Source organism: Astatotilapia calliptera, chromosome 17 (assembly GCF_900246225.1).
Source record: "Astatotilapia calliptera chromosome 17, fAstCal1.2, whole genome shotgun sequence".
NCBI lineage: Eukaryota > Metazoa > Chordata > Actinopteri > Cichliformes > Cichlidae > Astatotilapia > Astatotilapia calliptera.
Genome location: NC_039318.1, coordinates 8992779 through 9064867, shown reverse-complemented (window position 1 = coordinate 9064867; position 72089 = coordinate 8992779).

Sequence of the window (72089 nt, the reverse complement as noted above, 5' to 3'; positions counted from 1 at the left end):
CCAGCTACTTTTTTTTTTACCTTCTTATACCTAAACAGAAAACCAAAGCAGGATGATAAGTCACTGTGTCTGTGATGTACGAAATGTAGTGCTGGGGCTCTTTTACCAAAATGACAGAAAATATCCCGGCACAAACACCAGACTAGCCTCAGGTCACTTTTCATTCTTCCTTCATCCGCAAACGGATTTCCTTCCCTCGTCAGCTGATGCTGGCCTTTGCCTGATGCAAAGGCCAGCATCAGCTGACATTTCCTTCGTATCAGTCTGCCTGTGCGAGCAATAACAACAGTCACTGGCAACAGGACTTTATCACACACTGTGACACTTGTGTGGGACAGAGGCATGAAGTTCTTTACAGATATAATCAAAGCGTGTGAGATGAATGTGCCGACGTGGAAGACTCCAATAACGCCACCATAGCTAAAGGGAATTCGAGCAGTGACTCTGTGAAGTTAATATGAAGCGATGGGAGCGCAAGGGCATCATGTAGAGCTCTGTAGATACTGTGCACAATGTGGTTATATCAAACAGAAATAGCAACAGCCACTCAAATATTTTGTAAAAGTTTGAGCCACATATCATAACTGCATTGAATTCACAATAGAAATCTGCCTTAGCATTACATTTGGCAGAAAAGCATCAGTGAGACAGCAGCAGCGGTTTGGGTTTAGTCACCTTGGATTGCAGGGCTGTTCTTATGTGAAAGGAGTCACTCAAAGTGATGATCTGATAATTGTTAAGGTGACTGTTTGTATGGTTCCAGTCACAACCATTAGTCAAAAAAGATTTCTGCATGCTGTAATCTTCAATTGGTGACGGAGCTCTTCTCTGCGACAGGGCCCACCTGTATGGATACATGGAAAGCAAGAGGTGGGAGGTGCAGCAGGTAGAGACTAAAAACAGTGATGAAAGGCTTGATTTTTGCCCTGCACAAGTGCTTAGCAACCTGTGCAGGGCAAAAAAACCCCAGTTTCTTTCATACATACATAAATGTATTTTCACAGTAATAGCTGCGTTCAGTTTACCTAACAATAACCCCACTAACTGCCACTAAAGCCAGCTTTTTGGTTTGCATAACGTCACCAACAAATCATATAACTGAGGTAAAGATTTCTGTCATTCACCCACCAAATTGGCCACTTTGTAGTGCACGTGTCATTTTTGCTAAAAGCACACTTACGTGTATCACTGGCTTTCACTGACCACACTCGAAGAGGAAGCAGCTTTTATTTAAGTCACCAGGCAGAAAATAGAACAGAATAGAATAGAACAGCCCTTTAATGTCACCTTTAATCAAACTTTAATTAACTGGTTAATTGAACACGTTAGCAAATACTTGCTAATGATCAAACGCCGTTTAAAGTGGTTACCTTCATCTGCAACTGCAAACCGAGATACACCTACAGATGTCCATATACAGGTAAACTGAAACCTTTGATCAAAACTTACAGATTGAGATTATAATTAAAATGATTTAAAACCTAATATTTATTAAAACCAAGCGCTCATTACTTATTCATCCAAATGCACCATCAGTGTGACTACTTCATGCATACACATAAGTAAATGAACACTTAGTAAAAGACACTCAGTCCTGGAATATGGAAAGTTCATGTATCTGCTCCAAAAAGCATTCATAATGTAACACTAACACTCTCCATTGAAGTAGACAAGCTGTTTTGCACAGTAAAAATAAAGCAAAAAAAGAATTCTTGCACTGCCTGAGAGCACAGAACTTAAAGGCGTTGACAGCTTGTAACTGTTCTCTTTCTGAAATGGCACATTAGGCTCAGGGTCCCAGTGTGACTCTTGGTTTTTAGAAAGGTGTGTTGAGTTCTGAGGGCATATACCTCTTTACCCCCACCCCCACCCTCTCTCAGGCTTCAAAACAGCCTTGCACACATCTCTACTGCTTTTTTCCTCCTCTCCTCTATTCATTTGCTGTTATTCCCACTGTGATGTCCGACCCTCAGCCTCCAGCATGAGCTCACACTCCCATCATACCTCTTGTCCACTCATCTCAGCTCAGAAAGGGCAGATGAGAGCTGCCAATAATGTCTCACCACCAGACTCAGCTGTGAGAGAGGCTCTTTCAAGCTGATTCCTCTCATCTGGTCAGGTCACTGATTCCTGCCCAAATTAAAATCCAGGATTATGGAGATGGAGTGGAGTGGATAGATCGCTCTTTGACAGCATCATGCTGATGGGTTCGTCAATAGCTTGGCTTCACGTGGAGACAGCAGAATGAAAAGGTCCAAGGTAACATCCTGTCTGACAGCCCATATGGAAAAGATATATATAAATCTTATAAAGTTTGTATCTGTCTTGTGTGAAATTGTATGAAAAGCATACAAGAGTGAAAACAGATATAAGATCCCTTGAAAAATTATATAAATGAAACTTGTATGTTTTGGATACTTACTAAAACAATAAATGGAAGTAATGAGAAAGTGGCCACTTTCATGAGTAAACCATATACGTTTTTACTATTTCTTTTCCATATGGGAGCAGAGCACTTGTCCACTGTCTGAACTTCATGTTAAAAAGAAGCATAACAGAAATGATGGATCTGGATCTTGTATCCTTAATTTAAGCTTATATACAATATACCCAATGATCATATGGCCGCCTACGAGCAAGCACTTTGGTGACAGTGGGAAGGAAAAACTCCCTTTTAACAGGAAGATGGAGGTTGCAGCAGTTCTTTGTCAGATTGTGATCGTGGTCAACATTATGCACCCTTGGTTGTGTGTTTGTAATCACTTATATCCCCTGGACTCACCTGCTCACCAGCCTATCTACTCTCACCAACGTTTGGTTTGCTACTGGCCACTCACACACCTTCTGCAACAACACAATTAAGACTGACACAGTTTATAAAACTAATCTTTCAGTCTTCTGGACTTCTCCTTTTCTCCTCTGTGGCAGAGCTTCTGTGTGTGACACTGTTGTGTTGCAGAACCTTAACCATCTCCAAACCACTAGTCTTCAACAAGTTACTCTTTGACAGTGAACATCTTAAACTTGCCAGCTCTCATTTGAGTGCTCTTTGGATCAGCTGCATGGTGGTGGATGATTTGGGTTTGTGATCCAGCCACAGGACCTGGGCATCTTGTAGTCACCATATCTGCCTTGAACTTCTCTATTCCAGAATGGTCAAATATGAGGCTGTCTGTCCGACAGCTAACACTTGGCAAAAATGGGATCATGCAACAGGACTGCATAAAGCCGCATGAAAACTTTCTTTTACATATGATTGTAAATGTGTTGCTTAATTGGATAGTTTAAAATAACCTCATAAGTTTCAAAAGTTGAACATTAAATAACAGTTTTACTGACTAAACAGGTGAGAAAAGCTAAAATTGAGCAAAATAAATCCTTTTTGTTCTCTTGTGAAAAGTGTGTGCTTTTGTGATCTACTGTTCACCCATTTGTGCTATCATTCTGCTGGCATATGCTTTCACCCAGTAAGCACTTTGTAATACAGAGCATGACTACCGAAAAGAGTCAATAAATGTGCTGGCAAATGATGTGTTTTTGGCCTTTGTGTATACAGTAAGTGGCAGAGCAACTATGAACATGGGTAAGTTACATAAAGGCGAACTGGTACCATCAACCTTTTTTCACATGTAAAAACAATCTAAAGGAAGCTATAAGCAAGTTAATGGCGATGATGATGATGATGCTGTCGCATTGTGTTATCTGGATGGTGACATTTAATATCCTGGAGGCTTTTACTTCAGGCTGAAAAAGTTATGTCTGAATAGTGCTGCCTTTATTTTTAGCCTGAGACTTTTTAGGGTCCTTTGATGTTTATAATTGGTTTGTTGTTTTATATGTCACACCCATATACACATGCCTGGATCATCAGGTTACAGACCACTGGGCACAAATGTGTGGTGGTCCCTGGCCAGCTTGTTTTCATGGTCTGGCTTTTTCTCTTTCTTCAGTAATTAGATATAGAGGACTCTGTGCATACACACATGTACACAGAATAGATGTAAATGGAGAGAGCTGTACTTTACTGAAAAACATAAAGTAGTCACCACTAATAGCTTTTAAATATATGTAATTTAATGAATAATACACATCCAGAGCTTTACAAGGATAATGCTGTGCTTAATGTACACACACAGTGCCACTTGCCGGTACCACTTCTCTCGCTCTAACCACTTAACCACAGCCCCAAGTGTTGTAATAATATATGAGAGTCGAAACAATAATTAATGTACAAGTAGAGCTCAGAGAGCTTTTCTCAGGAAAAGCGCACTTTTGGGATGTGTCCACTTAGAAAAAGAATAAACATTTTTTCTTTATCTCATAAAAAAATCCAAGTCCCTGGATATTCACTTCTTCAGCTGTGAAGGGCAGCGGGCTTTCCATTGATGATGGCAGTCTGGCTTCTTCAGCTCCAACCAGAGCAACTACTTACCGAGTGGCTCTCGCTCCAGCCAGTTTCAGGTTATAAATCCACTGTGACTATGAGCTGCTACTAGAGCTAACCCCCTCTTCCTGAGTACTGTCTTTGTTTTCCATTTTCCTCTGTCATTTGGCAAACCCATGTCTTTTGGTCTTTTCATTATGCTAAAATTGTATCTGCCATAGCCAGCTGAGTTTGCAAGAACCTACTAACCTCAGCAGTATTGGTGAGAAATGTTTAGGCAAAAGTATGGACAGCTGTTTTCTTTTCATGATATTCTTTTGTTACAATAAACAATTAGATCCATTTTGACAACATATGGTTTCGAGATCTAATCCTTAAGATGATAAAAATCTATTAGATTTCTTGATTTTGGTTTGTAAACATGACAGCTTGAAATGTTTGAATGAACTCTGACAAAACATTGCGGAGGTGTAGAGTGGGGTCAGGTTAAAGACGGTCAGCTCAACGATTTATTGGGTGAAAAGTGACAGAAAGCCTTATAACTTACATGATTCTATGAAAGTATGATTTTTACAAGTGTGGTGTGTATTCTCAGCCTATAGAAAGTAAATATCACATCTGATCTCTGACCCCTTCCTCAAGGTCAACAGATTGATCCAAAGGTCAAAGTGATGATAATGCTATATAGAGCTTTTTGAAACTATGTTTCTAATTTCCATTCGTTGTACTGATCACACATAGGTATGGAATGATATGTGGGGATTCTAAGTATCAGATAACATTTACCCTTTGACCTCTTCTTCAAGGTCAAATAAGGTCAAACTTTCATAAAATGTATTTTATGATTGAAAACTCTCTTTTAGATTTCACATCTGCCGTTCTTTCAAGTTGTCAGATTTTTAATGGGTAAATTTAAAAAGAATGAAGAAAACAAGGTGACACACAAAACTATTCCCCTAAAAGTAAATCCTCCAGAGAGTGAGTTGCCTTGGTGGAAGTTTGTGCTTTCAAAGTGCTTCTTGTTTGTGTTAGTATCAGTAGTATGTGGAGCCACTAGTGATTGTACTGCTGCCTGTCAGGCCATGGCACTCTTGCAAAAGAGATTTTTAATATGAAGAGTCACATTTTCTTGCCTAATTAAATGTTATATTAAAAGAAATAAATGTGCAGAGGATGACAATAAAGGCATTGTGTGTGTGGGAAATGCTCACAGTGATGTGACTAAAAACACTTCAGATCTATCAAAAATCCAATTTAAGAATTTTGAAGAGTTTTTTTAAGAGTTTTTAAGGAGCTGTAACCACCCCGACTTGATAAACGTTGATAACTAGCCAATCCTGCTAAGGCCTAGAGTGCATTCAGTGATAACATTGTTTCACATTCTGCAACAGTGTGGTGTAAAAAATTAATCATTCCTGCTATGTTCATACATGGAAGCTGCAGTCTGTGATAAGGTGTTATTTTAATGTTGGGCTAATGAAAGTAACAAATCATGTGCTACAGAATCAATATATTATTGCTCAGACTTGGCAGCAGAGCTTCTAAAACTTTAAGAGAGTCATTATTGCTCCCGCAGATTATGTTTGCATTATGTCTGTAAGCTGCAAACACATTTTGAAGAAAACTTTATTCTGGCATGATTACATTTTCTGTTAGTATAACCAGCAAACTTTGTTTAATCAAGTATTTTGGCAGATGGACAAGAAAGGATGAACAAAACAGGACTGATATAAGTTTCATTATTGTACGTAGAACAAAATGCTGAAAGGCAGCATTGGATGCCTGTCACCTTCAGGCCTTTAGGCAGCACTGTATTTAAATCAGGCATGGTTCTATCGTGGAAACCATTGCATGGGCTTAACAGCACACCCAGAAACCATTGTCTATGAACCCAGTTTGCTGTTATATCCACTACTGCAGATTAAAGCTCTATGATGCATGCAAAAACCCGTCTTCTCTGGGCGGGCTGAAGCTCATTTAAAATGGATTGAGGTAAAGTGGAAAACTGTTCTTGAGGTGGATACCACATCCTCCGGACTAAAAAGGAAAGAGAGCGTCTGACTTATCAGTTATCAGAGCTCAATTTGAAAGCCTTTCTAATGGTATTGGAGTATATCAGGGCCTATGGAATTGGGAGCTTGAGAGGTATACATAGGTTACAGAGCAACATATATTTTTGGGGGATAAGGCTTTGCATATTTCAACAAGACAATGCGAAACATCATAATGCATCTATTATAACAGCATGCTTTCTAGTAGAAGAATCAGAGTGCCAAATTGGCCCTGGCCTGCCTACAGAACAGACCTTCACCAACTGAAAACATGACAAAGAAACTCAATACTATTGACCAGATAGAATTCTATATTGGACAAGAATGGGACAACGTCACTCTCCCAAAAGTCCAGCAAATGGTGTCCTCGGTTCCCAGATGGAGATGCCCCAACTTTGAGAGATTTTGCTCCCATCAAATTCAAAGTGAGCTATTTTTCTTAAAATGGAACATTTAATAAATCGAAACATTTGACAGGTTTTCAGTGTTTTATTGTGTAAAACTCCCTGTGGAGAATTTTAAAAGTACAAAAAGTTTACTTCAACCCATCACTAGGGAGAGGGACACTTTTGAATTGGAGAGCAAATATCAGCCCTATAACAAGTAATTTACTTAGTCACTGAGCTCGTTATAAAACTTCACAAGTGAAATGGAATTTTATAACAAAAATCAAGCACAACAAAGCTAAAGTAGTTAAAGTATAGTAGCAGTCAACAGCCTCTTATGAATGCACCGTGTTCTTTAAAATCTAAAACCAGGAGGTTGTTTTGGTTGGTAATTTGACAGATCATGTTAGTAGGACTACTAAGGCCTGTCAATATTTTGCATAAGAGCACTTCAATTGTGGCACAGAAGCACTCACGGACATGATTAATTTTCAAAACATATTTGCAATAATCTACCTCATATTCCATTACATGTGAATGATGGAGTCACATTTAAAACTTCAGCACCAAAGAAGTTTATAGTTTAAAAACTTCTTCGGGTGGCTGGTATAAAAAAAGCAGCGATTTCTCAAACAGAGATGCCCTACTTTGGGCCTCCTGGTAAAGTGGTGTTTAATATTTTACAGGTATTACAAGTGTAATTTCTTGGAGTACAGAGACTGAAGAGGATTGAAGTGAAGCCTGAGTGAAAGCCAAAGCTGGGAAAGGAAAAACCTTCAAATCACAGAGAAGTATGAGGACAGGAATAGTATGAACTTTGTGAAGGTTCAATTGCAGGATGAGACAAAATTCGTAGTTACTCTATCTCATAGTTACCTTTCTATACTTACCTTTCTTACTTAAAGTTGCCCATTCTAAATGTAATGGTAACCCCACTGACGGCATGTCTTTAGACTGTGAGAGGAAGCCAGAGTACCTGGAATGAAACCATGCTGACACAAGAAGAACACATAAATGCAACACTGAAAGGCCCTGGCTAGGTGTTGCATTAAAACAAAACTGCTGTCATTACATTTGTGCTCGAGTGGAGTGGATGATGTTACGGTTACAACAAAATCAGTGTTTTTTTTATGTTAACTAAGGCTGCACAATTCAGTATTTGGACTGGATATTGGTCCACTGGACATTTGGAAAACAGACCAGGTGTATGTTAAAAAGAACCTGTTTATTCAGATCAGCTGCATATTAGCTAGACAGAGAGAGGCAGAGTAGCATGAAGGAAGCTAACAGCAACGTGATAGCAGCTTAGACGTATTTCACTCTAGTTACACCAAACGATTTTCATTGGATATTTTCAGTAGTTTTTAACTGCAAACTGGAAGAGTTATCAACAAGTCTGGTGTTAACAGTTGTTTGGTAACCTGTTACTATACTTATGGTAACATAATGTAATCCTGCCAACTTCATTAATGTTACTTCCCTTCATCAACCTCTTTTAAATACCTCTCAGCACAAGATATGTGTGTGCTAATGTGAAACTAGTATGACTATAACAGCAGTATGTCACGGTTTGCGGGGGCAAGCCGTGTGGATTTGTAGTAAGGACCAAAAGGGCGGCAGTTCTGGTGCAGGTGAGTGTTTATTTATAATAGTGGGTCAATACAAACAGCAAGGGTGGCAAAACATGAAACTAGAAACCTAAACTGGGTAAACTAATAAGACAAACCAGAAACGAAGATGCAGGGAGGTCCGGGGAAATACATACGGAGAGACGCAGGGAGACCGAGGGGAAACAACACAGACGAACCAGCGATTACTAAGACAGAAAATACAACTTAAATACACTCAGAGAACACAGGGAGATTACACACAGGTGGGAGACACAGCTGGGAGTGATTAACATGACGAGACCAGGGAGGCAAACTGAAACACTCACATAAGACGCAGACCTTCACAATAAAACAGGAACACACGGGGGGGGGGGGGGGAACAGGGTAAACACCAATTAGAGGAGAACAGAACCAAAATCGCGAAGAGAAAACACAAAACGCTGAGTCAAAAGGACCCAGGATCATGACACAGTATGCAGTAAGGTCATGGAGCTGAAATGAGACTGTAGTGTAAAAAAGGTTTATACTTCTTTAACCTCACTGTCATTTGTTGTTTTCCTAATAGTTCAGTTCAGTTCATTTACATCATGGATATATTTATTTACTACATTTTATATGAGTTGAACCTTATATTGCCTGAAACATAAAGAATGATTCCAAGTCTCCTTCACACTGTAAGCAATAGCTTATTAATTTACCACTGGTATGGGATCAATACTCTGTATCAGCAGATACCTTAAGCCAAGGTATCTGTATTGGACTGGAACTGGAAAAGGTTAGATGGGCACATCCCTGATCTCAAAAAAATCAAACAAGCAGCTGAATCTGCTGAAGTCTGATACTGGCAACTGGGGTAACTTTACTAGGGTATTGCTTGTACTTTAGTCTCATACAGTACATTCCCACATGCCACCTGACCAACAGCTCCTCTGTGGTCCCATAATGTTCGAAAGTAAGTGAACAGGATGACTAGTTTGTCAGTGAACTAACTAGCTCACTAGCTAGATAGAACACATTAATTCAATAAATTCCAGAAGGTGTGTGTGTGTGTGTGTGTGTGTGTGTGTGTGTGTGTGTGTGTGTGTGTGTGTGTGTGTGTGTACTCAAATAGGCCAGGTAAATTTGGATATAAATATTTGTTAAGCCCATGTTTACTTCCTTCACTGGCAGACGAAAGTGGAAAAGACTACATCAGTCAAAGCTCAGCTCTGGAAAGAAAGGCAAAATGAGACAGGATGAGGACGTCGAGAGAAACAGAGGAAAAGGGATAAAGATGAGAGAGGAAGGGCTCAACACAGACAAGGAGTGATCTGATCATATCCGAATTTAAAAGCAAGAATGCATGTTTTTGGTAGTTGTAGTAGAATCCATAGCTTCAGTTTTAACCACCCAGCAGAATCATTGGTCATCTGTTTCTAATGAAATAAAGACAGCGTACAGAATTATTTTAGTACAGCGACACTTTGATTTTACTAATTCTCTGTCCTATTCCTGAGTTTTTGGGGGAAAAAACAGTAAACATGCAAGAAAAAAATTCCAAGATCAAAGTTATAAATACACAAGAACAAAATGTTATCTGAAAGACAATTTTAGGGGAACAAAATTGTACTTTTCGAGATCATAATCATAAAAAGTAACAGAAATTTTCTCATATTAAATCTATGAGAACAAACATTGCTTCATTTGGCAGTGTTGGCTACCTCATCACACGAGTTCATGCTACATGTACATGTTAGTGTGGAGATGTAGGAGATAAATATCACCTCATTCAAATCAGGAGTTTTGTTTTATTCTCCAGCTATAATAATATGGTGATTCTGGGCTGAGAATATTTTTCCTTAGCGCTAAATCTGATTGAAAAGTATAATTTAATTTGGTCATCTTCTGTAGGCATAATAAAAGGCAAGTGCTAATTTTTTCCCACCTCACATTTATGAGTTGATAATGTTGAGATTTTTTTTATATAAATGAATGGCTTTAATGATGGAAATGGAGTTATTTCCCCCTCCTTATTTTACTGTTTTATGTAGAATGGCCTTAATATAGCAGAGTAGCAGGAGAGTTGAGTGAGTATCAGAGTAAAGGACAGGCAGTGTTTACAAAAGGAGAGAGAGAGAGAGAGGACAGCAAGAGGAGCAATGATAGGTTAGAGGTAGAGAGAAGGGAGGAGAGGAGAGGACGATATAAAAAGAAGGACTCAGGAAAGGCTGAAGGAAACAGCATGGGTGACATAAACTGAAAGTAATCAGCGAAACCAGATAAGCGCTTTTTGCCCTCTAAACTTCTTAAAATCCATCAATCCAGGAAATCTAATTTTTTTGGTGGGCATGCACCTGAACACCCGCTAGCAAGCTCTGCTTTTAGACAGTAGTACTACTGCGTAAGGCTGTGTGGATGGATACAAAGTTATGTGGATTTGCATGTTAGCACTCTGAATCCTGATAAAGGTAGCTGTAGATAAATATAAATAATCAGTTTTTGTGCACTGTGATCACTTTAGGTGTCTCCACAAGTGCGTCTCTGCTAATTTCAGAAGCACTCAGCCTGCTTTTAATGAGTTTGTCCAGCAAACGCATGGAAAAACAGCGGCCACTGCACCAGGACGTGCAATTCCTTTCTACACTGTTTCTATCTTATTGACAGATGGATTTCAAAGGCTCACAGAGAAAGTGAGGGCAGGATAAAGCTTATCTGCCCTAGTCTTCAGCAGCTTGTAAAACAATGCTGGAACAAGTGCAATCTCTGTGGTGATAGATTACAGCCCTGGTGTTAGCTCAGCATTCACGCTAGCCAAGCAAGACAATGAGATTTCTCTCAGGCGTATCACGGGTGCCTCGCACACTAAACATGCACCTTTTAAATCTCTCTCATAACAACCACAGAGACAAAGATTGTCTTATTAGGAGGAATTGAAACATCAGATATTGCTTTGAAAGTCATTCTGGTACATTTTCTTACAATTCTGTCCTCATTCCAGCACTCAAATTTGGCTTTGAGAATATCTTCGAGGTCACAACCCTATTTTCTCTAATCTGCAAGAGGAAATCTTTGGAACACAGTATCATTAAAATCATTTTCTCAGGGTCATCTCTGTGCTGTTGCTTAAGCAGACAATATTGACCTATCATTTGAGCATGGACATTTGGTAAAACTCCATCTGCTGTGGAATGCACTTTGTGAATCTCTGTGCCAGTTGTCCAATACAATTTTAATGGTGGGAATCAGCTCGATGCCTTGCACCACAGATAATAGTCTCGTTCTGCATGGGAAAACCTAGTTTTCTGTCATTAGTGCACTAAAAGTCAAAACACGCTCATGTTAAAAAAAAACACAAGTCTTGATTTTGCCTTTAAATTCTATTTCACCTGCTATGGCTACAGGGTGATGATTAATGGAAAGCTTTTTCATTGGCACATTGATCTGAAGCAGCAACAGCAGCTCTGAATCTCATTCTAATCCAAACATTTTCCCCTGTGCCTCTATTGCTAAGATACAACTGAATTGCAGTATAGAAATGTGTAAACATACCTTACCATAATTGATCTTGAGCCTAGTTAAAGCCTGGATTTCATACATATCAGGTATTCACTTGGGATGGCTGTGGCTCAAGATGTAGAGGGGGTCATCTACTTTTAATCAAACTAGCCACCAAAGATGATGGTTTCATTCCTGCATCCTCCAGTCTGTATGTTGATGTGTCCTTGGCTTGGATTACTGGTCCACTCACACAGTGCACCTGCAAGGCAACACACAATACAGCATGCATTACTTTAAATTCATATTAGTTATTTTAGCATCTTAAATCACTGCAGTGCTGATATGTTTTTTTAGACTTGTATTCTGGACATGTATGAATTGTAAACTGTAAATATTACCACAGTAAAGAATGGCTTACTTAACTTTTACCAAACTTTTGTCTGGCATACTTGGGATAAAAACTGTTGATCGAGTCATTAAAGTCTACCTCACAGACACTGCCAGGCAGTTTTGATTCAATGACTCGGGTGACAGGCAGTTCAGGTGTCTCTGTGTTATCTTTGGGTAATTTCTAATTAGCAGGGGATTTTTTGCCTTGCCAGGCACTGTCAGGAAGTGTCAAATTGTCTAAACTGTAAATGTCAGGAAAATGCTGAACCTAATCCACAAGCAGCCATCTTTTACCTTCACAGGAGATGCCAGAGCCAACTTCCCCCTGTGCCTGTTCTGATAGTGCTTGTCTCAAACCTGCAGTTGTCCTGTTAATTTAGGCTAGTAGCATTAGCTTCCATGTCCTCCTCAGGAGGCAGGACTACTGTCATGGTCCTGGGCCATGTTGGCCCAGTATTCTTAGTTTTCTTGTATGTTTGTATTTTGTTCCCTATTTAGGCCATATTTCCTGAGTTGCCCTGTTGTGTTGTTCCCTAAGTGTTTTCCCTTCGTGGCTTTTACCCCCTGTGTGCCCCTCTGTGTATCTGTGAGCCCTCGTCTCTCCTTATGTTTTATTCCATGTTTCCCCTGCCCGTTATGTCTGTGTTTTCCCCGTGCTCTCTCTCCCCCCTGTGTGCCCTCTGTGTATTTATGAGCACTCGTCTCCCTTTGTGGTTGTTCCATGTTTCCCCAGCCCGTTATGTCTGTGTTTTCCCCGTGCTCTCTCTCCTCCTGTCTGAACCTCTGTACTTCCTGTTTGACTCTCCCGTCTCCCGTCAGTGTTATGTTCACCCCGCCCTGTCTCGTTATGGTTATCTGTGTCAGCTGTGTTCCCCATGTGTTCCCACTGTCCTCGTTAACCCTCTGTGTATTTCTGCGACCACGACATGGACCCAGCAGCTCACAACCCCTCCGCTGAGCTCCGTGAGGATCTAATTTACACGGTGGAATATCACTATCAGGAGTGGGAGGCGCCGCTAGAGGATGAATACCGGGAGACCCTAGCCGTCCGTCTACAGCGGATGGTGTCCGGACTCCCGTGGCTATTCGGTGCGCTCCGCCCCCACATCCAGGACTTCCTCGTCTCCACAGTAGGCATCCGCCCGGAACTGCCTCTCCGGTGGGAAGAGTCGGAGGACGTTCAGCCCGGTCCGCTGGAGGATTCGCGGCCCGGCTCAGTTCCTCCCCCTTCCCGGAGAAAACGGCGTTCACGCCGCCGACGCCCACCGCCACAGCCAGACCCCGAGACTTCTGAGTTGCCAGCTGTGGTGAGTGGAAGGGACAAACAGGAGTTTCCTGTTTGTCCCGGAGCTGTGTTTTTTCACTTAGCTGCCCAGCCAGAAGCGCTAGCTCCGTCTCCTTTCTCCTCGCTAGCACAGTCGTTAACTCCACTACAAGCTCCGTTTTCACCCCTACCACCACTTCAGTCTCCTTCAGTTCAGTCTGCCACTCAGCTACCTCCTCAGTTAACCTTGGCTCAGTTTTCCCCAGCGCAGCCTCCCTTAGCACAGTCATCCACTCAATCACCAGTTCCACTTTCCCCCCAACTATCGCAGCTACTCCCAGCTCAGTTGGCTCCCCCGCAGCTAGTCCCAGCTCAGTTAGCCACCCTCAGTTCAGTTTCCAAAGCCTCCAGTGCCGCCTGTAGCGCAGGCCCCAGTAGCTCCAGTGCCGCCTGTAGCGCAGGCCCCAGTAGCTCCAGTGCCGCCTGTAGCGCAGGCCCTAGTAGCTCAGCTCCCCGCGTCTCCAGTAGCCCAGTCCCCGATAGCAGTACGGTCCGCTGGTCAGCTTAACATTCAGCCAGGGGTCCCAAATCTCTCTGGCTCTGCATCGTCTCCTGCTGGGAGCTCGGATGAGCTCATCCAGGACTCCGCGGCTCCCACGCCGCCATCTACCTCGTCAGCTGGGGGGCCCGAGGAGCCCGTTCAGCCTCCTGTCTCTGCTGGAGGCCCGAGGGGCCCGTTCAGCCTCCTGTCTCCGCTGGAGGGCCCGAGGGGCCCGTTCAGCCTCCTGTCTCCGCTGGAGGGCCCGAGGGGCCCGTTCAGCCTCACGCCTCGTCAGCTGGAGGGCCCGAGGAGCCTGTCCAGCCTCACGCCTCGTCAGCTGGAGGGCCCGAGGAGCCTGTCCAGCAACCTTCCTCGTCAGCTGGGGGTTCAGGAGAACCGCACCAGCACCATGCCACATCAGCTGGAGGGCCCGAGGAGCCCATCCAGCCACCTTCTGCTTCTGCTCCGCCTGGTCCAGCTCCAGCCTGTGCTTCGCCTGCTGCAGCTCCAGCCTGTGCCTCGTCTGGCCCAGCCTCAGAGTCTTCGCCCTCGTCTGGACCAGCCTCCGCCTCTGCCCGCCTGGTCCAGCTTCATCCGAGTCTTCATCCTCGTCTGGCCCAGCCTCCGCCTCTGCCCGCCTGGTCCAGCTTCATCCGAGTCTTCATCCTCGTCTGGTCCAGCCTCCGCCTCTGCCACGCCTGGTCGAGCTCCAGCCTGTGCGTCGCCTGGTCCGGCCCCGTCATCGCCGGGTCCGGCCCTGTCATCGCCTTCAACGTCGCCCGGTCCGGCGTCGGCCTCTGCTTCTGCTCCGCCCGGTCCAGCTTCGGCCTCTGCTTCACCCAGTCCGGCCTGAGCCTCAGCTCCTGCTTCGCCGTCGCCTGGTCCAACCTCAGCCTCTGCAGCGACGCCTGGTCCGGCCCCCGCATCGCCACCGTCTGGTCCTGCCTCGTCTGGTCCTGCCTCGTCTGGTCCTGCCTCGACTGGTCCTGTGCCCACCGGGCCATGGCCAGCACGCCTAACACTGGAGAGCCGCCGCCGCTGCCTTCCGTGCGGCCGGCCTCCTGAACTGTTCCGTCGTCTCCTTCGTCGCCGCTGTTGCCTTCCGCGCGGCCGGCCCCCTGAACTGTTTCCACGTTGTCGCTGTTGCCTTCCGCACGGCCGGCACCCTGAACTGTTACCACGTCTCCACCGTTGCGGTCCGCATGGTCGGTCCCCTGAACTGCACTGTGTTTTTGGGTTGTTTGCTGTGCTCTTTTGTTTTCTGTTCCGGGCCCTCCGTCCTGGGCCCCCGCCGCCCGCCCTGGGTCGTTTTCTGTTTGGTTTTGGTTTTTCTGTGTTTGGGCTGTCTGGTGCCAGCCCTTGAGGGGGGGGGGGGGGGGGGGGGGGGGGGGGGGTACTGTCATGGTCCTGGGCCATGTTGGCCCAGTATTCTTAGTTTTCTTGTATGTTTGTATTTTGTTCCCTAATTAGGCCATATTTCCTGAGTTGCCCTGTTGTGTTGTTCCCTAAGTGTTTTCCCTTCGTGGCTTTTACCCCCTGTGTGCCCCTCTGTATATCTGTGAGCCCTCGTCTCTCCTTATGTTTTATTCCATGTTTCCCCTGCCCGTTATGTCTGTGTTTTCCCCGTGCTCTCTCTCCCCCCTGTGTGCCCTCTGTGTATTTATGAGCACTCGTCTCCCTTTGTGGTTGTTCCATGTTTCCCCAGCCCGTTATGTCTGTGTTTTCCCCGTGCTCTCTCTCCTCCTGTCTGAACCTCTGTACTTCCTGTTTGACTCTCCCGTCAGTGTTATGTTCACCCCGCCCTGTCTCGTTATGGTTATCTGTGTCAGCTGTGTTCCCCATGTGTTCCCACTTTCCTTGTTAACCCTCTGTGTATTTCTGTCTGCGTCTCCCTCTGTTCGGCGTCGCGTTCTCCCTCATGCTGTGTGGATTTCCCTGTGTCTCTCTCTCCGAGTGTTAGTTTACTTTTCCCAGTTTAGTTTTGTATTTTCCTACGTTCTGCCTCTTCAGCAATAAAGCTGTTTTTTGAGTTCATCCCCTGAGTCTGTGAGTTTTGCGATTGGGTCCTCATCCTGCCTGCCACACAGCGACCATGACACTGCAGCACTGACACAGCTGTTAAGGGTCTAAAATTGAGTGTAAGGTCAATGTCACACAGTGGGAATTTGTATTTGCCTTTATAATTGGTTTTAATCTGATTTTAGTATTTGTTTGTATGTATAGTATTGATTTTATTCTGATGTTTGTATTGCATGTTTTTAGTAGTGTTTTTTATGTGACAGTGTTTTAATCCACTGTGGACTGACTGGGCATGAGACAAATGGGCTGATAGCGATTACCTTCTGAGCCTTGGAAGTGACCTGAGGTGGCCTATCAGCTGGTGAAAGGATCTATTTAAAAGGAAGCTGGGTGAGCACTGGAAGAGGCCCCAGATATGAAGAGGAGAAACATGTAGGAAGCCAGCGATTGGAAAGATTGAGTTGCCTGATCATCAGGGGTGTAATATGGCGACCCAATTCTGACAGCAGGAACGGCAACAGTAGGAGATAACGCGTGTGATCGACAGCAGGGCAGAGGTGCACCTCTGCCTGCATTTAAGAGTAGTGTCTCCACTCCACGGAGCTCTAGCTGGACTGTGATGGGACAAGTAGGTGAAGGGACGAGGTGGAGATGGGAAGGTTCTCCTTGTCCTCCTGGGAACAGGCTGGCGTGGTCCCTGCTCCAAAGAGAATTTTCTCCCCTGTTTTCAACCACAAGGAACATTCGTCCTGGATTTGTAGGACAATGGCATCGCGAGACTGTGGGGGATTTCAGTGCACAAGGAACATTGCATTTTAAAAGTTTTGTTAGAATTGTGTTTATCTATTTCTGGGGAATTTTAGTGCATACATTTTTTAGAATTGTTTGTTTTATTCTTGCTTTCTGGGAATAAACCTTTCCTGATTAGACCTGTAGCATCTCTGTGCCCTGGGTTTCTTACTCGCTTACTCTCCCCCCATGTATTAAAATGAACCTCCCTAGTATGACGTTCTGGTGCACGAGCTTTAGTGTCTACATCTAAAACAAAAGCACCTTATCCCCATAGAGTTTCTATGGTTTCTTCAAGAACTGACACCAACACAATCATACAATCATTTTTTTGTATGATTTACATATAAAATGCAAATTATTTTACCATTATTCTGCATTTTTAAAACAACTTCATTCTGCTAAAGACAAAACTATTGTAAACATTAAAGGTAAAAACAAATCAAGGCATCCCACTGACATGTCCCCACTTTGTCCATGTGCTAATTCATCTGGCTCTTGAGCAACACACTAAATCCCAGTGTTAGCGAAATATGTGATAAAAACATGACCTGTAGTCTGAAGCACTTTGAATTTTTGAAAAGCTTATAAATTCAAACCAGTCAGCTGCACCTATATTTTAGGGAAGCACTGCCCTATAAATGATTCATTCTTTAGCTCCTCTGTCACAAAAAAGAAAGATATCATGGAAGATATCATGCTCCACATTGCTGACATGCTGACTTCTACACTTTATATTCCATCCATCCATTCGCTTCCGCTTATCCTTTTCAGGGTCGCGGGGGGCGCTGGAGCCTATCCCAGCTGTCATAGGGCGAAAGGCGGGGTACACCCTGGACAGGTCGCCAGTCTGTCGCAGGGCTAACACATAGGGACAGACAACCATTCACACTCACATTCACTCGCACATTCACACCTAGTGGCAATTTGGATTATCCAATTAACCTATCCCCACAAGTTGCATGTCTTTGGACGGTGGGAGGAAGCCAGAGTACCCGGAGAGAACCCACGCAAACACGGGGAGAACATGCAAACTCCACACAGAAAGACCCCGGCCTGATGGTGGAATTGAACTCAGGACCTTCTTGCTGTGCGGCAACAGTGCTAACCACCGTGCCACCGTGCTGCCCTACACTTTATATTGCATTACTAATTGTTTTTTTGTTTTCTCCAATGCCTCTCTTATATCATCTTTTTTCTGGTGTTTGGGCTCTGACAAGCGCCACCTATTGTTACGAAATGCATGGCAGATTTCAGACTGTTGTCATCACAGATGTTATTTTGTTCAACTTCAGAAAACTTTCCTAAGGGTCTGGAATTACAAAGAGGACTTTGTAATTCCTGCAGCTGGACGAACATCTGCACAGTCTACTGTTTAAAACCCCCAAAATTAAACAGGTGTTCTTTCTTTCTCTGTTAGTTTTAGTGAAAACATGTTTTTGTCATAAACATTAATGACTACTTAGCAATCAACATTATTTTAGTGAGACAAAGACTAACTAAACTAATATCTGCTTTTTGACACAATTAGAAGAAAAAGGTGATACTATAAAAAACAAAAGAAAACAGTTAGGCGTGCTTTGACCAGTGGTAACAAAATGAGCCTGTTTTCCTTGCATGGTTGTAATCTAGATTGTGGTTGGTAGTTTCAGGTCTAACTATTCAGGTCTTGGGACAAACTATTCCTTGACTCCACATTTAATTTTGGATAGAACCATGCTAGTTGTTTACATTATTTGTGCTAAGCTAAGCTAGGTGCTCAATGAATTGTACTCGGTGCATTTCTGAGAGTGTTATATTTTATAACACTTTTGTTATATTTTATAGCTTTTCAACGTTTCATTTGTGACATTCTTACCTGTTTTTTTTTATTATTTAGTTTATTTGGCTCATAAATTTTTTTATCTCATACAAGGAAAGAAGCAAGGCGTGACCTAAAAGATTAATTTGTAAACAATTACTAAAGAAAGGGAAACATTTTTGCATCTGTGTCAATTGAAGCTCTCCTAAGTGATCAGAAAAATAACTAATGGAGGCCTTGAAAACTAGATTAAAAGGAAAACGAGCAGCTTGAATCCTTATTAGCAGGACATTTTATTTAAAAGCCTCTACTGTCCACTGACAAAGAAGACCTCTGGGTTTAAGTAGGCAGATGGTATTAAGATCAATAGGCCCACGCCTTGGATGTCAAGGGAAAATCCCACTCTGCAGGATGTTTTGGAGACAAAAAAAAAGCATGATTCATCTACATGTGTTTGGAGAGAGATGTTTTGATCACACTGAACTGTGAATGCATGAAAAAGAATTCATAAATAAAATATCAAAATATCATTTCTTGCATTGCTTTTGAGTGTGTTGTCTGCCTGTGCTTTGAAGGGATGAAATAGAGACGCTGTAGATGAGCACAGTCTGATGACTAAATACTCTATAAGCATATGTAATATGATAATCCAGTTTTAACTGTGTGATAACCTTTGACTTTCTAAAATGAAAAAAAAATTGCATTTTTAGACAAGAATGTGTCTTCAATTGATGGTCTGGGAGTTATCACCGGAAATTATGAAAAACATGATCCACCACAAGGTCACACACCCTCACCCTCCCCTTTAGGCTCAATAATAAAATATGACACAATAACAATTTAGACTTGTGTAAACCTCACTCTTTGCCTTTCCCTTTTATTGGAGCTGATAGGCTGGGTAGTGCCATGTCTAATCACAGGAATTCATTTGGGGGAAAGCCAGGCAGCATTAAACGATCTGAGCTGCCTGAGAGGATCAGATAAATCCCTGTGTTCAATAAACCAAAGCGCCTTTCCTGAACGCAATCATTCTTAACGGGCACAAGAGTGCTGATCCTAATCCTGAATATTTGCCGTGCCTAAAGCTAGAAACTCAACCTGGCACACAAGCTCCCAATCTGCTTTCAAAAATGATTGTGGTGGTCTGACTTTAAAGGAAATAGGGAAATAATGTGGCATTTTCATATTAAAGGTTACCTGCCACTATATGTAGAAAAAAATGAAGAATATATGGAATTTGACATTAAAGCTGCACTAATCAATATTCTTAAAGAAACAATAGATGAAGTGACAACGTGTTTACTTGTAGTGATGGGCTCACAGATAACAGTCCACAAAAGCTCTCTGCAGCTTGTGTTTTAGCACGAGCACATTTATGTTCCCGAGGTCCTAAATTCCCCAGTTCAGTATTATTTTACATAAATAATGCCCACATTGGCGGGAGTGAGTGGGTGAGGTACAAGGCTTTAAAATTTACTGGATTCAATGCTCCCTACCCAGCACCACACTGCAAACAATGTTAAAAACTAGCTGGTGAATGCGTTCAGCAGATAAGGAGCCAAAGTAAATTTCAAGCTCGGACTAACCAAATGTGAATAAATAAACCAGTGATTTCAAAAGCATGTTAATGTTTCCCACCTAGATAGACTTTCAGCTTTTTATGATGTTTTAAGTTGATCAAACTAGTAAATCGGTGTAAGAGAGTGCAAGGGCTTATGTTGAGAACTCAATGGCAGAGATTGCAGGGGCTTGCCGAGAGCCTGGAAAGCAGGAGAATCTCAGATGGGGAGGTCATGAAACATTGTGGACTGCAGGCCCAGAGGCAAGAGAGACGCTAGGAGGCAGAACACTCAGAAGGGGGGCAAGAAGGCTAAACAGTCAGGCTGCACTGCTCAGGAAGGTGGCTGTGAGGTAGACCTAGCAGTAGAAACCTCTTCATAAATTTGACTGATTGTTAGTGATATTGGCAGAACCCTTCTGGAAACCCAAGCCTGATACTGGAAACGCCCAGTCATCATGCAGGGGAGAAGTGACGTTGCACAGGTATGTTTCCATAGCTGTTTGGAAAAATCGTTTAGTCACTAAAGAGTCATTGATGCATTTTAGAGGATGTTTCCCTGCAAGTGCCCGTTCAAGAACTGTATCATTTGGCTAGGCAAAGACTGTTTGATCCTTCTGCCACAGACATTGCTAAGACGTCAGGTTTGACAAAGACAAGGAATTACACACAACATATAGAAAACCTGATAAAAACAGCTAAGAGGAACTGGGAAATAAACGATCAGAGAAAAACAACATATAGGATATGAAATGAAAGAAGGAAAGTGCTTATCAACATAAAATAAGAAGCACACAGAAATGGCATGGGAAAGGGGAAATGGGTAGAGTAGGCATGCGCTGTTCTTTTCTATAGAGGTTTAAGGCTGAGGTGCTCATTAAGCTAGTAAATGAGCAACACAATCAAAAAGGAAGGACACCTACCAAGACACAAACTTAATCAACAGAAATTGAAGAAAAAAATGCCACTTCATTAGTTATTGATTGAACAAGGATGAAACATCCAAAGTAATAGAAAAATACCAATGAAAATAAAACCACCATGGATTATGCAAATTACCTGCACTGCCACGGGAATGGATTCGAAACTGAGGTCACCTCGTGCCCCTCACCTCACAGGATAAGGACGAGAGTGTTCCACGCCGTCGTTGTCCCCTCCTCCAGCCTTGTTAACAAGTCATTACACCTCCTGTCAAGTTATCAGTTTGCAATTACAGAATCTGGCATTTGAATGCTGCTGGTGGTTATCACTGTGTCTTGCAAGCAGTTAGATAAATGAATGTCAAATGCAGGTGATATCATAGAAGTAGAAGCACACAAATAGCCAAAGCTTTTCCACTGTTAAAAAGCTTTTAGTGATGTCACGCTGATGCATTTTGCCAGCCGTTAATCTGAAACAGAGCCAGCTAATTCTCACTAAAAGCTTTATATAGCTATTTATTCACATCTAAAATCCTCAGCGATATCAGTTATTAGCACTGGAAAAATGTATAATTTTTTTTAGTGTATGACTCTATGCAGGACTCTTTTTTTTGCCCGGCAACCATCAACTGCAAACTAACATCACATTTCATTTTTCTATTTACTAAAATCAGTCTATCCATATTGGTGCCCCCATATGAAAGCTGAGCTTAATGATCCCATCAATCATGTGGCACTTCAAATCTTTGCTAGCACTGATATCCAAGGAGCATTTCTATTATATCGTTGTGGAGTGGGGGCTTGATGCATAAAGAGCAGTTATCTGTTTTAATCTAATTACATCTCATTCTCCGTGCAACGAGCCCCATTTTCTCATTACCTACCCCTTTGAGTGAAACACAGATTCCATTTTGCCTGTTTTGGTCTCTAAATAAACCTTTAATGGTCCTGCAAACATAGTGATTATCTTCACTGTGCTGTCATCATCATCATCAATGGGTTTTTTCAAATCATAAACACCCAAAATTGGTTAAATACTCCTCGGTAAGTACATCATTAACAAAAAATGTAACAAGATTTAAAAAAAAACAAAAACAACACTCATGTCAGATGGGAAATGGGAGGAATCGGAAGTCAGAGTAGATGTAAAAGACAGAATAGTTTAACTGGAGAAAAAGAGTGAGGAGGAGACGATACTCTAAATTAAAAACCCAGATGCTAATCTTCTGAGAACCCTTCCTTTGACCTCATCTGGGTGACGACATGTCTCCCGGCCAAACAGATGTTTCTCTGCGAGGTCTTTTCTCTCATCATGTCAGGACAAACTGGGCCACTGGCTTCTCCTCGTATGGATGCAGCAAGGCTTACGCAGGCAGCGCTCGTCTGTTAAATGACCTGAGACAACTCCATCTTAGGGACCCTGGTGCACAATTACACTGTTACATCTGTTCATTATTCCCCTGGTTTCTATATGTTTTCTCCAGGCTTTTCACTCTTTAGATCCTTTTGTTACCAAGCAAGTCTGCTGCAACGAAAATAATAACTGACTTCAAAACATTCTGCTCGGGTTTTGGATAAATTAACTTTTCTCTTGTGTTAAAAACAGATCGGCACTGACCTGAAATGCTTAAAAGTGCCTTTTAAATTTATTCATTGCATCAAGGCTTTTTGACTTTGTAAGGAATCTTTATTTAAACAACTTTATTTAAAAAACTGTTTTTGAGATTGGTTTCGACCAAGTTATAAAATTAGACTATAAAACAATCATTAGTGCCAAACTGAAATCATAACGAGCTCACTGACACTGTCAGGGAGAAGTTAGGGGCACCTCTATTTACCTGGTTTTCTCCTTCCCTGAACAAACAGCCCCCTTTGTCCCAACTGCTTCAATGAAATGGTCATCTAGACAGAAATCTACAGACATGTAACACAGGTTCAGACCAACTCAGTTTAGTTGGTGACCTGAAGAGTACACATCTCCAGTTTGGAGCATTCAAACGGAGGAGGAGAACAATACAGGGAGTGCAGAATTATTAGGCAAATGAGTATTTTGTCCACATCATCCTCTTCATGCATGTAGTCTTACTCCAAGCTGTATATATATGGGTCAATATATATGGGTCAAATATGGGTCAAATAAAATATATATATATATGGGTCAAATAAAATGGGTCAAAAGAAGGACTTGACAGGCTCAGAAAAGTCAAAAATAGTGAGATATCTTGCAGAGGGATGCAGCAGTCTCAAAATTGCAAAGCTTCTGAAGCGTGATCATCGAACAATCAAGCATTTCATTCAAAATAGTCAACAGGGTCGCAAGAAGCGTGTGGAAAAACCAAGGCGCAAAATAACTGCCCATGAACTGAGAAAAGTCAAGCGTGCAGCTGCCAAGATGCCACTTGCCACCAGTTTGGCCATATTTCAGAGCTGCAACATCACTGGAGTGCCCAAAAGCACAAGGTGTGCAATACTCAGAGACATGGCCAAGGTAAGAAAGGCTGAAAGACGACCACCACTGAACAAGACACACAAGCTGAAACGTCAAGACTGGGCCAAGAAATATCTCAAGACTGGTTTTTCTAAGGTTTTATGGACTGATGACATGAGAGTGAGTCTTGATGGGCCAGATGGATGGGCCCGTGGCTGGATTGGTAAAGGGCAGAGAGCTCCAGTCCGACTCAGACGCCAGCAAGGTGGAGGTGGAGTACTGGTTTGGGCTGGTATCATCAAAGATGAGCTTGTGGGGCCTTTTCGGGTTGAGGATGGAGTCAAGCTCAACTCCCAGTCCTACTGCCAGTTTCTGGAAGACACCTTCTTCAAGCAGTGGTACAGGAAGAAGTCTGCATCCTTCAAGAAAAACATGATTTTCATGCAGGACAATGCTCCATCACACGCGTCCAAGTACTCCACAGCGTGGCTGGCAAGAAAGGGTATAAAAGAAGAAAAACTAATGACATGGCCACCTTGTTCACCTGATCTGAACCCCATTGAGAACCTGTGGTCCATCATCAAATGTGAGATTTACAAGGAGGGAAAACAGTACACCTCTCTGAACAGTGTCTGGGAGGCTGTGGTTGCTGCTGCACGCAATGTTGATGGTGAACAGATCAAAACACTGACAGAATCCATGGATGGCAGGCTTTTGAGTGTCCGTGCAAAGAAAGGTGGCTATATTGGTCGCTGATTTGTTTTTGTTTTGTTTTTGAATGTCAGAAATGTATATTTGTGAATGTGAAGATGTTATATTGGTTTCACTGGTAAAAATAAATAATTGAAATGGGTATATATTTGTTTTTTGTTAAGTTGCCTAATAATTATGCACAGTAATAGTCACCTGCACACACAGATATCCCCCTAAAACTACAAACAAACTAAAAACTACTTCCAAAAACATTCAGCTTTGATATTAATGAGTTTTTTGGGTTCATTGAGAACATGGTTGTTGTTCAATAATAACATTATTCCTCAAAAATACAACTTGCCTAATAATTCTGCACTCCCTGTATACATTATCAACAAGAGGACGAAGATATGTCTGATTTGTTTGATGAGGAGGTTACACGTGCTGAAGCTGCTCCTACTGAAACATACAAATACAAAAGTGGTAACTCTTGGACTGCAGTGTCTCCTTCTGTAAATGTCAATAAAATGACCCCTGGGATTGTAAGTGACATCAAGAAATATTTTGAACTGTTTATGCCAATGTCACTAAAGAAAGTCATTATTGCTATCACAGACCTTGAACAAAAGTCCATTATGACATTTGGAATGACACTGATGAGGAATTCCTGGATCAATATATTGGTGTTCTTCTTGCTGGAGTGTACAGGTCCAGCAATGAGACCATCCTCTCTGGGACACATCAGAACAGGCAGAACTATTTTTCAGGCAACAATGTCAATTCAGACCTTTTGAATGATATCAAGAGTCCTCAGATTTTACAACAGAGATACTGGAGCAACATCTGACAAGTGTGTTCTCATCTGGGAGAGATGGGTGCAGCTCCTTCCACTGATGTTCAACCCAGAGCCACTACATGCAATACATGCCCAGTAACCCAGGCAAATATGACATAATGTGATGTGATGCAAAAACCGGCTATGCATGGAATAGAAGACTGGAAGATTTAGAAATGCAAACCTGCGAGTGGCGTCCCTGAGAAAAATCAAGGAAAACGTTTAGTCCTTTAGTCCTACTACTGACCGTGGGGGTCAAGATAGCACGTGACAATTTCAGACACCACCACAGGTGTTTAATATTGAACAACAAAACAAAATAATACAGAACAAGAAACGGATTTTGGAAAATTGCACTTTTTTGCCTTTTTCTTAACATAAATGGGTCAAATATGACCCTCAATGCCATAGATGTTACTATAGTCGATAATATTAAAATAAAAAATAAATGATAAAAAAAAAAAAAAAAATTATTTTGGAGATGTGTTCTAATACTTCTCAGCAATAGTAAGGTAGCATAACAACCTTTGATTTTTTTACCATTTATTTTTATGTAAAACGCAAAGTATGCTGTAAAAAGTAAGGGCCCGGGGAGCCACGGCCAAAAAGTTAGAACCAATATTTTCATGGGTACGGTAGCCTAAGAAACTAATAGGTAACAAACAAATTGGATGACAACCTGGGAATTTTAAGGGGGGGGGGGGGGGGGGGGGTTGGCTGATTTAAGACACGGTCAAAACAGACCCATTAACATAAGAGATACTAACAGAATGCTAACACAACAAGAAGGTTAACTAAAGGAGATTAAAATACTGGCTTGTCACGGCGAGAAGGACATTTGTCACCTTTTTTAAGTGACTCATTTGATTTATCTTATAGCTCCAACATCACTCAAACTTTAATCCCCCCCTTCCCCGCAGGGGAAATGTGGCCAGGCCTCTCTGAACCAGATGGGAATCCATGTCGTCTAAGGTTATTTCTGGGCTTGGCTAGTCCATCTTCCTGCCTGTTTTTCTCATTTTAATGCACCCCTGTGGGAAGCTGAGGTACTTGTGAAGACATGTATGTCAGAGAACCCTGAATAAGGAGCTACTGCTGGAACTCTAATCAGTCATCTGATGAGAAGAGATTGTGGCAAATACAGCTAGTAGAAAAGAAAGTTAAGTAAAAACCTACTATTCCTACACTGTAGACATAATTATTGTACACCAGTCTAGGCAGGGATAGGCAATCTGGGAAGCTGACAATGGAGGTAGTTGGCTATAAGTGCAATTTTGTTTATTATTTTATTCCATAGCAGTTTCTTTCCTGCACTCTTGTGCATCCATCCACTTTAATATGGAACATTAAATAATATGCCTTACGTATTGATGAAATGGTGCACTTTGGATATGAGCCAAGCACTCTATCGTCCCCAAGAGAGATGGATAAGCACTCAGTGAAGTACAGTGAGTGAAGATGGACATATGAGAAGCATTTAGAAGAAAGAATGAAGAAACACTAAATAGGGCCAAATAATAATTAGAGATAAGGGCACATTAGTTAATCTGTTACCAGACTGAGATTTTAAATAACAAACCAATTCATCAGGCTGAGTTACCAAAAATTTATTCTCTGTGTGCTGCCTAATCTGAGAAGGGCTATAAGGCCGTTTCCAAACAATTTGAAGTCCATCATTTTACAGTAAGAAAGATTATTCACCAGCAGAAAATATTCAAGACAGTTGCCAGTCTTTCCAGGGGTGGATGTTCTAGTAAATTCACCTCAAGGTCAGACTCTGCAATGTTTAGACAAACTGCAAAAAACCCAAGAGCCGCATCTCATATTCTAGGCATGAGTTAGCATGCTGAATGTTAAAGTTCATGACTGTACAATTAGAAAAAGGCTAAACAAGTGTGCTTTTTTCGAAGGGGTGCCAAGAGAAAACTTCGTATTGCTAAACACAACAAGTCAGCACAAATTCAGTTTGCAAAGCTGCACCTGAGAAAACCCACAAGACTTTTATAATAATTTCCTTTGGACAGACAAGAACAAAGTTGAGAAGTATGGCTATAGCACAACATTTACCAAACACAGCAAATAAGACAGAATCAGCAAGTCCATAGCCCAAAAATATAAACTAAAAGTCCAAACAAGGCACCAAAGGTAGACTTAGAAACAGGTGGGAGTTGTGAAAAAGACAGAACTTGCACTTGGTTATGGCAATTACCAATTACCAATTGGATTTAATTGTAGAGATACTGTGGCATGTCTTGGGGGGGGGGGGGGGGGGGAATAATAAGCTCTTTAATGTGTCTACATATGTTCTTTTTAATGTGTCACTTACACAGGACTTCATAGATTGAGTCATGAGGCTCTAAAAGATGTTTCTAACCACTGAATGATTTTTGCAAACAAAAGCACTTTTTTCTTATTGGCACCATAAATTGAATCAAAAGCTTTTTTCGAGTCAAGCCCCAGTTAAGGGCCTCTGAACAAGAAACCTAACGAAGGCTCGTCTGAAGTTACCGCCACCTCATATTTCATCGATTTATAAAGTTAAAATTGACCTCCCATTTGGGCAGCGCTGGGGTCTCAGAGAAGAGCTGGGGGGCACTGGAGAGTTTCATCATTTTGACAGAAAATGACACCTCAGGCGTTCGTCAGGCCACCAGCCTCACTGCATCCTCCCTGGGTGAGCAATTATGTGTGAATAGCCAGCTTTGTGTCATTCCTTATGGCTCTAATACCCTTTCCTCTTCATTGAACATCTGAAGAGGAGAACCACAGCAGCCGTGGCCACCATCAACTGCCTGGGAACTCTATTTTAATTAGCCAAGTCTCCCAATTACAAAGCTGAAGGAAAGAAAACAGACACGGATGTGTCCACTAAAATTCCCCTTTCTATTCATTTTTTTCTCCTTATTGATTTACAGCATTGTGTAAAGTGTCTAAATTTGTCATGAAGGTGACTTTTCTAATTGAACAGAGGGGAGTATGACAGGCTGCAAAGAAGATAATATCAATCAACTGTGGAAGATTGGGTCTTGTCTTTTCTGTTCTAATACATTGGCCTGGATGTTGTTAGCACCCTAAAATGATGTTCTGTATCATATAACATTCACAGAACAGATGGCAAAGAGAACTGATTTAAATTTATTTCTATTTAACAAAAAAAATGTAAAAAAGAAATGTCGAGGGGGTTTGCATACAGATTTTCATATCACACCCACGGGGAGTTGTGATGGGTGATTAATCAGAAACTGTGTCTTTCACACGCTTTCAGGCCTCATGTATGTATTACACTGGGATGATTTTATGATTCCTCCCATCTGCTATTGATGGCCATGATTTATTCAAGGTCTTCTGTGCTCACCACAAGTGTTTATGAAATTCTTGGATGCAATGTAATTGTGCACTTGAGAGCTGGAGAATGATTTCTGCTTTGTCCTTTTGAGTTTCAACTATGACCTGTAATAAGGCGTTCCACATGTGACTTGTTTGGTAGGCTGGGTCTTAATCATGACTGATAAGAATTGTGAGCTTGCTGGGAGCACAACCTACTTTGGTGCCAAGGTTATTATCGTTAACGAAAACTAACAAAATAACGAAGAAGTGAAAAAACATTTTCGTTAACGGAAATAAAAATAAAAACAAAAAAAAGGAAAACTAACTAAAACTGTAATGAGTGTTCACAAAACTAACTAAAATTAACTGAATTTATAACAAAAATGTGTTTAGTTTTCATTGATGTGTGCGTGTCATACAATAGTCAAGGGTGAAAATGAAGTTTAGTTTCCAGATTTTTTTCTTGCTGTGTCTCATTATGCCAGCAGGTGGCAGTACGTTAGTCGAGTTGTCTGTGTTGCTGCTCCGTCCACGCGCAGAATCACGTCAGGAAAAGTCGGGAGAAAGCGCCAGAGTCCAATTTGGGATTACTTTGAATATGACTGTGTTTTAGATAAAGCAAGTGTCTTGTAGTGGAAAGAGACAAATTATGAGGGACATTTCTAAAGGGAAAAAAATCCCACAAACCTTAAAGTGCACTTGAAAAGCTCACACAAGAAGGCTAACCTAGCTTACCTTGAGAAGGTAAGGGAGCACACTCAACCCTCATCCCCAGAAAACAGACGCTAACCCCAGGCAAGGCAGCGTGATGCATCCCGAGAGAACAGGACTGGGGTATCTACATAACTGTGTGAGTCAATTGCCTTCAAAAAGTTTATCAATTCACTTGAACCAAAATTATGAACACCCGGGTGCTGCAAGAGTTAATAGTCTCATTGGGGCCAAGATATACATTTTATAGTTGCCTGGTATCAATGGTTGTTCATCTGCCTTTATTTATTTATTTATTTATTTATTTAAAGAACCCATAGGTGGGAATGTGAGTTGTCTGTCTCTGCGTGTTAGCCCTGCGACAGACAGGCGACCTGTGCAGGGTGCAGGGTATGGTAACTGGAATAGCAACATTCCCAAGGATAAGCAGAAGAGAATGACTGATATGATGAAACTGGGATTTTGTTACACTTAATTATTGCAAACACAACTAAAACTATGACTGAAACTAATCAAAACTAAACCGAAACTAATAATTTTCAAAAAAAAATAACAACTAAACTAAACTAGCAAACAATTGGTATAAACTACTTAAAACTGATATAAAATTGAAAATCTGAAGTCAAAACTAAATAAAAATAAAAACTAATGAAAATTGCAAAACTATTAAAACCCTGTTTGGTGCATTTACTTGTGAAAGCAAAAGTAGTTTTGTCCTTGAGGGAATTTATGGAGGTACGTTCACACAGAAAGTGACAAAAGTGCCCCGTTTTTAGAGGAAAAAGAGTTAAATCCCTGTTTATTTTCTTTCAGCTACTCTTTCCACTTTCTTTCTGTCTGAAATGAAGTTGCTGATAAGTAGAAGCACAAATATGAACCAAAAGATAAATTTAAGTAACAATGCTTAAGCCATACAGTTGTTTGCAAATGTTACTCTGAGTAATGTGTTCACTTTGACTGCTTGCACAAACATGCACTTCTAGCTGATGAAGTGACTGCTGTGGGTACAGTTTTTATCTGCTGCAATCCTATTTCATGGTGTTGGGTCTTACCTGTTTGGCATTACGGTTTACTGATGTTACTAATCTTCAGGACAGCCATCAGTGAACCTACAGAATGCCAAGCTGTTAGTTCGCACTATGACAGTAATACTACTCAGAATTCATAGAAAACTGCCAGGGAAATAATAAATCAGTTTGAACAGAGATTTTAAAGTTATGTAAAACAGAATGCTAGAATAGTAACTTCAAGTCTGAATTGTATCAGATACATACACCTTTAAAGGCTGTTTCCAAATGCTAATGCAGAAACATGTCAGAATTTAGATAAACACAGTTCCTGTACTTTCAGCACAAGCAATATTTTTCTTAAGAAAACAGTATTTGGAACAAACTAGTGAAATGGGCCGCGGTCAGAGTGCGTCAGAGGTATAATTCCTCAGTGATAGCAGACATTTTGTCAGTTTGCCATTCAAACAGTGCACTGATGACTGTTTTAAAAGTGCCACTTATGACCCTCCACATCGACCACTTGGGCAAATGACTATTTTGTGTTCCATGCATTTACCAGATGAAAAAGGGTAGCTATTCACTGAAGTGATGACGTATCAACCCTCCAGTAAAAGTGTTTCCGGCTCCAAGTCTCCATTGGGTTGGTTGAAACCCTTGTCTTTTCAATGTGCAGCTTGTACTTTTTTAAAATAAAACTACTTAAAGCATTTGAACTGCAATACCAACAGAGCTTTTAATTGGCACTTTTCAGATCTTTAAAATCTGTTGGTGTAAAAAAAGCCCTCTCATGGTGTACTGGACATCAATATCCTAATGCTTTAGAAATACAATGAATCACTGCAGAGCTAATGACATTAGCAGTTATAGCTTAGTTAGCTAGCTTAGCTCATAATTTGTTTATATGTAGTGGGTGGTGTTCCCTCGGAAAGTCTGTTGTCTGCAATCTTTAGTTGTCATACAACGGTGCTTTTGAATGAATGAATTGAAATTTATTTCAGTCAACAACAACAGATTATAATTTTGCATAAAAGTACTCAAACAGAAACCGAAAAAGGAATAGGCTGAAGCCTTATGGCTTATACTTATCCTATCCCTTACCTCCATAGAAATAATCAAATCCTTAACCAAGAAAATAAATAGTATTGATACATAAGTTGTATAACAGTTTGAAAAGAAATCAATGATAAATCAAGAAATTAAATCAACACAAAATTTTTTTTAACAAACCAAATTTCTATAACCTTGTATAATACTAATTTTTAAAATCTTCCTGAAGAATGACAAAGAAAGTTCATCATTAAGTCCATTCCATAATTTCACTCCCAAAACTGACACACATCTATACTTAACATTGGTTCTCACTTTAGGCATTTCAAACTTATAAGACCCCTTTAAATCATATTTTCCATCTCTTAGTTGAAACATACTTAAAATACAAATTGGAACATTCTTTTTCATCACACGATATATCATTTCTAAAGTTTTAGAATATATAATATCCATGAATTTTAACATAGATGATCCTACAAAAAACTGGTTGGTGGACTCCCTATATCCAACTTTATTTATTATTCTAATAGCTCTTTTTTGCAATTTAAATATTGAATCCAAATATGTTTTGTATGTGTTCCCCCAAATTTCTGCACAGTAGGTCATATAAGGCAAACAAAGGGAAGTATACAATAAATAAAGGCAGTTCTTATTCAAAAAATCTCTTGTTTTATAAAGAATAGAAATAGACTTGGATAATTTTCGTTTCACATGTTCTATGTGGGGCTTCCAACAAAGTTTATCATCAATAATTACTCCTAAAAATTTTGTCTCATATACTCTTTCAATTTCAACATTATTTAAATTCAATTTTACTTTAATATTACTTTTACTACCTCCAAATAACATAAATTTTGTTTTACTTTCATTCAATGATAGTTTATTAATTACAAACCATCTATTTAACTTCATGAGTTCTGTTTCCACTGTTTTCAGTAATTTCTTTATGTCTTTTCCAGAGCAAAATAAGTTTGTATCATCAGCAAACATCACATATTTTAAAGTATCACTGGCTGTACAAATATCATTTATATAAAGTGAAAATAACTTAGGTCCCAAAACAGATCCTTGCGGAACTCCACAAGTTACTTTTCTAAGTTTAGATTTCATGTTATTAATACTCACATATTGGAACCTATTATTCAAGTAACTATTTAACCAAAATTGTACAATACCTCTTAAACCATACCTTTCACACTTCCGTAAAAGTAAAGAATGACCTATCGTATCAAAGGCTTTACGTAAATCAATGAACACACCTATTCCAAACTGTTTTTCATCCACAGCCGTTGCAATATTTTCAATAAATTCCATCACAGCTAGAGATGTTGAGCGATTTCTTCTGAACCCATACTGATGATCATTCAATAAATCACATTTATCAATAAAAGAATCTAGTTTGTTTGCAAATAGTTTTTCAAGAATCTTTGAAAACTGAGGCAGTAAAGATACCGGTCTATAGTTTGACACAATCTGTTTATCACCAGTTTTATATAGTGGGATCACTTTGGCAATTTTCATTTTATCTGGAAAAATTCCAGTTTGAAATGATTTGTTACAAATATATGTTAACGGCTGAAGGACACTATGAAGAACTTCTTTAATTAGCGACATGTCAAGGTCGTCACAATCCATGGATTTTTTACTCTTGAATTTACTCACCACTTCTACAATGTCACTCTCACAGACTCCACCAAGAAACATTGAGTTACATTTACAAGAAGTAGAATCTACTTCATCATTTCCTCCTGGTACAGAAATCTCTTTTGCCAAGTTGGGACCTACATTAACAAAGTAATCATTAAATTCATTAAGTATGCTCTCAGTATTCTCAATCACTACATTACCTCTTGTTACAATACGTGTTGGAGAACATGTATTATGTTGATTTTTTATTATCCTATTTAATACACTCCAAGTAGCCTTAATATTACTTTTATGTTTTTGAAGCAGCTGTTCATAATATATTTTCTTTTCGTATCGCATAATAGATGTTAATTTATTTCGATATTTCTTATATTTGTCTTCATTTTCCTTTGTTCTATGTGTCAAAAAAATCCTGTATAACCTATTTTTTTTTTACAGGGTCTTTCCAGACCTTGTGTAAACCATGTTTTTTTCTTTTTATAATTTTTAGAAAACTTTTTAATTGGACAATGGCTGTCACAGATTGACAAAAATATATCCAAAAACGCATTGTATGCATCATTAGTGTCTTCCACATAAACTTTTTGCCAGTCATAATTTTCTAAGTCTGTTTTAAAAGCCGCAATTTGTTCTGGTGTTTTTATTCTACCACTGTAATCCATTTGCTTTTCCTCTTGAAAATGAAGTTGATTGTTCATTTCAAACACTGAAAAGACAGGCAAGTGATCACTTACATCTGTGACTAACAGTCCACTATGTATCTTGCTGTTTATCTTATTGACAAAAATATTGTCGATCAAAGTGGCACTATCCATCGTTATTCTGCTCGGCTTTAGAATCAACGGATGGAATCCAAAACTAAACATTGTATCAATAAATTCTGAAGTCTTATTATGGTCGTTTGCCTTCAATAGATCGATGTTAAAATAACCACAAAAAAAAGTCACCTTCTCCTTGTGTTTTTCCAATATTACAGAAATTTCTTTAGTAAACTGATCTATACAGGATGCAGGTGTACGATAAATGCAGCTAACTAATATGTTTTTCGAGCTTTCAACCTGAATTTCAATGGTTAAACATTCCATCAAGTTATTAATCACAGCAGTCATATTGTTAACAACTTTACATTTAAGATGTGAAAAAACAAACATAGCAACACCTCCTCCTCTTCTATTCTTCCTATTTTGCCAAAACATTTCATAGCCCTCTAGTCCATCTTGCAATTCTTTGTCGTCATTCAACCATGTTTCTGAAATTGCTACCACTGCAAACTTATTTTGGAATTGATCAAGATACGCTTTGATTTTAGAAAAATTACTGTAAAGACTCCGACTGTTAAAGTGGATTAATGAAAAACCTTTTATCTTGGGATCCAACTCTTCCCCATTATAATATTCACATGTCATATCAACATTCTGATAGAGGTGGATATCTGGATCAATACTATTGTCCAACTCGTAAAATTTATAATCATGAGATCCAAAATATTCCATTTTTTGCCTTTTTTTGTTCACACATTCACATGCATAGTTATTTTTCTCACACTTATCAGATATTGTTCATATCACAGTCAGCAACACAATTCTTTTCTACATTGAACTCTATTTCTTTTGTTTAAATCTCTCAAGATCTGTAATGTCTCTGACAACAATTACTTTAGCTTGTTCTGGTGTCCCATTAAGTCTTATGAATACCTTACAGTTCCTGGTCCAGGTATCTTGGATGTGCCTTTCCTTCTTCAATAGTCTTGCCTGTCGTGCAATTTCAGCATTTCTCTTGGTGAGATGCTCATTCACATATACGCCGGTTCCCTTTAACTTCTTTCCCATCTTTGTCAAAGGAGCTTGCAAAGAAAAGCATCTGGACTTCTCTAAGTTGCTTGAAGACGTTTCACCTCTCAGAGAAGCTTCTTCAGTTCTGAAGAACCTTCACAGACATGGTGCTTGTCTTTGTCAGTCAGGCCCTTGTAACTGCTGTTCTTCAGTGACTATTAACTGAATATTTACTTTAAACATTTTTACGCTTGCACCTAAAATTCCCAGATATCACCTGTGCAACACTGCCCAGATAGTAAAATAGTAACTGAACCTACAGTATGTTAAATCCACATTTCAATGTCAGTTTGGATCAAAATTTAAATAACACTAAAACTCTGGGGATGACCCATTAGTTTTAAAACTACTGTTAAACTGGTATTTAACCAATATTGATGCAGAGCAAATTACTATCATTACTTAAAAATACTTTAATGTGACTCCATAGTGTCATGGTTTACATATTCACCTGACAGACAAAAGATCTCCAGTTGAAGAGAGTAGATACAAAACCCTGTGTACTCAAACATGCACATCCAGCCACTGTGGTGACCCCTTGCAAAGAAAGGATTGACTGGAAGAAGATTTCGATAAAAAATATGTTTTATCTCCAAACCACAATGATTGTTGAAATCAATAAATATATATTATTAAACAATAGAATCTAAAAAGTAAATGGGAACTTTACATCAATTAAAAAGAGGTTTATTTAATTCATTAAAAGATGGCTATTTAGTTTAATGCTATTCATATATAATTCACTCCTGCATTGTACGATGTCCTGCCTTTAATTAGCTCTCTGGGTACCAATTCACATGGCCATGTGCTGAGTCAGACCATCTGAGAAAGGAAACACAAAAGCAACACATGTATAAAAAAATTAATCAGATGGTGAATTATAAATCAGTAGGGAAATGAAATGTACCAGTAAGTAATACTAGCCTTAATTCTTAAAAATGTGCTATAAATGATTTCTTAGTGTTTTCATCTACTCAACTGAAGCCCAAATGGATGCTCATTAATTCCACTGTAACCAAGAAAATTATGTGCTGTCTTACTCTGGGCTACTTTTCCATATTTGTTTACTTTCAAACTTACTGCAGTGCTGAGATCTTTAAATTTCATGTAGTTAGGTAGCTATTAATTGAAACTCTGTTCAACCTTGTGAAAATTGCTGTTTCATTTATGCCTGGACCCAATGTTTGATTATGACTCCTTGAGAAAAAATCTTTTTGCTTAATTTGTACAAATCTGGACTGTGTTTGTATGTTTTTGGAAACTACAGGAGGCTTTTCAAATGGTTAATTACTTTAGACTTAGAAAGCAGATTTTAGATGGGGACAGTCACATCATGTCCTTGTCTGAGTTTATCTCAAAAAGAATAGCTTTTATTTGCAGGATTTGTACTTAATTTGATGTCAAAGTTAGATAAACTATCACAGGAATATTTAGCAGGATGAGCTGAGGGTAGGAGTGCTTCCTTAATGTTCCTGAATGCAACTTTCGATTTGGATAGGCGGAAACAATTAGGCTGTGATTTTCTAAGCGCAACTCTAGGATGTTAGAAGAAAAAGAATGCTGGGAGAATGGACTCTAAAAGCACACTAGGCTGGTTGAATGTTACCAAAACTGAATACACCCCTCTTGATGTACATTTGTAGAGGCGAGGATGGAAATGCTGCCCATTTTCTCCCTGTAGTTAAGTGCACTTTCATCTGTTGCTACACAAAGCGAATCTCAATCTATTTTCAGGCCTCTCTGAAGCCGAGCACTCAATTGATTGGACAGAGAGAAAAGGCTGATTGACTAGCCGGAGCGATGTTTACTTTGCGCTGTCTTTATGTTGTCTTTCAGAATGGCTCATGGCGAGAGCTCAACGTCATTCGCTGAAAGAGTAAGTACAGGGGAATTTTGGGTCTCAAGCAGCTGGAGCCCACATAATGGCAGATGGTCCACTCTCTGACTGAAAATACTCATTTCAATGCTGGTGCATGCATGGTCTAGCTGTGCTCCTCATTTCACTTCACTACAATTTATTTAAAACCATGAATGACCGATTTTTCCAAGACCATCTGCAAAATTGAAATATTGACATCTTGGTCAATTTCTATCTTGACGTTGTCATTTTTCATTTATTTGGTTTAGTTAGGGGTATTAACCTATTACACTTTAGCCTTCCAATAGATGTTACTGGCATTTTCCCCCATGCAAATCTTAGTAAGTCAATGTGTAACTGCAAAAGATGTTAAATGCTATCTCAGTGGAATGCAGCAAAAACTGGGAACACAATTGATATCACTGATAGAAAAGTGCCGTATATGAATGCACATGCAGACAGAAAAGTAAACCATCAAACCCACTGGAAATAAAATAACTAAATAAGTAACATATGCACTCATTCAGCACAAGCAAGAACTTTTTCAGCATAGGCACCTGTGTAAGTCATAAACTGATAATGGAAAAATCCAACAGCTGCTGTTGTTTGCAATAGATAAAAACTGAAGTTTAGTCTTTTCACCAGTGTTTTCTGTCTACAGCAGAATTTATCTTTATTTCATTTTTCATTTGTGGCAATCTCTGGAGCAAGGTTTTAATCTCCAATGTGAAGCTTAGAATATCTCCATTTTTAATTTTTTTACAGCTGTAAAAGTAAGACTGCATTCTTTTCTGACACAAACGCAGATAGTTTACGTATTTTATAGTAAGCTACTTTAAAAAAAAGCCAAGTGCACAGGTTCTGGCTTATACTGGTGTCATGGAAAAGCTTTACGTTCTTTTTGGAAACAAGTTATCATTTAATTTTTTTTTTTTTTTTTTTTTTTGCCGCCTGTCCCATTTGGTTCTTTAGCCATCAGAATTGTTGTCTGAAGACCAACAAGGATACCCAATGGATTTACTTTGCCAAATGGATCATCGTGGCATTGCCGTATTGGTCCATTTGGTCGATCTTTGTTTTTATTATTTATTATATTTTATTTTCAGATGTTACAGACGGGACAGACATGAGTGAGAGATAGGAAAGGGAGAAAGAAAGAGGAAGGAAAGTAAAAACAGAAGGGGAGAGGGACAGTGAGAAAGGGGGGGAGAAAAAAAATAAAAATCTCCTGGATCACCTGTTGAGAGAAGAATAGAAAACAAGCAAAAAAAGACAAAAAAACAAACAAAAACAAAGCAACATACTAAACACAACACCATCGCATTAATCTAGCTAAGTGTAAACAGCAGTAAATACTAAATATTCAATGTTGTTGTGCAGCACGCAGGACAGATGTGCTTCGAAGTAGCAGCCAAGAAAGGTGTAATTTGGGTCTACGAGCAGTGAACACCCGTGTGCATACCTGTGTGGATCAGCGCGCTTGTATTCCAAAGGTTTCTCCATGTAACGATCTGCTAGGGAGTGTGGGGGGGCCACAGCCCCGTCCTCCAGGGTGTGAAGCAGGTATGGAGGAGATCAAAACTCCAGACATCCAGAGTCCCCAGAACACAAGAAACCATGGAAGACCAACAGAGGGGCAGCCGCGCCACTGTTCCAGTAAGAGCTGAGGAGAGTCCCAGATGAGGGTTCACTCAGCAGCCGCGGAGCAGAAGCCAGGGGGAGTTGCAGTGACGCGCCCGTGAGCTCCGCCGGCCGCCAGCTGTGCCTGAGTGACCGAGCCCCAGGCCGAGAGGCCGGGGGAACCCCACCCCCGAAGGGGCCCGAGCGAGCCCCAGGCTCCAGGCCCCGATAAGCGGCCGCCAAGGAGTGAGCCGGTGTGTACCTGGACGCCCACCCCCAGACACAAGGAACCACCAACGCACCGACACCTGAGGGAGTCCGCCACCGGCAGGGGAAGTGGTGGTAGGTGGAGATAGGCCTCCAAACCTTGGAGGGCCTGAGGTGTCCCCAGAGAGGTGGCGTCTGATACCCAACCTGACATATAGACACAGACATACAGGCACACACAGACACAAGACAAACATCCATTCCCCCCCTCATGCTCTCATATGCACTCACTCCACACTCAACCAACGTGGAGACAGACATAAAGAGACGCTGTACACACGATCACACTCCCCAAGCGTACTCCACAAACCGGGTCTAGGTACCCTTGCCCCTGGAGGGGGGAACTGCACCCAGACCCAGGTGGTGTTACCCTTTTCCCTGCGGTGGGGAGAGGCAGACCACCCCGACTCCGTAGCAGCAGGGAGGCCCCACACCCCAGACTGCAGTCGGACGGCCAACTCCACCTAGCCCTCCCGCTCCAGCAGGCCGCAGAGAATGGGGGTGGGAGAAGACTCCAAACCTCCCTCCACCCGCTCATTGTAGTGTTGATGCATGTGTGTTCTAAGGTGCAATTAAAACCCAGGAGGGCATGGAGCTACCTGCCAAGGAGCAGCAGGTAAGCGCATGGTCCCTCCTGCTAACCCTCAATGTCTAAGTGTATTTAAAATTGAGAGGTGGGCAACGACGCCAGGGGTGAGGTGTACACCCTGATGGTAATTTGGACTCCGTGATTGTGCCCACCCCCAAGATCCTATATGTATGTGTAATGAGGGTGTGAATAATGTGAATGTCTAAGTTGTGGGATAAAATTGAGGCAGAGGCAGCCAGAAGGGGACAGAGGGGGGGGGGGGGGGGTAGCCTCCTCTGCACCCTGGTGACATACCCCTACTCCAAGGCCCTGCATGTGTGGGTGGTTGTGGTGGAGCGGGAAGAGAGAGGCAGCTGGAGATGGGGAGGGAAGGAAGGGAGGGGCAGGTAACCCCTCCCTGGGGCCAGCTCCCCCGCTGACCCCAGTAGGCACTCCCACACTCCGCGACCCACCAGGGAAAGGGAGCCCAGGCCCATCCAGACCGGGGCCCAGTGCAGCAGCGCCTCCCGGCCCCACAGAGCCCGGGACAGTCCACCCAACCCCACCACAGAGAAAACTGCACCCACCCCACCATCCACTCATCTTCCAGACTACATAAGACAGTAAACGCCCAGGCTGAGATCTTCCTCCACCTCTCCTGTATCTCCCCCTCCTGCTGAGAGAGTTCCTGAAGAGAGGAAAGCTCCTGCAAGATGTGACCATCTCCCCCACCAGTTGAAGAGCCCCCCAGGTGGTTCGACGCACCGGCGGCACCCTGCTCCAGGGCCGGGCCCCCATGCACCCACCCGCCCACAACCCCGGCAACACACCAACCAGGATCCAAGCCCCCGAGGCCCAGCCCGGGCCCCAGCCCAGAGACGGAGCGCCCCCAGAACCTCACGCCCATCCCGGACCCACCCAGGGCCAGCCAGGCTACCAGGTCAGTAACCCACGTCCGTCAGCACATACCCTCCCCTAGCCCCGCTGCACGCAGCCGCGAGGAAACAGTCACCTGAGAGCCAACAGAGCCCCCAACCGGACATGACCGCTACCCCGGGTTGAGCCCCCCAAGGAAGATGCCTCCGGGGAACCCCCCGACGCCCTAAGCCTGTCCCCACCCCCACACCAATCACAACAGTGAAGGTGGGACCAAATTATGACCCCCCCCCCACCCCCACTAGGTGATGGAGCTGATAAAAGGAGCCCAGAGCAATTGATCTGATGTGGTGGCAGAGGCTGTATCAAGACTAATGTAATCTAATAGATAATTTCTATATTGGTTAGAATTAAGATTATTTTTATTTTTCCAGTTCATGAGGACTGTTTTCTTGGCTATGCATAGGGCAGTGAAAATCATATGGGCTATATTCTTTTCTGAAGTGACATTATCTAAGCTGCCCAACAAACACACTAAGGGGGAAGTTGGAATGTTACATTTCAGACACTTCGATAAGTCTTCACATATCTCGCGCCAAAACTTTTGCACTGGTGGACAGAACCAAAGAGCGTGGATGTAATTGTCTGGTGTATTGCCTTGACAGTGTGAGCAGTTGTTGGAAGATGTAAAGCCCATCTTGAACATCCGATGACCTGTATAGTGCACTCTATGTAGTATTTTGTATTGTATTAATTGCAGACTGGGATTTTTAATTAATTTAAAGGTTTTTAAGCAAATCTGAGACCAGAAGTTTTGGTCTAGGTTGACTGATAAATCTGCTTCCCATTTTGCAATAGGAAGGGATATTGATTCATCTAATTTAGAAAGTGTTCTGTATATTTTAGATAATAATTTGGGGGATTTAAGAGTAAGAAAATGTGCCGCACTTAGTGGTGTTTGTAATTCAACTTGACTGAGGTTAAATGTCTTTTTTACTATGGATTTAATTTGTTGATATTCTAAAAATCTTGTCCTGTTGATCCCATATTGTTCAACTAGTCTGTCAAATGGAATAAATTCTGTTCCCTCTAATATATGTTCTAAGTATTTAATTCCTTTACAACTCCATTCTGGGAAATTAATCATATTATTGTTTTGTAATATGTCAGGGTTATTCCAGATAGGTGTACGTTTGCATGGGATTAATGAAGACTCCGTTATTTTTAGAAACTCCCACCATGCTGTCAGAGAAAAGCTGATGTTGATACTTTTAAAGCATTCATGTCTTTTGATGTTTGAGCTAATAAATGGTAGGTCTGAAATCTCTAGATCCTTGCATAGTGCCTGTTCAACATCTAGCCAGGGCTCAACTAAGAAGGTATGTTTTAACCATTCTGAGATGAACTGAAGCCTGTTGGCTAAGAAGTATTGGTGAAAATTAGGCAGGTCTAATCCTCCTCTATCCTTGGTTCTTTGTAGCGTTTTTAAGCTGAGACGCGGGGGTTTATCTTTCCAAAGGAATTTGGAAATATATGAATCCAGAGATCTGAACCAATCTTGTGATGGTTTGTTAGGGATCATCAAAAATAAGTAATTTATTTTTGGCAAGATCATCATTTTTATAGTGGCGACCCTTCCCATGAGTGATATGGGTAAAGATTTCCATCTAGTCAGATCGCCTTCTACTTTCTTTAGAAGTGGGATGTGGTTTAATTTAGTTAAGTCTGAAAGCTTAGGAGAGACATTAATACCTAAATATTTAATATTTCCGGATTGCAGTGGGGCAGAGGAAGAGTTATGGAAGGAGCAGTTAATGGGGAGAACTGTAGATTTTGGCCAGTTAATTGAATAATCTGAAACTCTTGAAAACCAGTTTATTAAAGTAATTACCTCAGAGAGGTTGGTTTGTGTGTTTTGCAGAAAAAGCAACACATCATCCGCATAGAGACTGATTTTATGTTCTATGTTCTTACATTTTATGCCCTTAATTGTTGTAGCCTGTCTAAATGCTGCTGCTGGAGGTTCGATAAAAATTGCAAAAAGTGAAGGAGAGAGTGGGCATCCCTGTCTGGTGCCCCTCAGGAGATAGAAGCTGGAGGATGTCTGGTCATTTGTTCTGATACGAGCTGTTGGGGAATTGTATAATATTCTTATCCAGTTTATGAAAGAGTTTCCAAAACCAAATTTGTGTAAAGTTGCGAATAAAAATTTCCAGTTAACTCTGTCAAATGCTTTTTCTGCATCTAGAGATAATATTATGGTTTCGATGTTTTTATCGTATGAGTAGTCTATTAAATTAAGTAATCTACGAGTGTTTGTTGAGGAGTGCCGACCTTTTATGAAACCAGTTTGGTCAGGATGAATTAAGAGGGGGGTCATTTTCTCTAATCTCTTTGAGAGAGCTTTGCAGATTATTTTAAGGTCTACATTTAAGAGAGAAATTGGACGATAGCTTGAGGGAAATAAAGGGTCTTTGCCTGGTTTTAGCAGGAGACTAATGTTGGCAGAATTCATATTTGGTGGTAGTCTGCCCTTTTCCTCGATTTCCTGCAACATGCCGTGGAATACTGGTGCCAAAATTATCCAGAATTCTTTGTAGAATTCTGCAGGGAAGCCGTCTGGACCTGGAGCCTTATTATTGGGCATACTTATCAGGGCTTCCTGGAGTTCACTTGGCGTCAGTGGCGAATCCAGTTCCATTGCTTGACTATCTAGTAATTTTGGAAGAGTTACGTTGTCAAGAAACAGATCAATTTCATTTTTAGATGGGTTTATTTGTGGTGAGTATAAAGTTTCATAGAAATCCCTAAAAATGTTGTTTATTCTTCCAGGATCATATATTATGTTCCCCGATAAATCTTTAGCAGCACATATAGTTGTTTTTTCTTTATTTATTTTTAGCTGGTTAGCTAGAAATCGACCTGATTTGTTACTGTGTTCAAAATTCTGCAAGCGAAGTCTTTGTATAAGGAATTGTGTTTTTTTATTAATAATTTCATTTAATTCTAGTTTTGTTTTGCATATTTTGTTCAATGTTTCCTGATCTTGGTCGCACGCGTAGGCTTCTTCTAGTGATTTGATGTTTTTTTCTAATTCCTGAATATTTTTGTTTTCTTCTTTCTTTTTGTGTGATGAGAAAGAAATTATTTTACCTCTCATCACAGCTTTCCCTGCTTCCCATAGAACAGAAGCAGATATTCCGGGAGTGTCATTAAAGTCTAAATATGAAGTCCATTCCTTTTTAAAATATTTAATAAAGTCTTCATCTTTAAGCAGTGATGTATTAAATCTCCAGTTTTTTCTTGGCGTAGTGTTATTCTTGTGCATTAGTGTTAAAGATACAGGAGCATGATCGCTGACAGCTATAGGATGAATCTCAGTGTCTGAAATGTCACACAGCAGTGAGCTGCTGACCAAAAAATAATCCAGACGAGAGTAAGAGTGATGAACATGCGAGAAAAAAGTATATTCCTTACTGGTGGGGTGAAGAGAGCGCCATGCATCGCAAAGACCAAAGTCGCTCATATACTGTTTGATTATATTTGTGGACTGCCAATTACGCTGAGTTCCTGTTGTGTTGAGCCTATCCATTTCTTCATTTAGTCCAAGGTTGAGGTCACCGCCAAGAATGAGTGTGCAATCAAGGTGTTCAGAGAGTGCACTAAAAAATCCGTGGAAGAATGAGGGTTCATCAACATTTGGACCGTATATACTTACAATACATAGTTTTTTGTTCAATATTGATAGTTTAATAATTAGAAATCTACCCTCTGGATCTATAACTGTATCGAGTACTGTAAAATTAACATTTTTATGTATTAAAATTGCTACTCCCCGTTGTCTAGAATTATAACAGGCTGCAAACACGTTAGGAAACTCAGGTGTTTTAAGTTCGTTTAAACCTGTGACAGGTCTGTGAGTTTCTTGTAATAAAACAACATCTGCCTGTAGTTTTTTAAGCTGGTTAAATATCTTTAACCTCTTTCCTCTGGAGCCAGCTCCATTTACATTCCATGTGACAAACCTCAGCATGCCCATAATTGTGTGTGTATGTCTAATGAAGTATGCTGGGTGTTTCGTTTAGACAGGTGGAGAGAATGTGGAAACATCCCTTGTTTGTAAATAGAAAGAGAAAAAGAAGTGTGGTGAGAGGCTCCATAAGTCTGACTATGTGTGTGAATATTCACTAATATGAACAAGCCACGCTGGCTTGCTTATGTGTCCTGCAAGTCTGTGCGTGCTGTGAGGCTGTTGTGAATGTGCTGCCGTTGAGCTGATGTGTTTGCGTGATCGTGGTGTGAAAATATGGAGAAATAGAGGGTGTTGTTTGTAGGTGAGTGGGGAAGTAGGTGATCACAGCAGTGAAAGACAAGAGAAAGAAAGAAACCACATGAACTGTGAGCAACAACAACAAAAAGGAAACGAAACAGAAACATTCCAATTAAAGTAATGACGGAGGGTGACGGTGTTATATCTGCTATGACATCATATTGATATTACTAGGTTAATATATATACACATATATATAGAACATACAAAGCATATCAAATATTTAAATCTTACTATGTTCTCTTGTGGATTAACTGTGGATTTAGGTAATTTGTAGACTCTGTTTTGAGGTCGATATATATATATATATATATATATATATATATATATATATATATATATATATATAACACAAAATATACTCTGTTTCTTCAGGCAGGACCATAGCTAAAAATATATCGACCTCAAAACAGAGTCTACAAATTACCTAAATCCACAGTTAATCCACAAGAGAACATAGTAAGATTTAAATATTTGATATGCTTTGTATGTTCTATTGTATTGGGAGGGGTTGTTTGTTTGCTTTCTTAATTTTTTTTTTATCATTTTACACAATGACCCAACTTTTTGGAATTAATGTTAAAGGTGCATATAAAACACAGAACATATTAGACATGAGTGACAACATACATGACACTCAGTAAGTCAGAATAAGCATCAGTGCTGGATTAGGTTGGACAGTTTAAATACAAACATCCTATATGAGATGACCAATTTAATGTTTGTAAGGGTACAAGCTGCCTGAGGTATCAGTATCCACTGCTCATTAACAGTGGGAATAATACAAATGAATGGCTATAGAGAGTATGTGAAAACAGTTGCTTTGCTCTAAATATCAAAGCTCTGACACAAGACCAAATCCTCAGGCTGTAGTAGGCTGTATAATTCTGTTGATGGATGTGGAGGGAAAGCATGAATTTCTCATTCACAGGCAGTGATAAATAACTTTAAAGTGAAAATATATATATATGAAAAAAGAAAAAGCTCGACTCATCACATCTCCAGCCTCCTCCTTGGCAATCTCACCCTATCCCCTTGATAATAGTTTGTAAAGCATAAAGAATGATAGACCTACTATGCTTGCAGGCTTGGAACCAAAAACAAAGAAAAAAATAAGTCCAATAAGTAATAATCCAAAAGAAACACATCATCAGCATTCCTTCTTCGGCTGCACTTCATCTTTTGAACAATGCCTGCATTTAATACGGTATTCTAGTCTCCCAAGAATCATTAAAAATGATATATATAGAGAGAGAGTTTACACATTTGTGCAGTTTTGACACTGTATTTAGGAAAATAATAGAACATACATTATAAAACAATTTCACCGCTCTTTGCCACCTGCGCTGGTCAGCTTCAACTGAAATGACAGGTTTCCTTGTGATTATTTCTTATTATTCAATGGTAACACTGACCTCCCTGTGTGTGAATTGTTGCAGGATTTCCATTTCCAAAAGATGATGGACGTTTTATCGTATCCACATAAAATTGTTGCCCTTTCTTAAAAGCACCTGTGCGTGGTTTTTGTAGTCGGACAAAGATGACCCAGACGGTGCTCCAATCCATTTTCTTTTATACTACACTCAGTGTGCTGAAAATCTTTTATGAGGACAGTTTGAAGTGAACCTTTGGGGCAATGTGTGTAGTTGTTTTGAGGGACAGAGTATCGATTTCAAAGTCAAGTCAAGATTAAAAAAAAATGAAAGAAAAAATGAAAGAAAATAAATGATTCAAAATGGCTCAGTGAGAGAGCTTTCTGGAAAGTCCAACATGAATATCCTTTAGCTGTATTACTAAATAATGGTAAGAGCTATTGCACATCAGAATAAAACATAAACCCTGTTGTAGCTCTAAGCATAAAGAATGCTTTCTTCCCCAAATCTATTTTAACGATGTGTCTCCTGGCCTTTAGTGCTATTTTTCTATCTGGATTGTACTGGTGTGACTTGCTAGTTTTGCAGATGTTGGTTGTAGAGATATTTACCTTCTTTCGAATTTAATTCAACTGGATGGCGCTGATGATGGGGACAAAAAACTCAGCTGTCTTTCCAAAGAGTATTCAAAGTGCTATACTACATGCCACATTCACCCATTCACACAAGCACCGTCTTCTATGCTTTTAAGTGCTTACTAACTACCATTCCCACACATTCATAGAGCAACTTAGGGTTAATATTTTGGTCAAGGAAATTTGGCATGCAGATTAGGGGAGGCAAGGCTCGGACCACCAACCTCCTGATGACCTGCTCTACATCCTACAGCTACAGCCACCCAGTGATTAAACAACACTTGTAATGACATATTTCAGAGTACATCATGTCAGAAATTTTTTAACCTTCTAAAGACCCTGACCAGTGGCCCTCCCTAAAGCCCGGCTCACAATTCAATCCCAAACCCGCCATTCTCCTTGCAACTTTGCCATTAACTCATGGTTTGGACTGGGTCTAACCCTGAGCTCCTCTCTCCCGGAGTTCAGAATCAGAATCAGACATTAGAATAAATTCCAAATACCTAAAGAAAGAGCACTCATAATGCGTTATATATTTGAATCATTAATTCATAAAACCAATTTTAATATTACAGAATAATAGGTTTTAAAATTAGGTTTTTGTAGTAACTGGTTTGAATGAAAAGTATAATATTTCAATGCAACTTAATTCAATTGAGTTTTATTAATATAGGGCAGCGGTTATTGTAAGGTAGAGACCCTACAATAATACAGCGAAAACCCCAACAATCAGACAACCCCCCCAAACACTTGGTGACAGTGGGAACGAAAAACTCCCTTTTAAAATGAAGAAACCTCCAACAGAACTAGGCTTAGAGAGGGGCAGCCATCTGCTGTGACCGATTGGGGGTGATGGGGAAGAGAGCCTGAGATTAATAATGACTAATGATTAAATCAGAGTGTTGTGTAAGCAAATAGAGAGTGAAAAAAAATGAGTAAATAAAAAAAACTCGCTCAGTGAAGTATTTGACTAAATACTCGTGAGATTAGTAGAGCACTGTAGCCCAGTTATAATGGTGCAGAGGTGATTGTGGATAGAGCATGATAGTTTTTTGCTTGTGATCAATTCATTGGTGTGTCAACCCCAGGTGAGATGGGTTACACTAATTACACCCACCGACAGAAACAGAAGCTGGAGTTGTTCAGTCACGATACATTAACTTGATTTCCTTTCGCGTGGTGCTTCCATCACAGAATAATGGTGGAGGTCTGTGTGCGATCCTCATTTGTATGAGTGCATGTTTCTGACGAATGAAGTCAGAATGGGGATTGAGCTTACGCTAACAGAAACACCAGCAAGCACTTTGCTCCTGGAGCAGCCCCACGAGGAAACTAATAGTCACAAACTGCTTTGTGCACGACCAGCAGAAAAAGAGAAAAATGTTTTGAACTGAGGCAAAAAAGGGGGGGAGGGGGGTTGAAAAGAAGCATGGCACAAATGCAGAAATGATGTACAGTCAGCAGAGTCACCTTGTATAAAAGTTTGGGGGGGGATGACCATTAACAATCAAAAGTGACAAATTGTGGTTAGTCTTTTTCGCAGCGCTCTGTTTTTTTAGGGGAGAAATGCAGCAAAAGCAGGGATGGGCGAGGGATTGACGGAGAGAAGCCACACCACATTTACCACACCTCTGGCACTGATGGAAACCTGTCGGCTACTCTGGAGACAGGAGCATGCGTTGCCTCAGGTTGCCATGGGAACTGGGGTAGATGGCGAGTTGAGCGGACACAGACGTCTTTGCTTTTGCCCAGGTTCGAACGCTCCTGGACGGACACGTCAGCACACCCAAAAGGCAAGGCTTAAAGACAGGACACCACTCCTGCCTGCATGTTATGGAGCACTGAATCCATCGCTTCTACCTCAAGTACTGTCTACAAAAGAGATACAGGGAGGAAATTACACCCAAAATAGAAGACAGGGAGGTGTTAAAGACTGTGTTAGGGAAATAATAGACTGGTAATGCAGAAAAGACAACAGAATGAAAACTGGCATGTCCTTATCTCTTCACTGATGCCCTGCTGATGCCATGTTCTTTTCTCTTGGTCTTCATTATTTATAAATCTTTTTTTAAATCTTTTTCTAATATCATATTGCAAAAGAAAAAAGAAAAAAAAAACCCTGTTGCTCGGTTCAGCCAGTGCTGAGCTCGACCACATACTGTTTGTCACTGTCTGTCAAAAGCTTTCTGGGTAACATCAGTGCTGTCGGCTGCCAGCTGAGCTAACGAAGGCTGGAATCAATATTTGCGTAGTGTGTCCGGATGAAGACGGGTATGACAGAGAAACTCAAGGGGATAAAACAACGGAGTTGTGGGAACCCGCAGATGGTAACAAATGATCCAGGCTGTCATTCCAATTTATTGACCACATTGCACAGATGTAGTGATGCAAAGGAAACCTGCTGAAGAGTAGATTGAGCTTTTATGACCTTTACAGCCATTGCTTACACGTGGGCTGCAGAGCAGAAGAAAGAACTGCTGGCATTTTGGCTGTCTGCACCTGGTTTGGTAAACAAAAGGTAACATTTTGGTGTCAAATTGTAAAGTGTGAATGCAGTGACATTAGAGCTCTTTTGAGAGGCCTTTAAGATCTTTTCTACAGTAGGCTACTGTGCAAAAGTCTTGAGCTACCCCTCATTTCTATATGTTTCTAGTGGATGCAGCTGATGGAAACATCAATGAACTCACAGACTCTGTCATTGGATATATCCAAATCAGAAACCCTGGGTAAAAAAAGACGTTCGCGCCAAGCTAAAAGTGCGGACCTCTTCCCTTAACTCCGGGGATGCTGATGCATATAAAGCAGCCAGGTACGACCTCCGAAAGTCCATAAAAAAGGCCAGAAAGGACTACAGGGACAAAATGGAGTCCAGCTACCACAGCTTTGACACCAGGCGACTGTGGAATGGACTGCGCTGCATCACTGACTACAAGAAGGTCAACACAGTCAGTGTTCAGCCCACTGCATCTCTTGCAAACGAGCTTAACAACTTCTATGCTCGTTTTGACGCAGACAACAGAGAGCATATCCTCTACCCTCAGAAGGACAGTGAGGCTGCAACTTTAACTCTGAAAACAGAAGCTGTGAGATGGACCTTTAAAAAGGTAAATCCTCACAAAGCTCCAGGACCAGACGGCATCCCAGGCCGAGTGTGCCTACTCAGAGTGTGTGCAGACGAGCTGGCAGAGGTGTTCACCAACATCTTCAACCTCTCCCTGAGGCAGTCAGTGGTCCCCACGTCCCTCAAAGCATCCACCATCATTCCCGTTCCCAAAAAATCAGTGGTCTCCTGTCTGAATGACTACCGTCCTGTTGCACTGACATCCGTCATCATGAAGTGCCTGGAGCGGCTGGTCAAAGGTCACATCTGCTCCTCCCTCCCTGACACACTGGACCCTCTTCAGTTTGCCTATCGGACAAACAGAGCCACAGAGGATGCCATCGCCCTGGCAACGCACACCACCCTCACTCACCTGGAGAAAGGGAATACATATGCAAGGATGCTCTTCATCGACTACAGCTCGGCATTTAACACCATCATCCCCTCGAAACTTGCCACGAAGCTCGTTGACCTTGGGCTGGGAACACCGATCTGCAGATGGATTCTAAACTTCCTCACAAACAGGCCCCAGGTGGTGAGAGTTGGTAAGCACACCTCCTCATCACTCATCCTAAACACAGGTACGCCACAGGGTTGTGTGCTTAGCCCCCTCCTATATTCCCTGTTCACACACGACTGTGTTGCTAAACAAGAGTCCAACATCATCATCAAGTTTGCGGATGACACAACCATCATAGGCCTCATCACAGACAATGATGAGACGGCCTATAGAGAGGAGGTGATGGCACTGTACAAGTGGTGCCTGGAAAATAACCTGACTCTCAACATCAGCAAAACTAGATAAATGATAGTGGACTACCGGAAACGACCAGTCAGAGAACACCAGCCCATCCACATCAACGGTGTCAAGGTCGAAAGGGTCAGCAGCTTCAAATTCCTTGGAGTCAACATCACTGAGGACTTCTCCTGGACCCTTCACACAGACACTGCTATCAGGAAAGCTCGCCAGCGGCTTTACTTCCTGAGGAGGCTGAGGAAGTTTAGCATGAATGCCAACATTACCTCAAATTTTTACAGGTGTGCAATTGAGAGCTTGCTGACGAGCTGCATCACAGTTTGGTACGGAAGCTGCTCTGCCAGCAGCTGTAAATCACTACAGAGGGTGGTGAAGGCAGCAGAGCACATCACTGGCACGAGGCTTCCTGCCATTCCGGACATTTATCTCCAGCGATGCCTCCATAAAGCACACAGCATCATCAAGGACCACAGCCAACCAGCACATCAGCCGTTCTCCTTGTTACCATCTGGCAGACGTTACAGGAGCCTGTCTTCTTGGACTACAAGACTTAAAAACAGTTTTTACCATCAAGCCATACGACACCTTAACCACAACACTTAAACACACACAACACAGCACTCAGAAGCTACCCTGCAGCTTCACAAGTACTCTGTTTAATCTGCACTGGTCACTTCACTTTATTGTTATTGATATTTATATTTTAAAGTGCAATACTGTAATTTTCTGCTGCTCATTCCTGTGCAATATCCCATCTGCCCTCCCGTCATATTTCTTTTCAAGATTTTCTTATTTAATCACTAGTGTACATATATTTATATTTATAGATACATATATATTTAGTCATCTTTTCTCTTTTACCATGTCTCTCTAATATTTTGCTCCTTACTATTTTTATTATTATTTTATTTTATTATATTTTCTCCTACTGTATCATGCTGCTGAGTGACTGCTGCTCGTCAAACACATTTCATTGCAATGTTGACACTGTGCTAACTTGCATATGACAAATAAAACTGAAAACTGAAACTGAAACCTGAAACTGAAAACTGAAATAGGGTAGTGAAATGTGTAAAGATACATGGAAATATGGTCTATTAGGCAAAAACAGTTTGCACAATTTTAAAAGCCTTGAAAGTTAATATTTGATATGACCACCTTTACTCTTTAACACTATCATAACTCTGTCTTGTAATTTATTTAAGTAATCTTCAGGAATAGTTCTCTTAGTTCTCTGCTAAGACTGCTTTAGTGTAAAATGTGTGTTTAGTGTAAATAGTGTTCAATTGTGTGTTTTTCTATCCAGGAATTATAGGAATTTTTGTAGTTCAATGACAATGTGTTTGGGATAATTGTCATGCTGAAAAATAAAACCACTGCCAATCATAGACGTTCCTGATGGGATTGAATTATGGATCAAATTCTGTTTTCTGGGTTGACAACTCCATCAATTTTGAGAAAAACTCCCCAACACAGCTGACTGATATGTAGTTCACAAACAATGAGAGATCCATTGCCACACATTTACACCCCAGTTCTTCTATTTCTTCTAATTTAGCATACCTAAGTCTTGTCTCCCCATTTCACTTCCTTATAAATGGCTTATTGATAGCCACTGAGACCATTTCCGATGATGCCAGATGCATCTCTCAGGTTCTGTGTCAGGTTTTTGCCGGATTTTTTTCCTATTTCTTAAGGACATGAATTCAGACAATGTTTATGTGCTGTAGATTTACTTTTTTCCTCCATTTGTTCATTTTGCTGTCATTTCTTGTCAAAGACACACTACATACATTGCTGAGTTTCAGTTAATAGCACGTTGTTGGTGCAAGAACGAACATGTTTTATTTCTGTCAAACTGTGTTATCTTTGACATTTAACAAAAGAAACAAATGGGAACAAATGATGTGTTTTTTAACAGGCTACTAGAAACAAAGTGCCTAAAGATGCAATTTAAAATTGTTTGTTTGATAAGTTGTCTGCTGTGTGTAGATACAACACCGGTAAAACCCTTAAGGTAGATGCCTTTTTTCATGCTTGAAAGGTTCAAAGGTCAGTGTTAAGTGTCTTAACAAAAATGTATACTCCTCCTAAAATGGTCAGGCACAAGGACTGGAGTGAAAATGAGTGAAAAGGCCACCAATGTTCAAAGAGAAACTTCACAAAGCCTGGGGAACTATCGCTGAAGTGTAAAATTTCTTAACAATTGTTGCAAGCAGCATATAAAAAAAATGTTCCAACCTAAATCAACTGATTTAAGATACCAAATATTTTCCAAAAAATTGTTTGTTGTTGCTAATTAGTACAACATGCTCATATGCTCCCAAATGCGAAACAGCACACTAAAGGAAGAGAGGCGAAGTAATGAAACAAAAGCCAAACCCATGAAGTGTGAAGAAAGCAGCAAAATCAGTTACGACATTTGCATGAAGGTGAGAAAAGCAGGAAATCTTGTGGACCGAGCAGGCTGGCTTTTAAATGTGCTTTTTTATTTAATGATGTCCCTTTTGGCTTTACCTTTGTTGGCATCTTTAACTGCCTGCACTGTCTGGTGTATCATATTAATTGTCTGTATTTTGTGTGTGCTGCTTTGCATGTTAAGTTCTCAAGCTTTTTCACCCTGTTTGTTCGCCTTTCCCTGCAGTGGCTTAGAGTGTTCGTTAGCGTTGTATTGTTTTAAAGGGCTACTTTAACAAGTTCAAAAGCTAACACTATTACATTTACAGTAATGGAGATTAATGTGCATTGTCCCTAAAAAAACCCCCAAAACAAATAAATAACAAATAAAGGCTCACCAGCTGCATATGGTGCTTCACTTTTCTTTTTTTTAACATTTTGACATGTTACAGCCTTATTCCAAAATTATATTTATTTTTTTTAACACAAAATGTGTTAATAAAATGGCAAGCAAACTTTTTTTTCCACTTTGCCGTTAAGGGGTATTGTGTGTGGAAGGTTTGTTAACAAGATTATACATTAAAGTCACACTTGTGGTTACATTTTTAGGGGCTAAAACACTGTGGTTGCAGGGAACAGAAAAATCTGTGAGTTTGGTGTGACATTACCACTTCACAAATCCAAAAATCCTTTGGCATGAAGCGCTGCCACCAAAGGACACCTAGTGTACAACTGAGCCAGGACAGAGATGCCATTTGAAAAAAATGGCACCAACTGACACCCTGACAATGCGAATAAGTTGAAACACTTTAACGGCGAATCTCCGTTAGCGAGTTAACGCGGCTCGCCACGTGCGAGGGCTGCACGGTGTCAGCGTGGTTAGTTTGCTAACGCATTAGGGTATATGACGTTTGAGTAATTGTTTTCTAATCTTAGGTAATCACATAGTGTGTACTTTTTTATATAAACCCACCATTCAAGCAGAAGGCTTTATGTCAGGCTGTTGATTACAACTCGTATGATGAAAAAAGATCATTAAAAAATTATGTGTGAAGTTTAAAGACATAGCCCATACAGTGTAGGTGAAGTGTAAACCAGAGAGTGAGAGCAGCATTACCACCTATTTAATATTTTCTTTCATTACAGCAATCTACACAGAATCAAGGATGCATGTTCCTCTGGGTCTGCTTTGAAAGTATCTGCAGTTTTAATATCCTTGAGAATGCAATGTTCCCAGCTGGGCATAACAATAACCATGTGTGTCCGTAAACAAATGTCCTTGCTGTGACTAGCACATAAAGTTGCCTTTAGGGGATAAAACAAGAAAGATGTTAAACTGTGCCTGAGCTTCACCTAATGAGAATGGCCTTGCCATCACACACTCAGTACAGAGACGGACTACAAATCTGATCCACGCATGAATTTTAATAGTACAATTTGAATGCTTACAACAAATGGAGCACAACAAACTCTTAGGAGGGCAATGTTTGTCTCAGTAGCCTTGTGCTTAATTATGGAAGTGCAGTCACAGTTAAAGTCATCCGAAATGACCACTGATTACTATTTTCTGGTGCATTCAGTCTTTTTACATGCAAAAGCAGAGCTGTGCCATGGATGTACTAATGGAGAAGGACCATAATCCACTATATGGTGAGGGTATAAGCAGTGAAATCAGTGTCCTTGATTTCACCAAGGATCCTTAAATCCCCTTTCGAACTTCTGATTTCAAAACACAGAGCAAAAATGCTCAGCTGGAAGCTTCATGAAAGGGCTTAATTAATGAATGAGTGATGTTACGCCAATCTTTTGTGAAGTCTTTGTTGGCAGCAGACTTTGAAATCGAGTTTCTCTTGTTTGGTGGGTATACCAAAATCCTTGTTATTCTAAAAAGACAGAAATCAGACATTTAGTGAAGTGGCTACAAACATTTTTTTCACCGATGCTGTCAAATGATTCCAAATAATTTCAGAATTAGGCTTTGTCATTCACTTCGGTACCGTAACAGGGTGTCGAACACATCACTGTTTCTAGCTCGAAATACCTTTTTGTGTTGGCCCAACTCAGCCCAGACTTCAGTATGCTGCACACTCAGAAGTGGAGCTGAATGTCAGCATGTAAACATCCTCAGAATTGCTAAAAGTGCTGCTTTCAGCTAGGCTTTGGTATGTTTCCATGTTAGCTAATACAGTAACTAAGATCTGCTGGGGATAATAATCTCATTAATTGTCAAAGTCAGAAGAAAGATGAGAAGCCAACCTGATTCAACCTGAGGGGGGCATACAGAATTTTATGGCAGGCCATTTTAAGGCTGTTGAAATACTTAATTATACTTAACAACAACTGTCAACTACATGTTTCTGGATGCAAAATCAGACAGCATATGATGGATGCTCTGTGGATCATTTATGTATCTAGGAAAATGAATGTCAATCCACTCACGGGCTAAATTATTTATGCCTGAAGTTTTATTCATATTTAAGTTTTCCCTTTTTGTCCTCTCTGACTATTTCCTATATGATGCACACTTGACAGTAGAATGTGTGTGTATGTATGTGTACATATATATATATATATATATATATATATATATATATATATATATATATGCGCTGTCTGTGTTGAGCGCTCAGTGGATCTGTGGTTGACAGTGCAGCCTAGGCGGAGTCGTCAAACGCAGATTCACTGAGCGCAGGGCAAGCTAGCGAGACAGAAGTTAAGCTGTGTTGCAACACAATTCAGATCTGACGTTTGGAACAATTTTGGTTTTCATGTAACGTATGACCCTGAGGGTAAGCGCATCATGGACAAAACAGTATGTCGTGCCACGCAATGCTCAATTACATGGGTGGGAGCTAGTGTGTTAGCGCAGTTAGCTCGTTAACATGTTCACGCCGTCCAGCCCCATGCACGGGGCGATCCACGGTAGCTCGTTAACGGAGATTTGCCGTGTTGTGGCGTTAACGTCATTTCAGATTAACGCTGACAGCACTAGTGGGAACACAACACAGCCGTTAGCACATGATTCTCCTTATGGGGACCTGATATGTTTAATATGCTGCTGAGAATATAGCCCAGAAGAAGCGTGTAGTATAGCTTTTATTTTGGAAAGAGCCATTTCTCTGTAAAAAACTCTCTTTTCCAAAGATGAGTGATTTCTCGATCAGATATATTTCTTTTTTTATTACTTTGTTGTTTCAGCAACATTAAATTTAAAAACTGTACTTTTGAGTTAAAATATATATTTATAATTTTAATAAATGACAAATTAAAAAGGGATGAACATTTTTTTGTATTAAAAAAACATCGAACCGTGACACTAAAGTATCGAACCGAACCGTGAATTTTGTGTATCGTTGCACCCCTAATATATATGTATATATTCAGATGCTGAACACTAAAATAAAGTGATGGATGTTAAGTGGCTAACTTTGGATTAGTGCGGAGTAACTTTGAATTTTGGATTCAAAATAGGGAACTCTACTAATTAAAGACGGACCAACATAGCCATTAGTCCCATGCTGCTAGATTACTTCAAACATCTTTTATCAGCATAAGTGGTGACATTGTTGAAAACTGTAATCAAAGTGGACATGTCTGAGAGGCAGGTGGTCTTTTGTGGAAGGACAATGTGCCCTCAGAACTCAAAAAAGGACACAAAAGATGGGAAGTGGGACTTGTTCTCTCAAAGAGGCTAAGAGCAATACTGTTAAAATTGAAGGTGAACAGCTGCACATTTGCTGACTTTATTGCTTTGAGAAAAGCAACAGGAACTATTAGGCCTGCAGACATGTCATATCACTGTAGGGAGCATTTTGCATTGGGAGATTCAGAAGAATGAAGGGTTACTTTAAGCACGAAAACAACCCACTTCCTGTCAGGGGCCACCTGTTACTGCTCACGACTCAGACAGCAGGGGAAAGCAATGACAGAAGAACAGAAAGCTACTGAGAAACTGATAAAGAAAGAGACTGGCAGAGTTTGCCGGAGAGGCACGTTCTTTATTTTCCCTTTTTTTTGGTAAAAGCTACATACTGTAAAAGTCAAAAGGGTACACTGTCTATAAATGGTATGCTATCAAAAGGAGAGGAGAAGACGTGAAAATATGTGGGTGCTATCAATGACAAGGCATCCAGCTGAGTGTAAAACACAATGAAAATCTAGCATTCTATCCTTCCACTGCTTTCTTTAAAACTCACATCAGATAATGTGTTTTCTGTAGCTGTGGGGGTGAAAAACACAAGGCTGAAGCTCTGTTTAGGCCATGAATTATTCACATACTATGCCTGAACATACAGCATTACACTAAAATTACATAGATGGTGTATGCTGTAATGTTTATCCCAGAACTGTGACAAAATAAACTCAGAAAGATACTCCCTCCTAATCCATTTTAAAAGCAGCGGCAACAGCAGCGAAGGGCTCCATTTGTAGCCGCAGAATGAGAGAACGTCTCATGCATTAGCAACGGAGTGGAGGCAAAAGTGAGACGAGAGGAGAGGATGAAATGCATCAGCTCGATCCGCAGGTTGAGCTCTGATGGCTCGGCTTCCGGAGTATCGTCCTGAGTGCTAAGGTGCTGCCCTCTTTCCCAGCAGGGCACTAAAATAAATGAAGGGTCATTTAGACAACTGAATGTAGCTGCAGTGAAATCCAACAACAAATGGGCACTCTAATAGAATTATATTCAGCTGATGTCAGCACAGCCACTATATCATCTTTATGAGTCAGCAAGAATAGGACTACACTCCTGAAGCATGAGGTCTTACTTAATACAGTGCAGAAAGAGATTTCCCATGGGGCCAATTGAAGAAGCGGGCAATAAAGTGAGGAAATCAACCAGAAGTGCTGATGTATGCCTGTAATGGCCTAGTTGGATAAAAAAAAAGGACAAAGTGGTAAACTTAGCTGAACTACTAATAGGGACAGCTGTGAAAAGAAGTAATAATGTGAAATGAAAACTTCTAAGCTGCAATTACAGTAATGTTTCCCTTGGCAATATAGAATAAAACTAAATCATTCACACACTGCTAAAATATCAAAGTCAACTGAATGCTGAAGCTGACTTTGCTGGTTATCAACAATGCCAATCTGTGAGGAGAAAATTGAAAACAGTGTGTAACAAATTGAAACGTAATACAATGTGAAGGAATAGTCGTTACTGCTCAACGCAGGCTTGTTTTGTTTTTCAAGACGCACTTAAGTTCTCCGTCAGCCCCTAAAAGGTATCTCACAAATCTCTGTATGGAAACCAGCAAACACTGAGGTATATAAAGTTGTATTAGCAGATCTGGAAGGCTGTACTAATGGCATTTAGCTATGTTATCATGGTAATAGTAGTTGGTCATCAGCAAACCCAAAGCACAGCTGACAGTATGTTTAAACTTATGAATGAAATAAATATTTTAATTTGGACCTGAGAGTTGTGCGAGTTATGCAGTATAGACACAGGTTAACTTAAGATGGACTTTTGGGTAATATTCCAATTCAATTCAAGTTTTTAATGTAGCACCAAATTACAATAACAGTCAATTCAATGCACTTTATAATGTAAGGTAAGACTCTGCAACACAGAACCCCCCCCCCCCCCCCCCCAAAAAAAAAAAAAAAAAATCAAACCTCCTATGAGCAAGCACTTGGCAACAGTGGGAAGGAAAACTCCCTTTTAAGAGAAAGAACCAGGCTCATGGATGGGCAGCCATCTGTCGAGGCAGGGAACCCCGTTTGTGACCCGTGGTAGGTACCTATTTAAAATAGGACAGAGCCGTAGGCGCACAGTCAGTTTAAAAGAGTTTAATTTTTAATACAAAATAAAAGAAACAGTGTAACAGCAGCACCTAAAAACAATTAAAAACGTTACCTTATTAAAAAAACGATAAGACTGTACGATTGCCCGTGAGGCAGGACAAGCGCTGCGGAGAACAGTTTAAAAACAAATCGACATAGCACACAGGTTAAAAATGGACGGCAACTCACACATGACCCCAAATGGGTAAAACACTATAGAAAAAAAAGGCAAATCTTCGGTGCCGTCTTCACTCGGGCCCCCCGCTGTGCATGCAAGAGCGGGGAGACAAAAAAGGATTTGTTTTCCCTGCAGCGCCTTCACCGCCTGCGAATCAATATCTGTGGTGCCTACTGATACAGAAAAAGTAAAACAAAAAACCAAAACCATCGACAGCCGCAGCAGTCAGTCTGTCGGCTTACACCAGTTTAAAACAAATTAAAACACACTGATGTGTCGGGTCCTTTGCCCGCAGCCAGAAATCCACCTGGCAAAGAAGCAGCTCGGTACTCTGTGAATAAAAGGCAGGAGATCACTAGCTGGACAATAAAACACAGGAATATTCCTCCACTGAATTGGTTTTGTTACCTGTCCACAAGTTCGTGTCACACCCTAATAAATGTGGGTCAGTGGCGATGAAGTCCACTATACCGTTCTCACGGGAGCAATGTTTCCCACCTACAAGGGTGCAAATAACTGTAAACCTCTGCCAACAGCCAGAGCTCAAGTGGTACATTTTTGTGTAACCTACCGTTCTAACAGAAGTTTAGGGGAAGACCCGTATCAGACTTTCGTAGTTAAGAAACACCAACTTGCCCAACTCGGACCAAGCACTCGCAGTTTCAGGTTTGCAGAGGAATACCCAATTGCCCACACCTGCGCTTATGAAAGGAGCGAAGACCAGCTCCGCCCACCAGGGGCGGTCCCAAGTCTCCAGGTCTCACCTGTCACATTCTCCCCCCTGGTTTTTGCATTGGCGACCCGACAATAAAACTTTAAAGCCACGGTCTATAAAAAGCTGTAACTGAATGTACACTAGGTGGCCTTGCTTCAGCTGATTGGGGCAGATGATGTGGATTGGAATGGTGGCCAGCTGTTGAGCGTGTCGTTCTTCAAACTGTACCACTTTCAGCTAATGGAGTGGGGACACTACACTGTGGAGTCAGGGTACCAGGCTCAGTCCCACTGGACTGCGGCCTCATTACTATAGCCAGGTCTTCTGGGGGTTGTTGGGGACAAGTTGCAGAATCAGTTTGTACACTTTGGGGGTCACCTCTTGGGGACTCCCTTCGTTGCCACACATAAAAGTCTCCCTCATCCTCAGACAAGGGTAACCGGTCAGGTGAAGTTCTAGGGTTAGGAGTTTGCTGGAGCTCTGCCCTTATTTTCTCACAGATATCAGCAGGGATCGGCTTGATCAATTGTCTGTTAACCTGTCTTTTCTGTTCTGGATCATGGAGTGGGGCCACTGTATACACAGGACCAGCATCAGCAGGGGCACGGACAATACAATACGGTGTAACACCCCAAAAATCTTGGATTTTATTCCGTCCCCGAATGCTATGATCTCTCAAATACACTAACTGATGCAGTGGCAAGGGATCAGAAGCTGGGGCAGGTTGACGATCTGCACGCAGCGTCGCTGCTGCTTTGGTGCGGTTACTCACACCTTTATAAGCTACATCTAGACGTTTCTGATGCTCTTGGACCCAAGTGTGCACCGGGCCATGGGTGGGTTCCTCCACTCTGCCTAACAGGAAGTCAATTGGGAGCTGGGGCTCTTGGCCAAACATAAGAAAATAGGGTGACTCACCCGTAGTTTGATGGATTGTGGTATTGTAAGCAAAGGTGAGCTGCTGTAAATACATGGGCCAATGACGCCTTTGCTCAGGGGACAGGGTTCTCAACAGATCATGCAGAGTCCGATTAAAACGCTCACACTGGCCATTACCTTGTGGGTGGTAAGGAGTGGTGCGAGTCTTTTCCACACCATATAACTGGCACAGCTGCTGAACTACTGCTCCTTCAAAACTCCTCCCCTGATCAGAGTGGATCCTAGAGGGAACACCAAAGCGATAAAACCACTCATAAACCAAAACACTGGCCACAGTAGTTGCCTTTTGATCCTTAGTAGAAATGGCCTGAGTGAACTTTGAAAACACATCAGTAAGAATCAATACATTTTCACGGCCATCAACAGAGAGTTCAAGGCATGTGAAATCAATTGCCAGAATCTGATTGGGCCTCGCAGCCATGAGGTGACCCATGGTTGTTTTAGGTTTGGGATAAACTGCTTTAGCCTGCGCACAACGTTCACATTGCTGACAGTAATCCTGAACCTCCTTAGACATACCTGGCCAATAACACCTCTTGCGTATCAAGTCTGCAGTCCTGTCAGTTCCCTGATGACCATGGTCATTATGCAAGCCATGTAAAACCTCATTCTTGAGACTCTGAGGGACCACTAATTGGCACACTGGTTCCCCCCCATCTGGCTGAAAGATCTGCCGATAAAGGACGCCCTCCTTTTCTACCAGTTTCCTCCACTGGCGCAACATTTCCAGCACTGCTGCTGGCAAATCTCTTCTCTCCTGGCGAGTAGGGCCAGTTCCTCTGCGCCAAAACTTCAAAAAACCACTAATCGTGGGGTCCTCCCTCTGCAAAGTAGCAAGGTCTGCAAGTGAATGAGAGGGTAAAACCGAAATCATAGATTGGATTACTTGCTGGGGTGGTAAAACTGTTTGCACTAAAGAGTCTGGAAGGGAAGTACCAGGAAGCAGTGTTTCTAAAGACACAGTTTGATCGGATGGCTGACACTGTCGGGACAAAGCATCTGCATTGCCATTTGTACGACCCGGACGATACTTAATTGAAAAATCAAAAGAAGAGAGCTGAGCCGCCCAGCGCTGTTCCAAAGCTCCAAGCTTTGCTGTAGTCAGATGGCTCAAGGGGTTGTTGTCTGTATAGACAACACACCTGTTACCCAGCAAATATTCTCTGAATTTTTCAGTCATAGCCCATTTCAAGGCTAGGAATTCAAGTTTCATGGAGCTGTAATTGGACATGTTACGTTCCGTGGGCTTTAGCCCTCGACTAGCATAAGCTATAGGACGCACCTTGCCATCAGCTTGCTGTTGTGAAAGCACTGCCCCCAGACCCCAGTGGCTGGCATCAACCTCCAAGATAAAAGGTTGTGAAAAATTAGCATAAGCCAATACGGGGGAATGCACCAACCGAGCTTTCAACTCTTGAAAGCTATTTTCACACTGCTCGGTCCAAACTTCCTGCAATGCACGCTTGGAGGGGCGTTTGTGCTTAGTCCCAGCCAGTTCGGCCACCAGCTGGTGGAGCGGAGCAGCTAGGGATGCAAAACCTGGAACAAAGCAGCGATAGTAACTAGCAAACCCTAAGAATGATCTCAATTCAGCAACAGAGCTAGGAGTTTGCCAATTAGACACCGCAGATATTTTGTCTGGGTCCGTGGCTACCCCGTCCTTGGAGATCACATGCCCAAGGTACTTTACCTCTGTCTGCAGAAAACAGCATTTTTCCAACTTGGCCTTCAAGTTTTGTACCCGCAAGGTCTCCAGTACTGCTCCTAGGCGCCGAATATGCTCGTCTACTGTGGTAGAGAAGACAATCACATCATCCAAGTACAACAACAAAGACTGGTGATTCTGGGAACCAAACATTCGCTCCATCAATCTCTGAAAGGTGCTTGGTGCATTACAGAGGCCAAACGGCATGCGGTTGAACTCAAATAACCCAAAAGGAGTACAGAAAGCAGTTTTCTTTTTGTCTGGCTCAGCAACAGGGACCTGATTGTAGCCACTAGCCAAGTCCAAGGTAGAGAACCAACATGCACCTGACAACACATCCAAGGACTCCTCAATTCGGGGCAAGGGAAAAGCATCCTTCCTAGTCCTTGAGTTCAGCAGACGGTAATCCACACAAAGCCTAATACTGGAGTCCTTCTTTTGTACTACCACGATTGGGGATGCAAAAGGGCTACAACTTTTTCTGATCACCTGACTCTCCAACAGGTGTTGAATATGGGCCTTAACGCTCTCATACTCTGAAGGTGGAATCCGTCGATACCGCTGGCGGACCGGAGTCTCATCTAAAAGTGGGATCTCATGAGTCATCAAATTGGTACACCCTAAGTCACCATCATGAGAAGAAAAAACAGATTGGTAGTCATGCAAAAGGGCCCTTACCCTGTCCTGATCCTGTACAGTGAGGGCTGAGAGATCAATTGCATTAATTGCAGTTTTCAGAGGGTTGGATTCCACACTCTGGGTTGCCATGGTAACATGTTTTTCCTCTCCCAAATCTTCCAAGAGCCTGGTCGAGCCATCCGATTGGCTGACAATTTCAACTTGGCACAAGGTGCCAAGCTGACTGCGAGGTGGCAAAATGGCCTCAGTTAATCCCACATTGGTAACTGGGATAAATGCAGTGCCACTGACCACCTGGACCAAAGCTGGAGAAGAAAGGAGACCATGAGGCAAACCGGCATCTAATGGTTCGAAAAGCGCTGTTCCAGTGTGTGCTGAAGGGACTTTCCGACATGTAGTTGGTACAAACTTCATTGTGCCTGCGGGGATGCAAATTTTTCTCCTACCCTTAACTCTCACTGGGCCACTAACTTGTGCTTCAGGCTGTAGCTGCGCTGTATGGCAACGCTGCAAAGCCTGCTGCCAAGGATCCTCCTGCACTAAAGGAAGGTCAAAAAGAGCAGAGCCATGTTCCAAAAACAGCTCCCTATAACACTCACGGATCACATTCATGCCGAGTACTCCACATATTTCTGAGTTGGGGCTGGGCTCCAAAGGATCTCTAACAACTAACACACCACGTTTCGGTATTTGCCTCCCTAACACTTGGCAATCAAGCTCCAGGTAGCCAACATAGGGAATATCTAGCCCATTAGCTGCCCGTAACCGCAGCCAATGGCATGCTTTCAGTTTCTCTGGACCCCAGTTCTTAAAATGTTTGGCAAAAAAACTCTCCGTGATGGTAGTGACCATGGATCCAGTGTCTAATAAACAGGAGACATCTACCCCTCCCATATTAATGGTAACCTTTGGACAGGAGCCTACCAACTTGGGTGGGGGACCAGACATTTGAGCATTACAACTGTTGGAGCCAGTTATGTCCCCATCTGATATGTGGCTCAGCATAACAGAGGGTGCTAGTTTTCCGCCTGCATGGAAAACGTACCCTGCCCAGATGAGCTCCTGCTAGGGGCTGTAGATTCAAAGGCTACTACCCTCTCATTATCACAGTCTTTAGCAAAATGGCCAGGCTTCTGACACCGTCTGCAAATAACCTGCCTTCCTCTCTGCGTGAACCTAGACTTACTTGATGTATGGGCAACTCTCAACTCATATGTAAGCTGATCAATCTGGGCCTGCTGCCGTTTTAACATTTCCTTAACCTCTGCTAATTCTGACCCAATAGTATCCCTTGGCCCCTTTGTTTGTCCTGTATGCTGAATGCTGTAGACTGCTGGGACAGAATAAGTCCTGAACCGGCCGGGTTCTACTCCTACTCTGCCTTCCCGCTCCCACCTGAGGCCTTCATCTCTTAAAGTATGGAGGTCGACAACGCCAGTTTGTGACCCGTGGTAGGTACCTATTTAAAATAGGACAGAGCCGTAGGCGCACAGTCAGTTTAAAAGAGTTTAATTTTTAATACAAAATAAAAGAAACAGTGTAACAGCAGCACCTAAAAACAATTAAAAACGTTACCTTATTAAAAAAACGATAAGACTGTACGATTGCCCGTGAGGCAGGACAAGCGCTGCGGAGAACAGTTTAAAAACAAATCGACATAGCACACAGGTTAAAAATGGACGGCAACTCACACATGACCCCAAATGGGTAAAACACTATAGAAAAAAAAGGCAAATCTTCGGTGCCGTCTTCACTCGGGCCCCCTTCGGTGCCGTCTTCACTCGGGCCCCCCGCTGTGCATGCAAGAGCGGGGAGACAAAAAAGGATTTGTTTTCCCTGCAGCGCCTTCACCGCCTGCGAATCAATATCTGTGGTGCCTACTGATACAGAAAAAGTAAAACAAAAAACCAAAACCATCGACAGCCGCAGCAGTCAGTCTGTCGGCTTACACCAGTTTAAAACAAATTAAAACACACTGATGTGTCGGGTCCTTTGCCCGCAGCCAGAAATCCACCTGGCAAAGAAGCAGCTCGGTACTCTGTGAATAAAAGGCAGGAGATCACTAGCTGGACAATAAAACACAGGAATATTCCTCCACTGAATTGGTTTTGTTACCTGTCCACAAGTTCGTGTCACACCCTAATAAATGTGGGTCAGTGGCGATGAAGTCCACTATACCGTTCTCACGGGAGCAATGTTTCCCACCTACAAGGGTGCAAATAACTGTAAACCTCTGCCAACAGCCAGAGCTCAAGTGGTACATTTTTGTGTAACCTACCGTTCTAACAGAAGTTTAGGGGAAGACCCGTATCAGACTTTTGTAGTTAAGAAACACCAACTTGCCCAACTCGGACCAAGCACTCGCAGTTTCAGGTTTGCAGAGGAATACCCAATTGCCCACACCTGCGCTTATGAAAGGAGCGAAGACCAGCTCTGCCCACCAGGGGTGGTCCCAAGTCTCCAGGTCTCACCTGTCACACATAGTAGGCCAGACCTATTGCTTCATAGCTGAGGGTGGGTTCAGGGTCACCTGATCCAGCTCTGACTATAAGTTTAACGTCTCCTTTACTTACATTTGGGCTTTGCTTTTCTTCACTTCTAATATGAAGTAGTCAAGTCAGTGAGATAACATAGGGAGAAAACAAGTCTCCAAAAAGTGAGGCATCTCTTACTCGCAGTTTTCGGGGGTTCTCCTTCATCACATACATTGACCATTGATGTCTAACAGGTGAATTTTCCAGTGCCAGTGCAACTACCCAAACAACAAAGAACCACTTAATGTGAAAGAAGAGTGAACGTGGACACCATCTTGGTTTCTTAACATAAAACTAATTGTTGCAGTCAGGAAAAGCCCAAAAGTGATCCCCCTTAAACTGACTTTCACTTTTAGTGTCCTTATTTTCGCCTGAGTTATCGGTTCTCTTATTAGTTGGTTAACATTAAATAATGTCTATTAGCTGTAACCAACCAGCCATTCTATTGATGTAACATTCTTTACTTACACAAGATGGCACTAAACTTGTAACTTTAAGCACTTATTTGTTCAATCAGGTTTCACAGACAGTGTTACATCTATGTCAGTTTTTGAGAGCAGGCTCCATAGTGTAAATTAGCCTTTATACAAGTTGGATTTCATGTCTGCTTCAATCATAATCTTAGCAATCCAAATACTTAATGACAAATACCAAATGGACATTGTTGCTGGAAATCACTAAAGTCAGTGGAGTTTATCCTCTTATGGAACAGAAACACAACCTTTGTTCAGTTACTAGTTCCAAAACGTAACACTCCTACCTCCCACTGTTAAATCAGTCATTTCATGTAGGCTCCCTGATTAATTGGCCTACATGAAATCATTCATTGGACCAGAGGCGGAGCCAGACATTTGAAACACCCGGGGCTTAGCCCAAAGAGTAGTATGCATGTGGGATTTTTTTTTTTTTTTTTTTTTTGGGGGGGGGGGTGTAGAAATAACTGAAAGATTAATAGGCTCTGTTCAAAAAAGAATGACTTCATATAGGGAAAAATATATATCACATGTGCAGGACACCTTAAACTAGTTTTTTAATTTAGCAGCAAGGCAGAACAAGGTCAGGGCTGCATCAAGACACGAGGACTAAACCCCAATTCAACCAGACCCAGAACTGATCCAGAATTAAAAACAGGACTACAACAGTTCAAAATCAGGACTACTGAGGACTTAACCAAGACAGAACCAGAATCAGAACTAGATGATAGCACTAAAAATCATCATAGACCTGCACTACACTTATTTTTTTAATTCTACCAAAGTACACTATTTAGATTGAGAAAAGTTTATATAATTATTCAGCCTTGTTGTGCAAACAAGCCTGCAGAACTTAATAAATACAGAATTTGAAAAATAACAAACCTAAAAAGAAACACTAGGTACGAGATACATGAGGACCTATGATACGGTGATACTTTTGGTAAACAACCATTTGACTAACATGTGTGTCTCACCTGCTCTTGTTCATCTGTTCTGTCCTCGTTCTCCTCTCTCTCCCTCTTTGTGCTGACAATCATCAAATATACAGTTGAAACCAGATATTTACTCTTCAGATAAAAACACTTTTTTAATTGTAACATCAAATCAGACTAAATGTTTATTTTTTTTAGATTGATAAATATAAAAACATATTTGTTAACTTTAAGAGTAAAGAGAGAAACTGTCTGTATTTCTTAATTGCAAATGGCACCAAATTGTATTCAAATTTGAGCCACACTTATGGAGCTCCACAGTTCTGTTCCTGGTGTTTTGGTTGATATCTCTTGATTTTCCCATGTCAAAGAAACAGGCTCTGTGTTTTGCCTTATATGCATCCACAGCTGTGCCAGCAATTTACTCACATGGACTCTACTAACCTATCAGAAGCTTCTTCAGCTCAGAATGGAATCGTCTGGAGTTTTCTTATTAATTAACAATAAATTTAGTGTACATGTACTCCTAAATTTGATGAAAGTGATAAAAATAGCTCTGTCTCTCTTTATTCTGAAATTTAACTAATTCAAAATATATTTCAATATTTATCTAAAACAAAAATTTACTCTAAATTGATGTTGTACAGTAAAAATGTTTTATGTTTTCTCCCTAAAGTGTATGTAAATATCTGGTTACAAATGTGAATATCCTGCTGTGTACTGAAATCCCTCTTGTTTTGCATAGAAATATACTGAACAACATACAAAGCATAATATATAAAATAACATTTACCTGAGTTTTTTCTTTGAAAGAACCCTCTAATGTCCATTCTTATGTTTCAGTACATAACTGAAACCGATTTAGTCGGGGAGGGTAAGAACTGAAAATATGAAATAAACACACGTAAGCTAAGACTCTAAAAAAAATAGCATTTGTTCGGCTTTTCATTTTGCCATTTGTTGATTCACTTGAAGAGCAAGTAACGTAATATTGGTCAAGTGATCAGTTTCATATCAATCTTTCGTGATGCACCGTCATATTTACATTATTTGTACAGTACGAATGATTTGCTTTGGTACCTGGTCAAACTTAAGCTCTCCTTAGTATGGCTGGCTCCGTCTCTCCAACAGCGCACTCACGGGCAGCAGCTGCCCCGCCCCCTCGCTCAGTCGCTTAGTGCCTGAGCTTGGATCATACCAATATCAGGGGGGGATTCACGCACAGTCGTAAATTCCCACAGTGTGCACTATGTGCTTCGAATATTGTGTGTACTTTTTGTTTTATACAGTTGTCAGCCAGGCATCTAACTATGAAAAAATTACACTCCAAAATACCCCGGGCTTCTGACAAAACAACCCGGGCTTAAGCCCCGTAAGCCACCCCCACGCTCCGCCCCTGCATTGGACTAAGTTTAGTGTCTGCCTTTAACACACAGTTTAACAATCACTGGTTAATGAAGTCAGCATGTCAGCATATTAATGCTACTAGTGTGGCTGAGGCTGAAAGCATCATCATTTGTCCAGATTGTCATTTTTAACATGATGGTGGTGCAATGGAATCATCAGAGTGCATCAAAGTAAAATTGCATTGTGTTAGGGAGATCTTGGAGGCAATCCAAGAGTTTTTGACAACTGAATGCTATTCAGTGCTATTTTAATTTGATTATTTTAACCTGCTGTTAATGTGACAGGTAGAGTCAGAGGATTAACAGTGTCACTGTGCAAAAACATTAACTCTTAGATATTGCAGATACTGCAAAAGTAGTATATGTATTAGTATTAGCAGTAGTATGTTTTATGATAGTCATAATATGGATATTGAGTGGTTACAATCAAAAACAAAATAATTAATTTAATTAATAGTTTATCCCAGCAGAAACCACTTTCTAAACCTTTATGTAGACCAGTACTGTCCCCTACTGAGTCAATACAAGAGGGCCCCATATTTTATTGTACCGTTTCATGCACATCAGTCTCGGTCAGTGTGTCCTTGGGTAAGACACTTCACCCGTTGCCTACTGGTGGTGGTCAGAGGGCCCAGTGGCGCCAGTGTTCGGCAGCCTCGCCTCTGTCAGTGCGCCCCAGGGTGGCTGTGGCTACAAGGTAGCTTGCCATCACCAGTGTGTGAATGTTTGTGTGAATGGGTGGATGACTGGATGTGTAAAGCGCTTTGGGGTCCTTAGGGACTAGTAAAGCGCTATACAAATAAAGGCCATTTACATCTGGTTGATTAAGCTTTGATGATTTTCTTCTAGCCAGATGGAGGTGCAGCGTCTCACATGCTATCAAGAAACAACAAAGTCAATCCTATTAATAATACCAGTCTGAGGGCCACTGGTACTAGTAGAGAACTAGGTCTGTACACTGTTTGTGTACCATATACAATGTTTCCTACACTGATAGGAAGGGTTTTAAAATGTGTTGCTTTTGTGGTGCCTTAAAAGTGCTATTCAGTGCTTTGTGCTTAAATAATGACAAGTGGCTAAATTTATATATGCTTTTGCTCAGGAACATTTGGTACTTGTCGGAAATTAACAGTAACTGCATCCGTACTAGTCTCACACTGTAGACTAGCTCAGACTTTGTGATTCAAAATAATCTTTGAAAGATGCAAATGGATGACGACATCAAAAGGGTTCATCTTTGAATGTACACGTTTTTAATTAACCCCAAACAGCCAGTATCCCCATAGATAAGATGTTAGATCTAAATTAGCTTGCAAGCCGATAAACAGCCTCTGCTGTTAGAAGCTTCTGAAGTATTAGAACCTGAAATGAGCCTCGAGACCCACACATACCCTTGCAACCTCCAGTTGCTAGGGAAAATGCCTCTTGTTGCTGAGTTGTTGCTGGCTGTCTCCAGGTAAAACTGGTTGCAAAGATTATGCTGTAGCAGAAACTTCCTTGTCACTGCTTTGATCACTAGCAGATTGCAGTGGTTGCCAGTAGCATGAATGCTCACATTGTCTCTCTGAGCTGTACATGGAAAAGCAGGATGCAAATCTGAAATGGAGACTGTTCGCCCTCAAAGTAATAGTTTTGCCTTATTGCTGACATCAACACATTTCAAAATATGCAACTTTTACTTTGAAAGGAAACAGTCACATCTTCCAGAGAGTTTGCGGACAGGTAAGCACCTTTCATATAAACTGCTCGCGACTGATCTCTAGGGTTGATTGAATGAGGCTTTAGCAGTCAATTTCACAACAACAGCCACCAACCTCAGGCAACCACGCACCAGACAGAAGCACTGGTCCCAACCAAATGGTCACCAGTCTCTAAGCCTCACTCACCTGTGTGACTGAGGCTTTATTCATAAAGGAAGAAAAATGAAAATACGTAAAAATTAAATAAAAAAGAAAGAAAACAAGTACAGAAAAAAAACTAAATACCACTTGCTTTGAACAAATCTGATGTCTTAGAGTGCCCACAAAATATCCTCAACTGCCTTCTGATACCCTTCTGATAAGTTTTTTTTATAGAGTTTTGTAGTAATTTATTCATCACTTTACCTTCATCTCACTTGGTTTTCTATGACTTTTGCTGTAAACTACTCAGTTATGGTCATAGAGAGATTTTGCTACCAATTGGTGGAAATTTGACCCTGATAAAAACGTGGCCACATTGTTCCAAGTTGGCAGATTGGAGCTGATTATGTTTTTAACCAACAATAACTTCCTTCTACAGCCTTTCTCGTTTCCCATTCATCTCTCAATGTATGATTATAATATTTGACAAGATATTTAGCCAAACAAACACAATGTCCCGCAAGGGACATGGGAGAAAAATTACGATGAACTTTTGCGAGATCTCGCCAAACTACTACAGCCGGGAGGAACACCGCTCTCCCGGCACATCGTGCCTCGACCTCCCGGTCGGCTTCGAGCTGGCAGCCTCCGAAGAATGTGACTAAAAGTTTTGCAAGATCTCACGAGTTTGTTTTGCAAGATCTCGCAAAAGTCTGTCTTAATTTTTTTTTCTCCCATGTCCCTTGCGGGGCTCCGTAGTAACTGAATGCTATAATGAAGCGTACATATTGAAGTCATTCTATCAACTTTGTATTCAGCCCTGAACCTCAACAAGGAATCAGTGCTCAAGCCGAGGCCTGAGTAAAAAAGCTCAAATCAAGTTTCATTTATGTCACACAAAAAAAATGTGTTTGCATCCACAGTGTGAGACTGCAGACACGCACTTAACTGATGCCCACCATACTGTCTGAAGTTAATGACATATCACCATCCTCAGTAAAAAGAGTCTAATTGCATTATAGGGAATTGAAGTAAGGAATGAACATGTTTAATTTGCTTTTGCATTAGACTCATAAGAACTCATCAAAGGTGAATTAGAGTCTGAGTTTGATTAAATAGACGGTAACTAACCATCAGGAATAAGAAGGCTTACATGCACATTTCCCTATCTAATTATAGTGAACAGAGGACAATTATTATACTTCTTTAGCAACGAGAGAAGTAGTCAGTGAATGGAAGCTACATCTCCAGAGGCTATATAGAACGCCATAGGAGTTTGTAGATGTTTTTCATAAAATACGGTCTTGAAACGAAGGGCACGCTGGCTCCTCGTGTGCTTGATATTTTGTTTTGCTTTTGGGGTTTTTTCTTTTTTTTCCCCCTCTTTTTTTTGCAGCACGTGTCAGGACAGCTTATACTAGCATGCACAATAATGCAGTACGCTTAAATTGTTGTGTTTTCAAGGCCGTGCATTGAAACTGAGGGTGACCCTTCCCTGCAAGCAGCCCTTGGCCTTATTTGATCCAGTTCTCTGGAAAATAAGCGGTTGCCTGGGCTCAGAATCTTAAGTGGGATTTGAGTGCAACTGTTTATTTGTGTTTGAGGCAAAGGTGAAGGAGTCCGTGTAGAGGTAGGGAGTATGGGCTAAACCTCAGGGGAACCAGGAGGAGAAAGAAAAAGCCGAAGAACATGAATAGGAATAAAGCGGCAGGACGACAAAACCAGACGCAGCGTTAGTTAAAAGTTGAGCACAGGACAGCAATTCTCTGCTAAGTGCTTATTTAGTGGATGAATCATGGGATGCAAGGGCTTAATAACAGGTTATTAATGCCCATCATCACACCCTTAAACATAGTAGGGGAGACATGCAAAACAGAGGCTTGATGTGGACCCTGATCTCTCCTCAGTCACTCACAGCTGCAACCAGACAGGATGAGAGATCACAAAACTGGAGCAGACAGATTATAAAATGCCGCTGACATAAACCGCAGTGATGCCGTCACAGAGAGGATGCTGTTTCCCTGCTCACAGCATCCTTGCTCTTTGCACTTAAAAAAAAGGTTTAGAAGTCAGTGAGGATGAATAGAAAAATAACGCTCCGTCCTCGCTGTGTGTCATTCTGGAGCAAATTATTATTATCTCTTGTCAAAGACTAAGGACAATGGGCAGCGGTTTTTAAAATGGTAAACAACTTTCAAGTGCTCAGTGAAAAAGATGATGCTAAGACTGACACCATTTTGTTCTAAGACAATTAAGTAAATGGCAAAGCTGCGTTCCAGTATTTCACAGTTCAGTTAATTAGCCAGCTGCAGTAATTACCTAGCTTAATCCTCTCTGCTGTGAGATGGTGACGTTCACAGCCCTGCTTTTTACAGGACACCGAATTCTCTTTTGTTCTCTGAGCTTATCTCATATTTTCCATTTCAAAGCTGTACT